Source organism: Taudactylus pleione, unplaced genomic scaffold, assembly GCF_031769625.1.
Source record: "Taudactylus pleione unplaced genomic scaffold, aTauple2 ptg000316l, whole genome shotgun sequence".
Taxonomy (NCBI): Eukaryota; Metazoa; Chordata; class Amphibia; order Anura; family Myobatrachidae; genus Taudactylus; species Taudactylus pleione.
The window spans coordinates 400,341-472,429 of NW_028284717.1; positions in this window are offsets into that span (position 1 = coordinate 400,341).

Genomic DNA, 72,089 nt, shown 5'->3' on the forward strand with positions numbered 1-72,089 from the left:
GGTGCACATAAGGTAATTTAGGAGTAAAGTGGCTCAGTATGTACAGAGGACCTCATTCAGAGCTGCTCGCAAGATGCCATCGCTCGCTTGCAAAAAGGGGCCGGGTATGCAAATCAAGCGATCGCTCTTTGCGCTGTAAGGACGCCCTCTATGTCTTAGTGAGCGACGGCAGTTAGCGTACGCTGGAATATAAAACCTCCCACCTGTCACTCGCAGCACACATCATCTCTGGGAAATGTCTGATTAATCGTGAACATCGAGGGCCATCGGAGCTGCTCGCAGCGCTTGGAGTTGACCTAACCTACCCCAAGCACTGCGAGCAGTTCAAGCTAAAAAACAACCAAGTCACGTGTGCAATGATGCTACTTTGCTAATTATGCACACCCATTAAACGCCGCCAAGAGTCAGATGAGATCCCATATCGGAGAGGGGGTTTCTGGCAGAGATCGCAAGATTAAAACTGGTTCCATCCCCTCGCTAGGCGATTGGGACCCAGAGCCATGTCACATCAAACACAGCGCTGGCCCCAGACGCCGATCAGCCACCTCAGCCAGGGACTCCTGCCTCACTGTCCCGCAGTGTCACACTCCCGCCCTGAAGGTAACCCGGGCACCGGTACTTCCATCTTCACACCCTGCTATTGTGGACTACCTTAGGGGTCAGTAACGGGACGCCGTTAGTGTCCCATTTGACAATTGATCGGAGCACCATCGACATACATGCACTTAATCAATCAGAGTACATACATTATACCTGCTAGCACACAGGTATAATACTCATAGGGTTTGTCACAACCGTAGAGAACCCAGTTTTCGTTTTGTGTTCTATTTATGTTGTATTGTCAATGTCATATTTATTTTTGTCATTTAAAAAAAAAAAAAGTCCATATCCACTGAGATTTATATGGTGGGATTTGATCTACTATGTCTAGATCACCTTGTATGTAAGCTACTTTACCTAAGTAAATTTTAACGATTTGATCATATACCAGTGCATCAATCCTTTCTTCTCCAACCCACACTTACTACCGACAACTGCTAAGGGTGAGCGCTGTAATTCTTATTATTGTATTCCATTGATATGTCGAACCATTTGCAGGGCCCACGAGAGCTGCGCCGGGCCCAGGTGACAGGGGGCGTGGCCTAATTGCGGGATGCGTGACCACGCCCCCTTTGGGAAAAAATTACTTTTTTCAGCTCTGCAAAGCGGCGCTGCATGCTGGGGAGGGGGGCACTGCGTGCCCCTCAGCCCGGTGCACAGCCAGTGGGGGGTGTGATCAGCGTGATCGCTCCCCACACAGGCATAGGAGACTGCTCCGGCTGCTGCTTTAGCAGCTGTGAGCAGTCTCCCGCTGCAGCCCAGCACACAGCAGTGTGTGCTGGGCTGCCGTGACTTAAGAGGGAGGGGGAGCAGTGCCGGAACCGGGTCCCCGCCGGGCCCCTGCAGCAAGCCCGGCCCGGGTAATGTTGTACCCCCTCCACCCCCCTCTCGGCGCCCCTGACCATATGACATCCAGAGCATCATGCTGTCAGGTGCTGAGGCAGATTCCCACCTGCAGACTCTCTCACCCTTACTGAAGGTCATCAGTGCAGACTAGGCTTTGCTATGAAAATTTCACAGACACCTTTCTGTGGTATCTTTGTAGCTTTAGCTTTTATTTTTTTACTTTGCGTGACAGAAAGGCCTATTCATTAACATTAAAATAACGGTTTTAAGGAAATTTTTCCTTAATTACCATTTTTTTAGTATTCATTAACACACTTAACAGAGGAAATAACACTGATATCTCCTGGTTATGTCCGTCTGGGTTAGTTTTTCCACACTCCCCATACATTAGTACATTGTACATTAGTATGGGGATGTAGAAATTAGGCTATTCATCAAATTCCGAAAAGAATGTATTTTCGGAATCTGATGGTGTTACTATACGCCACTCTGAGCTGGCGTATAGCGCATTACACTTACCTGCTGTCAGATGGGCAGGTCCTCCATGTTAGTGCTTCTTCAATTAACTGCACTTACAAGTGCCAGCGGGGAACAGAGGGGAGACGCTGCCCGGCAGCAGCAGCAGCATTGTGGCGGGGAGAGCACAGTAAAGTTAAAAAAAAATAAATATAAAGTCTGCAGCCCACTCTGCCTGGCCGTCCTGTCCCCGTGGTCCGCGGCTGCAGCCTCTAACAGCCGGTCAGGTAGGTGGGGGGCTGCGGGGACATAAGATTTTTTATATTCAATTACTGCAGCTGTAATCAGTGCTGCACACACACCGCTTCTGTGAAGGTAACAGCTCATGCGCAGCACTGATTACAGCTGCGGTAAGGTAGGTATAGGCAGGGAAAAGTATCTATATTCCTAAGAGCTGTCATCGCAAAGATTAGAGCTTTTCAGAAAAGATAGTTATGGAGAGGAGGAATGATGACTTCCTCCTGTAATTAGGTAGAGCTCCATGTGAGTTCTAAACCTAATTACTTCCTAGAAAATTAAGTATTAACCAGGCTTGCCTACCCTCCCGATTTGGTTTGGAGCCTCCCGAATATCGGGTGCCGCTCCCGACCCCCCCGAAAAGGCAGGCAAGCTTCCCGGCTGCCGCCTGCCCCCCCCCTCTACCTCATAGAAATTCCCTCAGGCGGGGGGGCAGTGACGCGATTCGCGCTGACTCGCGTCATCGTGGCCCCGCCCCCTGCTTCTCAATGCCAACATTTTCGTCATTGTAAAGAGGGGGCGGAGCCACGATGACGCGATCGCGCGGCCCCACCCGGCTCCGCCCCCAATGCCTCGTAAACACCTGCCCACGCCCCACGCTGCACGCAGACATTCAGCTCTCTCCCGGAAAGAGGCAGCTGAATGTCGGCAAGTATGTTATTAATTAATAGACCCCATAATCACATAAGATACCATTTTTTTAAAGTGAGGTTGACCCTTAAGCCCTAATGTATTGCATATGACTCCTTCGGATAATCTGACACATTCTATATATACTACATGATAATACATATGCGTATTGTCAGCTTGGAGGATGGTACGATTGCGATCGAGCTACTGTATGTAAATGTTTGCGCACAAAGGCTTCATAGTTGCTATAGAAACGTAGAATTTGACCACAGATAAGAACCACTTGGCCCAGCTAGTCCGGCCTTTTTTAACCTTTTGGTAACCTCAACCTTATATGATCCTTAGTTCTTTGATACTGTATTCTTAGGCCTTGTCCTTAGCAGAACTGCAGCTGGCTTCTCTGTGCCTAGTCCCTCCAGTCTCTATGACTGTTCCTGAGCATTAGAAACAAAAAAACAGAGATGTGTTTTCATCAGTTTGCAGATAGTGTTGTCTGCAGTCAGAACCCTTGAATGTATGAAGGAAGAGATATCACAAGGTGAGACTAACTGCTGTGCACAGCTCTTGAAGAGACACAGTGGGTGTGTATATACTGTACTCAACACTTCCAAATCAATAACAGTAAACCGAGATCTTATTGTAACACTGATCACAGGACAGGACCATCTATTTCAGAACATAGACCACTAAACAAATGCCTGTTTTCATGACGATGTTCAATTAGCAGTGCCTTTATATGTACACATACAAACACATGTCTACATGTTTAGCATTGTATTATCATTATGAGCTCTATTTATCAAGCAGGCTTTAGCCACATTTTCGATGAAACCACCATAAAAGGCTAATTGAACACATTGTTAATAGAATCTCCGACCTTACCCTACCTATCTCACTTTACCGCTGCCCCCATACATTCTATAGGGATGGCAGCTTTACTCTGTTACCAAGCCTAGCTTTTTGCAATAGGTACTGCCATCTTGAGATGGCGTTAACTATACTTTGCCTATGAGCAGCAATGGTGGACAGGCTAGCCTGGATGACTGCCGAGTTAAACAGCTATGTGCATACACGGACGGCTGCAACGCATGCGCTTTTCACAATGACCCTTCGCTAGCTGGAATAGGCCGCAGGGCAACTCAGGAGATGACCCAGCCGAGGAGGGAGACAACGCTGCGTGCTGATTGGCTGGTGAGCATTGATGAATACTGGCAGAACCAGAGCATGTATCGCTGTGAGAATATATGAAACTAAGGGCCTGATTCAGACCCGCTCGCAAGCGCTATGCGCTCGCAAGCAGGTCGACGGCCGGGCAGTGCGCACGCGCAAGCCCCGGAGCGAGCGAGAAATCACTCGCTCCAGGGCTCGCAGCAAAACAGCTCGCCCCATTTTGTAGCCGGGGTGGGGGGGTGGATGGACAAACGGAGGTGTTCCTGAAGGAACGCCTGCCATTTGTGGGTGGCCCTACTGACATCACCAGTGAGGTCAGTAGTGAGCTTCCGGCTCTATTAGAGCCGGAAGCTCACTGGGTCTTGCGGCAGACGAGACCCTACCACAAGGGTCTCGTCGCAAGCCCGATGGTCGCGACCATCACCTGGCCGCTCGCAAAAGCTGTGGGTGGTCACCCACAGCTTAGCAAGCAACCAGGAGGCCGGTTTTAATTTAAAAAGCGTCCGCCTTGATTCAGAGCGAACGCTCGCTTTTTGCGAGCGGCTCTGAATCAGGGCCTAAATGCACCACTGGTTACAGTAACTAACAATAAATAGGGCCCTCACTATTATTAATCACGGCACTGTCGCGATTATTAACAATCTGTGTCGCAGCTATTATTTTCATTTTGAATGAAAGTATCTCCGCTATGTACTAAACTGAACCCGCAGGGGCAGCGGTATGTAGTGAAAAACGCTGTCCGTGCGAGTAACTTCCAAAACATTTTGGAGGAGTGTTTCGGGGGAATCTAGCACAGTGTCAGTTCCCCCTGTCGGCCGGATCGGAAGATCTCTCTCCTGCGAGAATGCCTCCATAGGCTTAAAGCGGTTTAAGCCATCTGTAGAAGGTATAACTAAAAGCTTTCATATTCCATACTTACCTACTTTACTTAACCGCTCACCGGGAGATGCCCGGGGAGCAGACACTGGTGACCGCTTAGGGGGGCAGGCCTGGCTTACTACGTCATTAGGTCCCACCCCCCCCCCCGGCAAATTGGAGCGAATCGCGGGAGCGTAACAAGGAGGCGGGGCTAAATGACGCAGTCAAGGCAATTATGCCATGATTCCTGGCATTTATCTCACCATCCTGTCCACTTCAGAATGTATACTCTTTCTGAGTTGCGGGGGTCCCCCCGACAATTCGGGAGCCTCCCGACACTTTCTGGCGGGTAGGTAAGTATGCGATATTCTGAGTTTGGTACATAGCGGTCACAGGGCCGGCTAGAGGCCAACTGCGGCTGTACAAGGGCACCAGGGCCCGGCTTCGGAAGAACCCCACCCTCCACCCACCCACCAGCATTATTAGTATAAGCTCAGGGGGAGGGACCGGGGTGGGAAAGGGCGGAGTAGGAGCACAGGACGGTGCTGTGTGCCGAGTAACCTAGCACCGGCCCTAAGGGGTCAGACCATAGTCCCCTTCGTTAAAACTTGATAAATAGGCCCCTTACACATAAATGTGTAATATAAATCTATGAGAGGAGGTTACAGATACTGGGATGGACAGAAATCAATAGAATTACTCAGTGCTGTCCCTTTAACCTACCTAAGTTCTCGGCAGTCTAGTGGCACTATTAGCAGCCCCCTTAGGCAGGGAAATAATAAAATAAGTTTGTGTCAGGAGACTTCAGCTGAAATCGGCATATATCCAGCAAATGAAGGACCGTCAAACAGTGCAATGAATTCTCCCTTCCCAGCGGGGATCCCATAGAGGAGCTTCAAAACCCTTTGTATCGGCCTCTATTACCCACCTGCTGAGCCCGAATCAAACAACACCCACCTCTTCTTATATATTTTTTTTTTAGGCTCCTTTTTTGGAATAAAAGGCCAGCTTGAGCTGGATTCCTCTTCAGAGAGCCGGCGCTGACACATCTCGCAGACTCACTTAAACCCAAGTTGAAAGCCGAGTCTATCACACACTCCGGCTCCAACCTCTCCTCTCTCGGCTGCAGACTGCAAGGCCCTGGCTCTGGCAGTGAGAGATCCCTTTGGTGTGGGTGAATGGGGGCCGGGGAGAGAAAACTTAGCAAATCCCAGTAAAGTGATTACTGTTACAGTGATGTAGAAATGAAAAAAAAAAAAACTATTTGTCTGCCGGAGATTCTGGACTGTAGGTCACTGACACACGGACGTCAGCTACTGGGCTCAGACCTTGAGGTATTCCCTGGTACCATCAATTCGGTTGTCATATTGATTGGAATAGGCTGTTGTAACATAGCAATAGGTGATCCCCTCTGTGATGAAAACTCAGATGTATCGCTGTGATTGAGAACATTTGCATAAATATTCTCCTTGATAACATATTCATCAATACTCATCGTTATATATGGAGGTTCATGTCGGTGTGTCGCCTTCTCAGAGACAATTAGCGGTACTGCCGGAATTCATTAAACAGCTCAGTCTGTGACAGTTAGGAGCTAAATGGTTGGTACTTTGGGCCTTATTCAGAGGCGGTCGGAGGATGCAAGCGGTCGCCCAGAAACTGGGCGGCTACTTGCATCCTGACCGCCCGCCTCTGTTGCGGTCGTTAGGCTGTGGGTTAACACCCACAGCTCTAACGACCACTCGGGTGATGGTCGCGATGGTCAGAGACCATCGCGACCATCGGGGCTTACGAGGAGACCCTAGGGTAGGGTCTCCCTTGTCGTAAGCCCCGGAGAGCTTCTGGCTCTGTCTGAGCCGGAAGCTCTCCACTGACATCACTAGTGATGTCAGTGGGGCCTCCCCAAACGGCAGGCGTTCCCATGGGAACGCCTCCGTTTGGGCTGCCACCCCCCCGGCCCGCCTTCCAAACGGGGCGAGCTGTCAATCAACATCGACAGCTCGCCCCCTTTGGAAAGAGACCCGCTACGACCGGCGCTGTCGGTCGTAGCGGGTCTCACGCATGCGCACGAGGGAGCCGGCTCCCTTGTGCGCATGCGCACTGGCAAAACATCGAGATGGCCGTGCGGTCGTAGACCGTACGGCCGCCTCTGAATAAGGTCCTTTATCTTTCCACTAACAGCCCTTCAGGGGCAGGAGGCAGGTATGAGTAATATTTTATTTAACTTTGATTTTTATCAAAACTGTGACACAGGAGTTTTCAGGGATATTTATTAACGGTTATTTATATATCGCACACATATTTATCGCTGTGCTTTACAGAGAATATTTAATTCATTCATATTAGTCCCTCCTGCCCCAGTGGAGCTTGCAATCTATATGGACACATATAAACTAAGGTTTTTCTTTACTTCACCTATTAACCTACTAGTATGTTTTTGGAGTGCGAAAGGAAACCTGAGCACCCCGAGGGAAACCCATGCCAGAACGGGGTGAACATGCAAGCCCTTCATAGATTGGCCATAACCAGCAATTGAACTCAGGACCTCAGTGCTGTGAGGCAGTAGTGCTATCCACTTGCTATGCCAACCGATGTGCAGCCAATATAAGAATCGGTAGCCAATCCCATAGTTCTCTGTGCAGATGGTGAAATGGGGCAATTTGCCGAGATTGCTAATGCCAACTAAAGATGCCAATGGTAACTTCCGGCTGTGGTTAAAGCAGTGCCCGAGGGGGATCTTCCGGACCCTCCCTGGCAAGACACACACTCCTCCCCTCTCTCCTATACCTAATTGTTCCTTGTGCATGTACTGCATGGCCAGGCATGTACAGATAATAGGCTAATAAGTAAAGTGACAGTAATTCATACATGGCACTGTGGGAGGCGTGGAGCTGCTGAAATAGTTGATGCTGGGTGCATGGTGACGCGATCGGTTCATCTTGACATTGCCTCATTGTAAAGCAGGGGGCGGGGCCAAGATGATGAGATTCACCGCAAATTGCCTCATCTGCCATCTATACTGCCCACGTCTACCGGGAAGGGGGCGGCCGAGTTTGGGGGTGGCTATGGGTGACTTGGCTTCTCTTCCGGGCGACTGGGAGTGCTACCCGATTTTCGGGAACCTCCCGGCCAGTATGCAGTAATTGTACGTATCACTTTACTGTGGACTCCGATAAGAGCCAGGACAGGCTCAGGACAGGCTCTTATCGGAGGCGCTGTCCCGGCAGGAGTTTATTGATAAATCACTATCATCTTACCTTAGACTCTCCATCATGACAGGTTGTTATTAGAGGCATTATCCCGGAAGGAATTAATTTAGGAATTGCTCTGTTACTTTAGGGGAGATTTGGAGATTTATCAAACTTTCTGAAGAGGATAAGGTCAGATTCTAGGTATTATTTTATTATAGAATGCACCTGATTATGATAGCTGTAAGCTGATTGGTTGCTATGTGCAACGCCTCTGCTTGTCCTCTTTAGAAGGGCTGACAAATCTCCCCCTTTATCTTGTCGTGTGAATAATGGCTGTAATAGAGGATACTGAGGGGCCCATTCATCATCACTTCATTTTTACAAAAGCAGGTGAAAAAAATGCACATTATCACCTGCAATTGTAAAAATTAAGTTATCGGATAATTCATCAAGAAAGTAATCCAGGAGATATCACAGATATGGAATGGCCGCTGTCTGCATACACTAGTATCACAGATATCTCCTACTTACCTTCCTCTGGCAGAATGGCCCTCTGTCCCCATACACTAGTATCACAGATATCTCCTACTTACCTTCCTCTGGCGGAATGGCCCACTGTCCCCATACACTAGTATCACAGATATCTCCTGCTTACCTTCCTCTGGTGGAATGGCCCCCTGTCCCCATACAATAGTATCACAGATATCTCCTACTTACCTTCATCTGGCGGAATGGCCCGCTGTCCCCATACACTAGTATCACAGATATCTCCTACTTACCTTCCTCTGGCGGAATGGCCACTGTCCCCATACACTAGTATCACAGATATCTCCTACTTGCCTTCCTCTGGCGGAATGGCCCACTGTCCCCATACACTAGTATCACAGATATCTCCTACTTACCTTCCTCTGGTGGAATGGCCGCTGTCCCCATACACTAGTATCACAGATATCTCCTACTTGCCTTCCTTTTGTGGAATGGCCCGCTGTCCCCATACACTAGTATCACAGATATCTCCAACTTACCTTCCTCTGGCGGAATGGCCTGCTGTCCCCATACACTAGTATCACAGATATCTCCTACTTACCTTCCTCTGGCGGAATGGCCCGCTGTCCCCATACACTAGTATCACAGATATCTCCTACTTACCTTCCTCTGGCGGAATGGTCTGCTGTCCCCATACACTAGTATCACAGATATCTCCTACTTACCTTCCTCTGGCGGAATGGCCACTGTCCCCATACACTAGTATCACAGATATCTCCTACTTACCTTCCTCTGGCAAAATGGCCCACTGTCCCCATACACTAGTATCACAGATATCTCCTACTTACCTTCCTCTGGCGGAATGGCCGCTGTCCCCATACACTAGTATCACAGATATCTCCTACTTGCCTTCCTTTTGTGGAATGGCCCGCTGTCCCCATACACTAGTATCACAGATATCTCCAACTTGCCTTCCTCTGGCGGAATGGCCTGCTGTCCCCATACACTAGTATCACAGATATCTCCTACTTACCTTCCTCTGGCGGAATGGCCCGCTGTCCCCATACACTAGTATCACAGATATCTCCTACTTACCTTCCTCTGGCGGAATGGTCTGCTGTCCCCATACACTAGTATCACAGATATCTCCTACTTACCTTCCTCTGGCGGAATGGCTCTCTGTCCCCATACACTAGTATCACAGATATCTCCTACTTACCTTCCTTTTGTGGAATGGCCCGCTGTCCCCATACACTAGTATCACAGATATCTCCTACTCACCTTCCTCTCCTGGAATGGCCCTCTGTCCCCATACACTAGTATCACAGATATCTCCTACTCACCTTCCTCTCCTGGAATGGCCCTCTGCCCCCATACACTAGTATCACAGATATCTCCTGCTTACCTTCCTCTAGCGGAATGGCCCGCTGTCCCCATACACTAGTATCACAGATATCTCCTGCTTACCTTCCTTTTGTAGAATGGCCCGCTGTCCCCACTAGTATGGGGACAGAATTCATCAAGCTCCGAAACTACAATATTTGCGGAGCTTGAGTGCGGTTTCATTCGCCATCTTTAGGATGCTCCAGACACCCGCTCCTTCCCAATGAGAAGGAGTTCAGAGTCGCGAAGATGGATCCTTTCGGATCCCACCACCCCTGTTCGGCTCCTTCCGCCAGACGTCGGGGCTCTTGTGTACATGCGTGACCTGAAAAGATTCACTGCTCCGAGAAGGAGCAGTGAAGCCGCTCGCGGGGACAGATGATTTTGCCTCAGATTTTGCTCCGGATTACGCCGTGAGTTAGAATGTTAATTATCGGGGTCATGAATAGGCCCCTTAGTTGCCAAAAAATTGGGATTCTACATAAATAGGGGCTGTAAAATGCCGGAAATATTGTCGCATTCTACAACCTACGTCATCTCACCTTAATAACCTCACAAAGAAACAGGAACAATAGCGTGAGGCTTTGGACAAGACGAAACAAGAGGTAACAGCTTTGGTGCGGCGCCCCACGTTTCATGTGTTAGTAAATGAGCCACCTATTTGCTAGTTTTAGAAGCTGATAAAAGGCCGTGACTGAAAATGATTTGTAAGAAAAGAAAGAGGAAGTGTAAAGCCTGTAATAGAAAGCTTTCTCTATGAATGGCGCCCAGTGGCTCCTTCCGGGTGCCAAATACATTATTGCGGCCTTTTCCCAGTAGATAGAAATAGCACAGAAGCCAGCGCTGGGACTATTCCCAGCAAGTCAGAATTCTGGAACATTAAACAGCCTGATTTGAAGACCTGCAAAAACTGGGACTGTGCTGGAAAACAGGGATACAGAGCCTAGGCTTCTGAACGAGAGAGTATAGGGGAGATGTATCCAGCCTTGGGGAGGCCACTTATTAATGATTGCATTTGCAATGCGATCTAGTCATGATATTATCGCCCATGATCGCATTGCAAGATGCGATCATAGCGTTGGAAGGTATCATCCGGTACCCGCAGGGACATGGGCTCCTACATGGGCTCCGAAAGGAGCCTGTCCCTGCGATGTGCCCAGAGTGCTGCCAGGGCTACTGCCGGCCCCATAGGCTACAACAGGCCAACGCCATCTTCAGATGGTGTTAACCGTGGGGGACAATCTCCGCATTCCCGGAAGCTGGTAATACCCCTTTTCACACCCCCAGTTTATATGGGGGCTGCGGCCGCATTTGGGAATGGAGGGATCACACAGGTATCAGAGATATCCGCTGTTGTCCCTCCTTCGTACATAGGGGTCATAGGCAAACGCAGGTGGGGTTTCCGTATGCCTGGAAACCCCCCTCCCCAGCACACACATGACCACAGTAGAAATAGTAATATAATAGAATTTTGCTAGTGTTGCACGTTCTTCTCAGTATAATAAATGAAATAATTAGCACCACTTTTAACATGTATCAGACAGTAATAAATAACCTGTGCACCAATTAGGAGATCTGGAAAACATGCACTATTAGGGATGCACTGCTATAGAGCCCAATATGTACATATATGTCCAGGGCAGTGCTAGGTTCTTCTGCTGCTCCTCCAGGCTCCCGGACTTGTTCCAATAGTCTGGAATGGTGCCCACATCTAAAATTAAAACATCCAGCTCAGGCAGGATGGCCCTACTGCCGCATCTAATGGCTTACTGTGATTGCTGGTCCTGTATATGCTGGTATTATTACACACGATACATTTTGTATGACGCATCTTAAAACTGGTTGAGTACTAATTCTGCCCTCTTCACGGACTGGCCACCACTCGCTTTAAAATCCAGCATTTGGAAAACCCCCTGTAGAAATCCTGCATTTGCCACTGGGGGTGATACTGAATGTCCGCAGTTACCCCCTGAAGACGGATCTTTTCAAGAAATAAGCCGCAAATATTTCTTGATAAATGGCCCCTTGGAGAGAGATAAAGAGGAGCAGTTGTCTGAGGCAACCAGCGTCTGTCATTTCCAAGACTGTGCCAGATAAATGACAGGTAGGAGCTGATTGGGTGACCTCCACTTTATCTCTCTTCAGGGCTTGGTACATCTCCCCCTTTATGAGATATATGGTTTAATAATTCAGTGTATACTGTAAGTAGAGTGTACAAATGATGTCTTCATACACAGCCTCCCAGTATATCACTGCCTCCAGCCTCCCAGTATATCACTGCCTCCATCCTCCCAGTATATCACTGCCTCCATCCTCCCAGTATATCACTACCTCCAGACTCCCAGTATATCACTGCCCCCAGCCTCCAAGTATATCACTGCCTCCAGACTCCCAGTATATCACTGCCTTCAGCCTCCCAGTATATCACTGCCTCAGTCCTCCCAGTATATCACTGCCTCCAGCCTCCCAGTATATCACTGCCTCCAGTCCCAGTATATCACTGCCTCCAGCCTCCCAGTATATCACTGCCCCAGCCTCCCAGTATATCACTGCCTCCAGCCTCCCAGTATATCACCGCCCCAGGCTCCCAGTATATCACCGCCCTCAGCCTCCCAGTATATCACTGCCTCCAGCCTCCCAGTATATCACTGCCTCCATCCTCCCAGTATATCACTGCCTCCAGACTCCCAGTATATCACTGCCTCCATCCTCCCAGTATATCACTACCTCCAGACTCCCAGTATACCACTGCCTCCATCCTCCCAGTATATCACTGCCTCCATCCTCCCAGTATATCACTACCTCCAGACTCCCAGTATATCACTGCCTCCATCCTCCCAGTATTTCACTGCCTCCATCCTCCCAGTATATCACTGCCTCCAGACTCCCAGTATATCACTGCCTCCATCCTCCCAGTATATCACTGCCTCCAGACTCCCAGTATATCACTGCCTCCAGACTCCCAGTATATCACTGCCTCCATCCTCCCAGTATATCACTGCCTCCAGCCTCCCAGTATATCACTGCCTCCAGCCTCCCCGTATATCACTGCCTCCATCCTCCCCGTATATATCACTGCCTCCAGACTCCCAGTATATCACTGCCTCCATCCTCCCCGTATATATCACTGCCTCCAGCCTCCCAGTATATCACTGCCTCCATCCTCCCAGTATATCACTGCCTCCAGACTCCCCGTATATCACTGCCTCCAGCCTCCCCGTATATCACTGCCTCCATCCTCCCCGTATATCACTGCCTCCAGACTCCCCGTATATCACTGTCTACATCCTCCCAGTATATCACTGCCTCCATCCTCCCCGTATATATCACTGCCTCCATCCTCCCAGTATATCACTGCCTCCAGACTCCCCGTATATCACTGCCTCCATCCTCCCCGTATATCACTGCCTCCATCCTCCCCGTATATCACTGCCTCCAGACTCCCAGTATATCACTGCCTCCAGACTCCCAGTATATCACTGCCTCCATCCTCCCAGTATATCACTGCCTCCAGCCTCCCAGTATATCACTGCCTCCAGCCTCCCAGTATATCACTGCCTCCATCCTCCCAGTATATCACTGCCTCCAGCCTCCCAGTATATCACTGCCTCCAGCCTCCCAGTATATCACTGCCTCCATCCTCCCAGTATATCACTGCCTCCAGCCTCCCAGTATATCACTGCCTCCAGACTCCCCGTATATCACTGCCTCCATCCTCCCCGTATATCACTGCCTCCATCCTCCCCGTATATATCACTGCCTCCAGACTCCCCGTATATTACTGCCTCCATCCTCCCCGTATATCACTGCCTCCAGACTCCCACTATATCACTGCCTCCAGACTCCCAGTATATCACTGCCTCCATCCTCCCAGTATATCACTGCCTCCAGCCTCCCAGTATATCACTGCCTCCATCCTCCCCGTATATCACTGCCTCCAGCCTCCCCGTATATCACTGCCTCCAGCCTCCCCGTATATCACTGCCTCCAGACTCCCCGTATATCACTGCCTCCAGCCTCCCCGTATATCACTGCCTCCATCCTCCCCGTATATCACTGCCTCCAGACTCCCCGTATATCACTGCCTCCATCCTCCCAGTATATCACTGCCTCCATCCTCCCCGTATATATCACTGCCTCCAGACTCCCAGTATATCACTGCCTCCAGACTCCCCGTATATCACTGCCTCCATCCTCCCCGTATATCACTGCCTCCATCCTCCCCGTATATCACTGCCTCCATCCTCCCAGTATATCACTGCCTCCAGACTCCCAGTATATCACTGCCTCCAGACTCCCAGTATATCACTGCCTCCATCCTCCCAGTATATCACTGCCTCCAGCCTCCCCGTATATCACTGCCTCCAGCCTACCCGTATATCACTGCCTCCATCCTCCCCGTATATCACTGCCTCCAGACTCCCCGTATATCACTGCCTCAAGACTCCCCGTATATATCACTGCCTCCAGACTCCCAGTATATCACTGCCTCCAGACTCCCCTTATATCACTGCCTCCATCCTCCCCGTATATCACTGCCTCCATCCTCCCCGTATATCACTGCCTCCAGACTCCCCATATATCACTGCCTCCATCCTCCCCGTATATCACTGCCTCCATCCTCCCCGTATATCACTGCCTCCAGACTCTCACTATATCACTGCCTCCAGACTCCCAGTATATCAATGCCTCCATCCTCCCAGTATATCACTGCCTCCAGCCTCCCAGTTTATCACTGCCCCCAGCCTCCCAGTATATCACTGCCCTCAGCCTCCCAGTATATCACTGCCTCCATCCTCCCAGTATATCACTGCCTCCATCCTCCCAGTATATCACTGCCTCCAGACTCCCCTTATATCACTGCCTCCATCCTCCCCGTATATCACTGCCTCCATCCTCCCCGTATATCACTGCCTCCAGACTCCCCGTATATCACTGCCTCCATCCTCCCCGTATATCACTGCTTCCATCCTCCCCGTATATCACTGCCTCCAGACTCCCACTATATCACTGCCTCCAGACTCCCAGTATATCAATGCCTCCATCCTCCCAGTATATCACTGCCTCCAGCCTCCCAGTTTATCACTGCCCCCAGCCTCCCAGTATATCACTGCCCTCAGCCTCCCAGTATATCACTGCCTCCATCCTCCCACTATATCACTGCCTCCAGACTCCCAGTATATCACTGCCTCCATCCTCCCAGTATATCACTGCCTCCAGCCTCCCAGTATATCACTGCCTCCATCCTCCCCGTATATCACTGCCTCCAGCCTCCCCGTATATCACTGCCTCCAGCCTCCCCGTATATCACTGCCTCCATCCTCCCCGTATATCACTGCCTCCAGACTCCCCATATATCACTGCCTCCAGACTCCCCGTATATCACTGCCTCCATCCTCCCCTTATATCACTGCCTCCAGACTCCCCGTATATCACTGCCTCCATCCTCCCAGTATATCACTGCCTCCATCCTCCCCGTATATATCACTGCCTCCAGACTCCCAGTATATCACTGCCTCCAGACTCCCCATATATCACTGCCTCCATCCTCCCCGTATATCACTGCCTCCATCCTCCCCGTATATCACTGCCTCCATCCTCCCAGTATATCACTGCCTCCAGACTCCCAGTATATCACTGCCTCCAGACTCCCAGTATATCACTGCCTCCATCCTCCCAGTATATCACTGCCTCCAGCCTCCCCGTATATCACTGCCTCCAGCCTCCCCGTATATCACTGCCTCCATCCTCCCCGTATATCACTGCCTCCAGACTCCCCGTTTATCACTGCCTCCAGACTCCCCGTATATATCACTGCCTCCAGACTCCCAGTATATCACTGCCTCCAGACTCCCCTTATATCACTGCCTCCATCCTCCCCGTATATCACTGCCTCCATCCTCCCCGTATATCACTGCCTCCAGACTCCCCGTATATCACTGCCTCCATCCTCCCCGTATATCACTGCCTCCAGACTCCCACTATATCACTGCCTCCAGACTCCCAGTATATCAATGCCTCCATCCTCCCAGTATATCACTGCCTCCAGCCTCCCAGTTTATCACTGCCCCCAGCCTCCCAGTATATCACTGCCCTCAGCCTCCCAGTATATCACTGCCTCCATCCTCCCAGTATATCACTGCCTCCAGCCTCCCAGTATATCACTGCCTCCAGCCTCCCAGTATATCACTGCCCCAGCCTCCCAGTATATCACCGCCTCCAGCCTCCCAGTATATCACCGCCCCAGCCTCCCAGTATATCACCGCCCCCAGGCTCCCAGTATATCACCGCCCTCAGCCTCCCAGTATATCACTGCCTCCATCCTCCCAGTATATCACTGCCTCCATCCTCCCAGTATATCACTGCCTCCATCCTCCCAGTATATCACTGCCTCCATCCTCCCAGTATATCACTGCCTCCATCCTCCCAGTATATCACTGCCTCCAGCCTCCCAGTATATCACTGCCCCCAGCCTCCCAGTATATCGCTGCCCCCAGCCTCCCAGTATATCGCTGCCTCCAGCCTCCCAGTATATCGCTGCCCCCAGCCTCCCAGTATATCGCTGCCCTCAGCCTCCCAGTATATCGCTGCCCTCAGCCTCCCCGTATATCGCTGCCCCCAGCCTCTCCGTATATCGCTGCCCCCAGCCTCCCCGTATATCGCTGCCCTCTTATCACCGCCCCAGCCTCCCCGTATATCACTGCCTCCAGCCTCCCCGTATATCACTGCCTCCAGACTCCCAGCATATCACTGCCTCCATCCTCCCCGTATATCACTGCCTCCATCCTCCCCGTATATCACTGCCTCCAGACTCCCCGTATATCACTGCCTCCATCCTCCCCATATATCACTGCCTCCATCCTCCCCGTATATCACTGCCTCCAGACTCCCACTATATCACTGCCTCCAGACTCCCAGTATATCAATGCCTCCATCCTCCCAGTATATCACTGCCTCCAGCCTCAAAGTTTATCACTGCCCCCAGCCTCCCAGTATATCACTGCCCTCAGCCTCCCAGTATATCACTGCCTCCATCCTCCCAGTATATCACTGCCTCCATCCTCCCAGTATATCACTGCCTCCAGACTCCCCTTATATCACTGCCTCCATCCTCCCCGTATATCACTGCCTCCATCCTCCCCGTATATCACTGCCTCCATCCTCCCCGTATATCACTGCCTCCATCCTCCCCGTATATCACTGCCTCCAGACTCCCCGTATATCACTGCCTCCATCCTCCCCGTATATCACTGCCTCCATCCTCCCCGTATATCACTGCCTCCAGACTCTCACTATATCACTGCCTCCAGACTCCCAGTATATCAATGCCTCCATCCTCCCAGTATATCACTGCCTCCAGCCTCCCAGTTTATCACTGCCCCCAGCCTCCCAGTATATCACTGCCCTCAGCCTCCCAGTATATCACTGCCTCCATCCTCCCAGTATATCACTGCCTCCATCCTCCCAGTATATCACTGCCTCCAGACTCCCCTTATATCACTGCCTCCATCCTCCCCGTATATCACTGCCTCCATCCTCCCCGTATATCACTGCCTCCAGACTCCCCGTATATCACTGCCTCCATCCTCCCCGTATATCACTGCTTCCATCCTCCCCGTATATCACTGCCTCCAGACTCCCACTATATCACTGCCTCCAGACTCCCAGTATATCAATGCCTCCATCCTCCCAGTATATCACTGCCTCCAGCCTCCCAGTTTATCACTGCCCCCAGCCTCCCAGTATATCACTGCCCTCAGCCTCCCAGTATATCACTGCCTCCATCCTCCCACTATATCACTGCCTCCAGACTCCCAGTATATCACTGCCTCCATCCTCCCAGTATATCACTGCCTCCAGCCTCCCAGTATATCACTGCCTCCATCCTCCCCGTATATCACTGCCTCCAGCCTCCCCGTATATCACTGCCTCCAGCCTCCCCGTATATCACTGCCTCCATCCTCCCCGTATATCACTGCCTCCAGACTCCCCGTATATCACTGCCTCCAGACTCCCCGTATATCACTGCCTCCATCCTCCCCTTATATCACTGCCTCCAGACTCCCCGTATATCACTGCCTCCATCCTCCCAGTATATCACTGCCTCCATCCTCCCCGTATATATCACTGCCTCCAGACTCCCAGTATATCACTGCCTCCAGACTCCCCATATATCACTGCCTCCATCCTCCCCGTATATCACTGCCTCCATCCTCCCCGTATATCACTGCCTCCATCCTCCCAGTATATCACTGCCTCCAGACTCCCAGTATATCACTGCCTCCAGACTCCCAGTATATCACTGCCTCCATCCTCCCAGTATATCACTGCCTCCAGCCTCCCCGTATATCACTGCCTCCAGCCTCCCCGTATATCACTGCCTCCATCCTCCCCGTATATCACTGCCTCCAGACTCCCCGTATATCACTGCCTTCAGACTCCCCGTATATATCACTGCCTCCAGACTCCCAGTATATCACTGCCTCCAGACTCCCCTTATATCACTGCCTCCATCCTCCCCGTATATCACTGCCTCCATCCTCCCCGTATATCACTGCCTCCATCCTCCCCGTATATCACTGCCTCCAGACTCCCACTATATCACTGCCTCCAGACTCCCAGTATATCAATGCCTCCATCCTCCCAGTATATCACTGCCTCCAGCCTCCCAGTTTATCACTGCCCCCAGCCTCCCAGTATATCACTGCCCTCAGCCTCCCAGTATATCACTGCCTCCATCCTCCCAGTATATCACTGCCTCCAGCCTCCCAGTATATCACTGCCTCCAGCCTCCCAGTATATCACTGCCCCAGCCTCCCAGTATATCACCGCCTCCAGCCTCCCAGTATATCACCGCCCCAGCCTCCCAGTATATCACCGCCCCCAGGCTCCCAGTATATCACCGCCCTCAGCCTCCCAGTATATCACTGCCTCCATCCTCCCAGTATATCACTGCCTCCATCCTCCCAGTATATCACTGCCTCCATCCTCCCAGTATATCACTGCCTCCATCCTCCCAGTATATCACTGCCTCCATCCTCCCAGTATATCACTGCCTCCAGCCTCCCAGTATATCACTGCCCCCAGCCTCCCAGTATATCGCTGCCCCCAGCCTCCCAGTATATCGCTGCCTCCAGCCTCCCAGTATATCGCTGCCCCCAGCCTCCCAGTATATCGCTGCCCTCAGCCTCCCAGTATATCGCTGCCCTCAGCCTCCCCGTATATCGCTGCCCCCAGCCTCTCCGTATATCGCTGCCCCCAGCCTCCCCGTATATCGCTGCCCTCTTATCACCGCCCCAGCCTCCCCGTATATCACTGCCTCCAGCCTCCCCGTATATCACTGCCTCCAGACTCCCAGCATATCACTGCCTCCATCCTCCCCGTATATCACTGCCTCCATCCTCCCCGTATATCACTGCCTCCAGACTCCCCGTATATCACTGCCTCCATCCTCCCCATATATCACTGCCTCCATCCTCCCCGTATATCACTGCCTCCAGACTCCCACTATATCACTGCCTCCAGACTCCCAGTATATCAATGCCTCCATCCTCCCAGTATATCACTGCCTCCAGCCTCAAAGTTTATCACTGCCCCCAGCCTCCCAGTATATCACTGCCCTCAGCCTCCCAGTATATCACTGCCTCCATCCTCCCAGTATATCACTGCCTCCATCCTCCCAGTATATCACTGCCTCCAGACTCCCCTTATATCACTGCCTCCATCCTCCCCGTATATCACTGCCTCCATCCTCCCCGTATATCACTGCCTCCAGACTCCCCGTATATCACTGCCTCCATCCTCCCCGTATATCACTGCCTCCATCCTCCCCGTATATCACTGCCTCCAGACTCCCACTATATCACTGCCTCCAGACTCCCAGTATATCAATGCCTCCATCCTCCCAGTATATCACTGCCTCCAGCCTCCCAGTTTATCACTGCCCCCAGCCTCCCAGTATATCACTGCCCTCAGCCTCCCAGTATATCACTGCCTCCATCCTCCCAGTTTATCACTGCCCCCAGCCTCCCAGTATATCACTGCCCTCAGCCTCCCAGTATATCACTGCCTCCATCCTCCCAGTATATCACTGCCTCCAGCCTCCCAGTATATCACTGCCTCCAGACTCCCCGTATATCACTGCCTCCAGACTCCCCGTATATCACTGCCTCCAGACTCCCAGCATATCGCCGCCCCAGCCTCCCAGTATATCGCCGCCCCAGGCTCCCAGTATATCACCGCCCTCAGCCTCCCAGTATATCACTGCCTCCATCCTCCCAGTATATCACTGCCTCCAGCCTCCCAGTATATCACTGCCTCCATCCTCCCAGTATATCACTGCCTCCAGACTCCCAGTATATCACTGCCTCCAGCCTCCCAGTATATCACTGCCTCCATCCTCCCAGTATATCACTGCCTCCATCCTCCCAGTATATCACTGCCTCCAGCCTCCCAGTATATCACTGCCTCCATCCTCCCAGTATATCACTGCCTCCATCCTCCCAGTATATCACTACCTCCAGCCTCCCAGTATATCACTGCCTCCAGCCTCCCAGTATATCACTACCTCCAGACTCCCAGTATATCACTGCCTCCAGCCTCCCAGTATATCACTGCTCCCAGCCTCCCAGTATGTCACCGCCCTCAGCCTCCCAGTATGTCACTGCCTCCAGCCTCCCAGTATATCACTGCCTCCAGACTCCCAGTATATCACTGCCTCCAGACTCCCAGTATATCACTGCCTCCATCTTTATGTACTATAATATTTCAAGCTAGATACAACCAATGTTCTCTCTAAATAAAAGTGTTCTGGAAATATAGGAAGTAATTTAATCTTTAAATCATATCTGTAATAAAGCTAATATATGCCCAAGAAAATGTGTCTCTGTTATTTTTATACTTTGTAATTATATTCAGCGTATTATTATTATAATGTGTTTTTTTTGCGGATTGTCTTCCGTGAGTACCAGTCACAATTTGGTGCCTGTGTGTATCTGCTCGAGATGCAGGCCTGGCGTGAGGAAGGGCTTTCTACATTACCTGCGCTATATGCAGTAACTGCAGCAGGCTACAATAATGCCTTGCATTTGTGATAGCAGCACTGCAGTACCTACTGGCGCTTATTTATGACATCATCAAGAAGCAGGCTTACCTACCCTCCTGATTTGGCGGGGAGCCTCCCGAATATAGTGGGTGCCAATCTCCAGCCCCCCAGTGGGAGGGAGCTGAATGACGGCAAGTATGTCAAGAAGCAGCCAGCAAACATATGGGGGTAGATGTACCAAGCCTTGGACAGCGATAAAGGGCCTGATTCAGCCCGCTCGCTAAGCTGCGAACGCACGCTATGGTCGATTATCGCACGTTTGCACATGCGTCAAAGTGCACATGCGCGAATCAGTCACTGCGGCTGGGAATCGTGCTCTCGTAGTACACAGACTGGAAGCTGCTTTGAGTGACAGATAGCGCCATTTGTGGGTGGTAAGGTGCTTGTGAACAGGGGAGTGGTGCTGCGAACGCAGGCGTGTCTGAGCGTCAAAACTTTTTACGGGTGTGCATAATTAGCAAAGATGCGTCATTGTACACGTCACTTGGATGTTTTTTAGCCTGCAGTGATCGCTGTGCTTGCGGTGGTGTAGGGTCTACCTCAAGCGCTGCGTGCAGCTCCAATGGCTCTCGATGGTTCCGATTGTTTACACACTTTCTGGAGATGACGTGTGCTAAGAGAGAAAAGTGGGCGTCTTCATACCGGCATGCGTTCGCTCTGCCGTCGCTCTCTAAGACACAGAGGGCGTCCTTATACCAGACAGTGCGATCACGGAATTTGCATAACCGGCCCCTTTCAGCTGCGAGACAAAGCGCAACTTAGCGAACGGGTCTGAGTCAGGCCCAAAGTACCAAACAATCAGCTCCTAACTAAATTTACAGGCTGAGGACCCCATTTATTAACGAAGCATATCCCCTTTAGCGCTGGCTAATGGGGTTGTGTCCTCCTTTCTGTATTCAACAAACAGCTGTTCTAAGATTACCGCTGTTTGTCACAGCATCGTTCTCGCCATCTTTAGATGGCGAGAGCGAGGCGGTCCCCATTGATGGCACTACCCTTCCAGCTGCAGTGAAACATGCCTACCGGGTCCCCGTGTCATGCACATGCGCAGACTTGCTGCATTACACAGGATCCCGTCGCTGGCAGCGTTAGCGGAGGACCTCGCAGGTGAGGACTTCGCTGGACCTTGCTGGAGGGGTGAGTATTGACGCAGCTGGTGTTTACGTGCATTAATAAATGGGGCCCCGTGTGCTCCAATCTCCTGTCTTTCCAGCCTCCTGCCCCCTGATTGGCTGGTACTTCATGGACGTGCATAAATTAGCCATTGCCATCTCCTGCGCAGCATGAGAGCTCTCTGCGTGTCATGTGAACTGTAGTGTTTACGGCAGGTCAGACTTGCCGGATATGCTGCATGGCTGCACGGTCTTGCGTCGATGTTTCCGATGTTTATGCTGGTGTATGTCATCGGACGGATACGCAAAGGCAGCAGAAGGGCGTCCCTATGCGCAGGTGTGCTTTGGAAACAGCATATTTTCACAATTGCGAATCGTGTGAAATCGCAGCTGCGTTTGCATTTAGCGACCATCTCTGCATCAGGACCACAGGGTCTCATTCAGACCCGCTCGCGAGCGCTGTACGCTCGCAAGCGGGTCGATGTTTCCCAAATGCGCATGCGCACGACGGAGGCGCCTCCGTCGTGCGCATGCGTGAGACCCGAATAACGACGGGGTAGCCGTCGTTATGGGTCTCGCAGCAAAGGAGGCGTGCTGTCGATGGTGATTGACAGCACGCCCCCTTTGGTGGGCGTGCTGGGGGCGTGGCTGCCCAGACGGAGGCGATCCCATGGGAACGCCTACCGTCTGGGTCCGGCCCCACTGACATCACTAGTGATGTCAGTGGGAGTGATTTTGGCTCTGATAGAGCCAAAATCACTCAAGGGCTTGCGGCAGACGAGGGCCCTACCACGAGAGTCTCGTCGCAAGCCCGATGGTCGCGATGGTCTTGACCATCGCGACCATCATCATGGACGCTCGCATAAGCTGTGGGTGGTAACCCACAGCTATGCGAGCGTCCAAGAGGCCGCCTCGCAAAGAAAAAAAAAACACGTCCTGATTCAGAGCGTCCGGCTCTGAATCAGGACCACAGTTTGGTACCTGGATATGTTGTATGTGAATATATCTGTAGGGTCGGATCAGCGATGTGTTTGCAATGAAATAGCTGCAGGAATCGCTAGCTGCTTTGTCCTGACATAATGGAGCCGCAGTTATTTACTATGTCACTGCAGACATTGAAATATGTAATTAAATGAGCATTATAACATGATGGAGAACATGGAACAATCAATAGCCAGCCTTCTGCTGAGTCCTACACTTTAACATTCTCTCGTAATTGATATTGCCGGATACAGATTTATTTGCTTATTTTAATCTATGGAAATAGTCAGGGAGATGTGACAGCCTCACATGTGTCCTGATTTAATGTTATACATCATTAAGTGGGTTTTTTGTATACTACAGTATAAGTGAAATCATCATTATTGGGTTAGAAGCTGCATTAGATGTCATTGGGTACATCATTGTTATAAGGATACAGTGGGGTCTATGGGCCTGATTCAGAGCCGCGCGCTAGGTGTGATCGCTCGCACCATGTGTAAGCAATTTGCGTACTCAGGGCCTGATTCAGAGCCGGACGCTATTTGCGGACGGTCGTTCCAAAAAAGGGGCCAGCTATTTAAATTGAGCGCTCGCTCTTTGCGTTTTCTTGACGCCTCTATGTCTGAGCGAGCGAACAAAAAATGCGCTCGCTATTTTGTAAAGACGCCCTTTTGCCGTTCGCATCACACATCATCTCCGTTATTTATTTGATTAATCGGGTACATCGAAAGGCATCTGAACTGCTCGCAGTGCTTGTGGTAGGTTTTTCTTACCGTTATCACTGCGAGCAGTTCAGGCTAAAAGACAACCAAGTGACGTGGTCGATGACGCTCCTTTACTAACTATGCACTCCCATTAAACGCCCTTTTGACCGTTTGGCACGCCTGCGTTCGGATCTCCACTCCCCCGTTTTTAAGCACGTTCCCCTGTTACCACCCACAAACGGTAAATTCTGTTAATCACATTAGCAGCCCCTCGCTGTTTTACGAGCGCATGATTTCCGACCGCAATGACTGGTTTGCGCATGCGTATTACGACCCATACGCATGCGCAGTTGTGCAAACATCGCTCAGAGCGAACGAGCGGCCGCTTACGAACGGCTCTGAATCAGGCCCTCAGTGCTACCGCACAGCAATGCATCAGCACGCCCAATATTTCTTAGAGAACAATCACATAGTGTGTGCAGATACCCACCAGCCTGTTTTAAGAAGCCCACTTGTGCACGTCATGTCCAGGAAGTGTATGCAACCATCGGTACATCGGATGCGATCGCAGCACTTGAGGTTGTCTATACCCTGCCGCAAGCACTGCGAGCACTTCAGTGTAAAAACCAGCCAGGTGACGTGTACTATGATGCTATCTTATAATTATACAGACCTCTAACACGCCGCTGAGATGCTCAGGCATGCCTGCGTTTGCACCTCCACTCCCCCGTTTTTAATGACCAGCCACTGTTACCACCTACACATGGCTTCCCGTCACCCACTCTGCTGGGCTGTCTATGTGCAGTGAGCGAAAGATAACCGAGGTTCGGATAGATCAGAGGGCACATAAAACCCCTAGGCAGGGATGCGTGGGGTTAATAAAGTTACAGGAGGTAGGGGAGTGTTAGTGTTTTATGGTCAGATTGACATTAGGTTAGGATTGGTGGAGTGTTGTGTAAGGGGTGTGGTTAATAGGAGTGTGGGTAGGTCAGCACTGTTACTCTGCCTCTTTGGAATCTGATCTCCCACCCTCCCTCCCCCTTTTTTCCTCTTGTGTCTTGTGTCGGCTTTATTTCAAGGGCGGGAAAGAACGGCAGTATCTATAAAGCGTCCACCTTGCTGCAGTATGAGCGGTGCGCCCCCTTCTATGCACTGGTTAGGCTGATTTTACCCTACTGGGGTCAGCGGCACCTCTCGTCGGAGAGGGCAAAAATAGTGCATTGGGATGGGGCTGGATACCGTCTCACTTGCCAGAGAGGGATATCGGCCCTTGCAAGTTTTATATCACTATTACACTTGAATTGGGATTTGGCCCGTTCAGTGAGTGTTTTACATCTTTGCCTAAGTCAAGTGGGGCGTCAGGTTACTGGCCGTTCTTTCTTATGCCACCATACTCTGATTGTAAAATAAATAAAGCTGACCATATATTTTTGATCGCATATATACTTGGTCTGTCTCTTTATTATATTTAGTTGGTTACATAACTTTGAGGTTGCACGCATTATCTGCCGATGGGGATTTTATGCATTGTGGGGATTTTATGCATTGTGAACTTTCGCTGAGGTATGCACATGCGCACAATGCATACACAATGTATACCATCGGCAGCAGCGAGAGTATGCATCTTAGCGAGCGGGTCTGAATGAGCTCCTATGTACTAAGACTTGCAGGGAGATAAAGTACCAACCAATCAGCTACTTACTCTCATTTGTCAAACACAGGGGTCTATTTATATAAGCCTTGGGGCTCTATTTATTAACATTATTTTGACTAAAATAAAGTGAAAAAGGGTGTTTTCACACCCTTTTCACATTATTTTAGTTTCACCTGTATTTATTACAGGGCAATTGGAGTAGAATTAGTAAAATTCTACTCCAACCCCCAGTATCACTTATTTTTAGTAAAGCAGATCGCATTTCCCATAATTGTAATGGGAAATGTGATCTGTGTGCAAGTTACTAAAAATAAATTGTAAAAAAATACCGGGGGAAGCCCTGTGATAATAACGCCACCTGGAGGTGGCGTTATCCAGGGTCTCCCCCGGTTACCGGGCTCCCACTCTGCTCTAACGGGGAGAGCAGAGGCGGGAGCCGGTACCAGTAATCAGCTGTGTGGTCTAAAGAGACCACAAGCTGATTGCTGTAAAAAAAAGAAAAAAAAAAATTAAACATTTTTTTTTTCACTTACCTGAATCCAGGGACCGGTGATCGGGCCTCCGGTGATGGCCACCGGAGGCCAGGAGGTGCAGGTAAGTGTAATGAAGGGAGGGGGGGTCGCGGGGGTCCGCGATCGCGGGGGCGGGGCTTAGCGCCGGGGCGGGGCTTAGCGTCGGTGGGGGGGTAGTAGCGGTGGTCGGTCGGCGCATGCGCGTGCTCTTAGTCGCGGTATTTTTTCCGAAAATACCGCGACTAGAGTGCGGATGGGATCCGCAGGGACAGAGCTTTATCGCAAGCTCTGTCCCTGCAAGGGATTTATAGTAAATCCCTGTGATATTACCTGAATTCGCAATGCGAATTCACTCGGTAATATCACACTACAATCCGCATTCAATATGCGGATTGTAGTAAATAGAGCCCTTGGAGAGAGATAAAGTGGATGGAAATAAAGGGGGGGGATTATACTAGTTGCGGAAAAAGCGAACGCAACGTGGGAGAAGTTTTCGCACAATTTGCTTGTTTTGGTGCGATATTTTTGTGTCTTTTGTCTATGCGCGCTCCCGTTTTTCGCAGTATCCAATTACAAAGGACACAAAAATGCATTCGCACGAAAATTGTTCTTGGAGTAACTTGAAAAAAGTACAGGTGAATTAGGGGAAATCTGTATGTACCCCTAGGTAACTGACATAAGTAATCAATTTAGAAGTGTATTAGTGGCCCTAATAAAAGTATTTGGGGTTCTTAAATTGTGTCAGATGGCTGTTATATGCATGTTTGAATAAGTGTGAACAAATTATAAAGAGCTATTTTTTTTTTTTAGAAAATAATTGCTGAAGTTAAATTGGGGGTACATTAAAATGGGAATATTTTTGAGTCAAAAGGTGCACTTTCAAAATGTATTTTAAAATACACCAGGTGCAGCCACCTGCAATCTTTAAAACACCTGCGCTGTCCATACAGCTCCGCAAAATACCTGACCCACTACTTTAAACCCATTTTCCACTACTTTTAATTTTTTCATCCCAAAATTGACATGTCATTACTGGGCAAATTAGGCTAACTAAAAAACTTAAAAATAGGGGGGGGGGTCATGGGCAAACGCAAGTGATCAAGCATACTTACACACCATACTTACCGACATTCAGCTCCATCTGCAAAATGCGTGGGTGTGGCCGAGCGCTGATAAAGTAATGGGCGCGATCGGGTTTTTGTGACCCCGTCCCCTCTTCACAATGCCAAAATTAATGGCATTGTGAAATGGAGTGGGGCCACGATGACACGATTCATCGCGAATCGCGTCACCTAGAGTCGGGGAGGTCTCCACGCCATTTGGGAGTCCCCTGGACATCTGGGAGTGTAGGCTCAGTACAAATGGCGATGGCTGTCATGGTAACAGCGGCCATTTTGTTCCCGTGGTTACAGTGTTAAACTCAGCAATACATTTTGGGACATCAGGTGTATGGGGAGTCGGGACCTAGCACTTGGTGTCTCCAATCATCATTTAATACCAACACTTTGTTGGGAGCCTAGGAGCATATCCACTACACGATTAATGAACGATGGAACGATAACGACATCGTTCAGTATACTGCACAGTGGATATTGTGCTCACACTGAACGATATGTCGCTCAGTGCCGGCACCCTCCCTCATCCCAGAACCTGTACAACCTGACGATATCGTCAGGTTGTACAGTAGGTTCAGGCGATGACAGATGTCGACAACGACCAGCGGGAGCGCACATCGCTGGTCGTTGCCGGCATATCCACTGCACGATATTACGGACGATGAACGTTAACGTTATCGTTAATTTTTATATTGTGGAGTGATATGCGCCCAAGTGTGATTGCGGCTGTGACGGTCTCTCTCCCTATCTCTCTCTTGCGCACTTTCCTGGCAGCTAAGAGGGATTTAGTTGAAACCGAAATCCTCTCTGTTCCATTTTTTTATCCATAATGAAAACAGCAAGTTTCCAGACCTCTCTGCTTGTCTGATCCTGACAAATCCTCTAATCATTTGCTTCTCTACATTGTACATTTAAACTGCACAACGCCTGTCTCAAATTAAACTTTACAAGCTTGGCTAAAGATACAACATGCCCTAAATTGGGGAGGATGATAAGCAGATTTCTCAGGCTGTAAGTGTTTGAGAGGAGAGAAGAATGTTAGTAGTTATAGCAGATGTGATAAGGTAGAACCGTGGCTAATGTGTAGGTGATACAATCTGAATGGCATTAAAAAGACCCTTCATGGGGGTGTAACAAACCCAGCTGAGTTGACATGGACGCTAATACCTCTTTTACACCAGAGCTAAAACCCGGGTTATAGCAGGGTTATCCCGGGTAGCTCCTTGGTGTAAAAGGGGACAGGGTTGGATTCCAGGGTCGAGTGACCCGGCAATCCAACCCAGGTAACTTGCAGGGTTCAACACAGGAACAACCCGTGAAACCCTGCAGTGTAAACGGGTAACCCGGCTCCCGTTCACAGCATGGGGACTTCCAGGTTTCTCGGAGCTTGGAGATGATGTCATCTTCAAGCGCCGGGAGAAGTGTTCCACTGCACCCGTGTGCGGTGTGAACGGCGCTGATCTGGGAATAATCCTGATCGGCGCCGCAGTAGAAAAGGTCTGTCCTGGGTCTGAGCCGTTTTGGAACTGTCTTCCAAATCTCGGGTCAGACCCAGGATTTACTGTAGGTGTAGAAGCAGAATAAGTGGGAAATGTAATTGTCTGCGGCTTGCAGGCATCAGCGAGGTTTCCATCGAGTCTGGCTGATGGTTTAAAATGACAATCATTGAAGAGTCAAAACAATGTTAGTGGCGGCATCTCTCCAGTAGGTTTGGTATGATATGCCAGCGGTGACCATCCTGATGGTCACAATACCGACAGCGGAATCCTGACGGTCAATATCCCGATGAATTTTAGTGAGTATTCTAACGCTAACCCTAACACACCCCTCTCGCAGCCTAACCCTAACCATCCCCTATGGCAGCCTAACCCTAACCATCCCCTTTGACAGCCTAACCCTAACTGTCCCCTATGGCAACCTAACCCTAACTGTCCCCTATGGCAACCTAACCCTAACTGTCCCCTATGGCAGCCTAACCCTAACCATCCCCTTTGGCAGCCTATCCCTAACTGTCCCATTTGGCAATCTAACCCTAACCCACCCCTCCCACAGCCTAACCCTAACCATCCCCTTTCACAGCCTAACCCTAACTGTCCTCTGTGGCAACCTAACCCTAACCGTCCCCTATGGCACCCTAACCTTAACCATCCCCTTTGGCAGCCTAACCCTAACTGTCCCATTTGGCAGCCTAACCCTAACCCACCCCTCCCACAGCCTAACCCTAACCGACCCCTCCCACAGTCTAACCCTAGCCATCCCCTTTGGCAGCCTAACCCTAACCGTCCCATTTGGCAGCCTAACCCACCCCTCCCACAGCCTAACCCTAACATCCCATTTGGCAGCCTAACCCTAACCGTCCCTTATGGCAGCCTAACCCTAACTGTCCCCTATGGCAGCCTAACCCTAACCGTCCCCTTTGACAGCCCAACCCTAACCGTCCCCTATGGCAACCTAGCCCTAACCATCCCCTTTGGCAGCCTAACCCTAACCGTCCCATTTGGCAGCCTAACCCACCCCTCCCACAGCCTAACCCCAGCCATGCCCTTTGGCAGCCTAACCCTAACCGTCCCCTTTGGCAGCCTAACCCTAAACATCTCCTTTGGGAGTCTCATCCCCTAACTGTCCCCTACTGCTGCTTAACCCTAACCCACCCCTCCCGCAGCCTAACCCTAACCTTTCCCTTTGGCAGTCTAACCCTAACCCACCCCTCCCGCAGCCTAACCCTAACCTTTCCCTTTGGCAGTCTAACCCTAACCGTCCCCTACCGCAGCCCTTCCCTAACCCACCCCTCCCGCAGCCTAACCCTAACCTTTCCCTTTGGCAGTCTAACCCTAACCCACCCCTCCCGCAGCCTAACCCTAACCTTTCCCTTTGGCAGTCTAACCCTAACCGTCCCCTACCACAGCCCTTCCCTAACCCACCCCTCCCGCAGCCTAACCGCCCCCTACCACAGCCTAACGGTCTTCCCCCTACTGCCGCACCCTAACCCTAATACTCACCGTCGGGATTCGTCTGTATTTTGACCGTTAGGATTCTGCAGCCGGTATTGTAGCCGTGGAGATGGTCACCGCCTGGATCCTGACTGCATTCCTCTCCGATACCTGCATGAGGCAGGCTGTGTTACATTTCCCCCTTAGTGTAGCTGTAGATTATGTGGCAGGATCCGCTGCTACTAACACAAGCACTAGGGGTAAACGTCTCAGAAGAACTATGGGCCCCTCACACAAAAGCAGTGGATGGGATAGGGCCCTATTTGTATAGGAACTTAGGAATAAGGAAGGTTCAACAGCAGGAGTACTAAGGTATGTAACCACTGTGGAACAATTCCACAAACGGACTTTGTAAAACGCAGCATTACCACAGATACATACAATGCAGGCAGAATTGTCTTTGCTGTTCACTGAAATGGTCAAAATTACACATGATACAATGATGGGTTGGATAATTCACTCTGAGGTACCGTAGTTGGTGGCAGCTAGCTCTTGGACACATACAGTTAATACTCTAGATATGGTATTTCTAGAGTCTGTATACTCTTTTGTCCAGCCATTATATTTTTTTCTCAGATTCCCTTATTCTAGGGGGGATGCAATCGGGAAGCCGGCTGACATAATACCGACAGCTGGCTTCCCGACGGTCATATCCCGGCGAGGGTGAAATGACCGGCGTCTAGATGTAGACGCCGCTCATTTCACCGACGCCGGGAGACCGGTTCCCGGCATCCCGATTGAAGGGATGCCGGGCGCTGTAAGCGGACAGCCGCTTGGGGGAGGATTAGGTTTAGGGCAACCGTGGGGGACTTAGGGTTAGGCACCCCCGGTTTAGGCAGCGGGGAAGGGTGGGGTTAGGTTTAGACACTTAGAGGGGGGATTAGGGTTAGGCCCTTGGGGGGGAGGACAGGGTTAGGCACCCCTAAGGGAGGGTTAGGGGGCTAGGTTAGGTTAGTTCATACTTACCTGGGGACGATCGGGATTTCCAGCACTGTCGGGCTGCCGCTGCCGGGATCTGTTTCTTTGTCAGCCTGACGCTGCCGGGAATCGAACTGCCGGCCATGGCCGGCGGTATTATAAACCGATTCCTTCTAGGGGGCCTATTTATCATCGAGGGCCAGGAACAATTCAGTACAGAAGTATATAGCAGTGCTACTTACCACTCTGCAGCCAGCTGACTGTTCTTGCGGGAACTGAATTTATGCCTGTGCATGGCCACAGGGCACGAATGGGGAGGCAGTCTGGGCCCCTAATAATGAATGGGCCTGTTACCAAGACCATGTAGAAAGTAGCATTTCTATATGTGTAAAGTGTCCATTAAGGATGATAAATAGGCTTCTAGGTCTCAAGTACCCTCAAGAATCTCATACATGGAATTATACAAAGATCACAGCAAAAGCGGTTTCCTTACAGAATTATTGCTCCATTATTTAATATCCAATTTAATTTTTTTTAAATGAAATCCATTCTGGACGTACACTGCCTTGTGAGTAAATGTATGGAAACCATTTATATGTCCCAGTGTCAGAAAGGGATCATGCTTTATTTGGCAGCGATGGACCTTTTTTTCTGTAAACAATACAGACATTAAGCAGTTTTTTTAAGATTGTGAAAAATCCTAAAGCCAGTCCTCCCCCATCGACTACAAGCAAGCATCCGATGTCTCGCTCCGGCCCACAGGTAACATTAGGAGGCCAGCACATATGGCGATTCATGGCTGTAGCTATAGTGGGTGCAGGCAGTGCCGTTGCCATAGAGCCCAAATGCTTAGGGAGCCCTAGGAGCTCATTCAGAGCCGCTCGCTAGATGCGTTCACTCACTCCCTGTGTATGCAATTCCAGCGCACGCCCAGCAAGGCAGGCAATCGCACGGCAAGGCATTAGCACGCCCACTATGTTTTGGTGTGCGATCACTTAGTGTATGCAGACGCCCACCAGCCATTCTTAAGACTCCCACTTGCGCACGTCATCTCCTGGAAGTGCTGGAAAACATCGGTACATTGAGCACCGTCGGATGCGATCGCAGCGCTTGAGGTTGACTATACCCTGCCACAAGCACTGTGATCACTTTAGTGTGATATACAACCAGGTGACGTGTACAGTGACGCTGCCTGTTAATTATGCACGCCTCTGAAACGGCTTTGAGACGCTCAGGCACGCCTGCGTTCGCACCTCCACTCCCTCGTTGTTAATGGTCAGTCCCTGTCACCACCCACAAACGGCTTCTCCCGTCACTCACTCTGCTGGGCTGTCTATGCGCAGCGAGTGAACGCTTCCCAATCTCGCACTGGCTGGCGCACGCGCACTGCGATCCATACGCATGCGCAGATTGCGAAAATTGGCCAGCTGCGAGCGAACACATCCTAGCGAGCGGGTCTGAATCACCTCCATAGTGCCAGGTCATATATTTTTCTATCAAGTTCCCAGAATTGCCTGTTATGGATCCCGCCCATTGACCAACCTGAAAAGGGGACTCGTCAGTGCTCATATATATGTGGCGGTTTATCCATCTCCAGTCTCAATAAAGCTCCACACTGATATTATCCATCTCCCGCACTCCTGTTTCACCCTCACAGGCTCAGCTGAGATAATCAGTGATTCCAGCCTTTTTGAAATAAGATGGGGCGCGAGGATTGAGCTCTGAGAATAGGACTCTCCCACAAAGGAACAGTGTATGGAAATTAAGAAGCTCTCCACTCTTAGTGCAATCTCCTGCATTAGGAAGTATCCCCCTCAGTTAGAAGCTGGTTGGTCTACACCATGCCTACCCTGCCTTTACACTAACAGCAATTTCAAATGCGGCATAATCTGTATCGAGGAACTGAGGCACTGTAATGTGGCATATGAACTGGGGCACTGTAATGTGGCATAATATGAACTGGAGGGCACTGTAATGTGGCATAATATGAACTGAGGGCACTGTAATGAGGCATACTATGTATTGTGGGGCACTGTAATGTGGCATAATATGAACTGTGGGCACTAATGGGGCATCATAGGATCTGGGGGCACTGTAATGTGGCATCACATGAACAGGGGCACTGTAATGAGGCATAATAAGAGCTGGGGCTCCACAATGTGGCATAATATGAACTGGGAGGCACTGTAATGTGGCGTAATATGAATTGGGGAACTGAACTGGGGCACTGTAATGAGACATACTATGAACTGGGGCACTGTAATGAGGCATAATATAAACTGGGCACTGTAAAGAGGCATAATATGAACTGAGGGCTCCACAATGTGGCATAATATGAACTGAGAGGCACAGTAATGTGGCATAATATGAATTGGGGCACTGTAGTGAGGCATACTATGAACTGGGGCACTGCAATGAGGCATAATATGAACTGGATATTGTAAAGAGGCATAATATGAATGGGGGCTCTACAATGTAGCATAATATGAACAGGGGGCACTATAATGTGGTATAATATGAACTGGCGACATAACAATGTGGCATAATAGGAGATGGGGCACTATAATGTGGCATAATATGAACTGGAGGCACTAAAATGTATATTATTTGAATGGGCGACAGCAATGTGGCATAATGTGAGATGAGTACTATTACGTGGCATAATATGTACTGGGGACAGAGGGCCTGATTCAGACCCGGTCGCAAGCGCTAAGCACTCGCAACCGGGTCGATGGTGGCCCACAGCGCATGCGCACAACGGAGCCGGCATCGCTCCGGGTCTCGTACCAAAGGGGGCGAGCTGTCGATGTTGAGTGACAGCTCGCCCCCTTTGGTGGGCGGGCCAGGGGGGGTGGCTGCCCAAATGGAGGCGTTCCCATGAGAACGCCTGCTGTTTGGGGGCGGCCCCACTGACATCACAAGTGATGTCAGTGGAGAGCTTCCGGCTTTGTTAGAGTCTAAAGCTCTCTGGGGCTTGTGGCCACGAGACCCTACCACAAGGATCTCGTCGCAAGCCCGATGGTCGCGATGGTCTTGACCATCGCGACCATCATCATGGCCGCTCGCTATAGCTGTGGTGGTCACCCACAGCTATGCGAGCGGCCAGGAGGCTGCTCCAAAAATAAAAATAAAACGCCCTGATTCAGAGCGAGTGCTCTTTCAGAGCGTCCGGCTCTGAATCAGGGCCACTGTATGGTATAATGTGAACTGTTGGTACTGTGTAACATAATGTGTACTGGCAGCACTGCAATGAGGCATGTTGTGAAATGGGTTGAATACAATGTAGCACCATATGAACTGGGATCGGTATGAAATACCGCCGGCCATTTAATCCAGGCAGCGGGAGGCCGACAGAAGCAGAGTTCCCGGCAGCGGAAGCCCGACAGCGCTGGAAATCCTGATCGTCCCTAAGGTAAGTAAAAACTAACCTAACCTAACCCCCTAATCCTCCTTAGGGGTGCCCAACCCTAACCTCCCCCCCAAGTGCCTAAACCTAATCCCCCTTCTAAGTGTCTAACCCTAACCCCCCCTTCCCCGCTGCCTAAACCTAAGTCTCCCCCGGGGTGCCTAACCCTAACCCTCCCTCCCCCTAGCCTAACCCTCCCGGGGGGGTGCCTAACCCTAAGTCCCCCCCCCCGGGTGCCCTAAATCTAACCCTCCCCCCCCGCGGCTGTCCGCTCGCGGTGCCCGGCATCCCTTCGATTGGGATGCCAGGCGCCTGTCTCCCGGCGTCGGTGAAATGAGCGGCGTCTACATCTAGACGCCTGGCATTTCACCCTCGCCGGGATAAAGCAATCGGGAAGCCGGCAGCCGGTTTCCCGATTGCATCCCTATGAACTGGGGACACTGTGGCATAATGTGAACAAGGGCACTTCTATGCAGCATACAATGATCTGGGGCATTATTATGGGGCATAAAATCAGTATACGCTGTGGAGAGAGGTATTTCTCTAGAAGCATTGGGGGAAGGGGGTCTTCAAAATGTTGCTATGGGGCCCACAAAGTTCTGTTTACACCCCTGTGGTGGATCCAGCATAATAACAGGGCTCCAATGCGCCCTTGGTCGGCCCATCCCTAAATGCCCAATGTCATGACGTCGTATACCATTGCCATTCCAGGGACCCTGCTAGCCAGAAGCATGGGCCGTGAGTGGCGATGGTGCTGCCCACAGAGCCTTGCGCCTTACGGCCCTAGGTGGATCATACAAACTCCAACACCTCCCAACTCTGAATGCTATGAGAGTTTTGTATAATGATTCAGTGGCTAAGATAATATTGTTTTCATATCCTTTATAAAATATAACCATTTAAAAGCACTCATGACAAGGTCGCCTCGCATTTGTATCAGCAATATTACAAATGTTATGTATGTTGAACAATGGGGTATTGTATTCAGTTTATTTACCATATATCTGGTCTAGTGGTGCCATTAGAGAAGTACCATCTGGGAGTTTACAGTACACCCTATAGATCCTATTGTCCCAGCTTAAAGCCCTATTTGTTCTTCATTGGAAGATTTAATTTGTGTCACATTTAGGGATTAAAGTCTCTAATTTCTGTGTATGAGTGTCTGTATATGTGAGTGTCTGAGTGTCTGTATGTATGTATGCATGAGAGTATGAGTGTCTGAGTGTGTGAATGTATGAGTGTATGAGTGAGTGTCTGAGTGTGTGAATGTATGAGTGCCTGAGTGTGTGAATGTATGAGTGAGTGCCTGAGTGTGGGAATGTATGAGTGCCTGAGTGTGGGAATGTATGAGTGAGTGTGTGAATGTATGAGTGCCTGAATATGTGAGTGTATGAATGTATGAGTGAGTGTTTGAATGTATGAGTGAGTGTCTGAGTGTGTGAATGTATGAGTGAGTGAATGTATGAGTGAGTGTCTGAGTGTGTAAATGTATGAGTGAGTGTCTGAGTGTGTGAATGCACGAGTGAGTGTCTGAGGGTGTGAATGTATGAGTGTGTGAATTTATGAGTGTATGAGTGAGTATCTGAGTGTGTGAATGTATGAGTGTCTGAATGTATGAGTGTCTGAGTGTGTAAATGTATGAGTGTCTGAGTGTGTGAATGTCTGAGTGTGTGAATGTATGAGTGTATGAGTGAATGTATGAGTGTCTGAGTGTGTGAATGTATGAATGTCTGAGTGTGTGAACGTATGAGTGTGTGAATGTAAGAGTGTATGAGTGCCTGAGTGTGTGAATGTATGAGTGAGTATCTGAGTGTGTGAATGTATGAGAGTGTGTGAATGTATGAGTGTATGAGTGTGTGAATGCATGAGAGTGTGTGAATGTATGACTGTCTGAGTGTGTGAATGTATGAGTGTGTGAATGTAAGAGTGTCTGAGTGTATGAGTGCCTGAGTGTGTGAATGTATGAGTGTGTGAATGTATGAGTGTGTGAATGTATGAGTGAGTGTCTGAGTGTGTGAATGTATGAGTGAGTGTCTGAGTGTGTGAATGTATGAGTGAGTGTCTGAGTGTATGAATGTCTGAGTGTGTGAATGTATGAGTGTATGAGTGTGTGAATGTATGACTGTCTTAGTGTGTGAATGTATGAGAGTGTGTGAATGTATGACTGTCTTAGTGTGTGAATGTATGAGAGTGTGCGAATGTATGAGTGTGTGAATGTATGAGTGTGTGAGTGAATGTATGAGTGTGTGAATGTATGAGTGTATGAGTGTGTGAATGTATGAGAGTGTGTGAATGTATGAGTGTGTGAATGTATGAGAGTGTGTCAATGTATGAGTGTGTGAATGTATGAGTGTGTGAATGTGTGAGTGAATGTATGAGTGTGTGAGTGAATGTGCTGACCTTTTATCCTGGCTGGGTAATAAGCATAACCATAAGTGTTCTAATAAGGAACCATACGGTGTGTTGACATTTATGTTGACGACAGTCAAAATGCCAACTGGGTAATGTCGACTCGGGAATGCAGACACAGTAGTAATGTGCTTTAAAGCATGTAAACCGTATCGGCATTATAACTTTAAACATGATAGTATATTGACTGTTAATAGAATACTATATGTGTCAGCAATTTAACTACGTCCTGTTTATGCTGTAACTCCCCTATGGAATCACTGTACCCCATATATATCCCCTGTGTGGCCCAGCCCTTGTACATTGTCTAGCAGGCTCCCCATTGCCCTTGTACTGCTCTGGTTTGTGTCAGTAGCAATACTGCAATAATAGACTGGTTGCGAGAGGGTCCTACAACTGCGTGACATAAGGCGTAGAGCGCACAGCGGTCCCAGTGTGGGAGAAACATCTAAAATTCCTAATTCCGTCCTCTCTTTCCATGTGAAATCGGTGACTTTGGAGCTCAGTTTGTCCTATGTGGGATAGTATGTTGCTCTGTTTTTTAGCCTTTGAAACAGATGGGCGTCCTACAAAGCAAATATTGTAACGAGTAAATACTAATATGTTGTTTATCAGTATTTAATGACAAATATGGTTCTCATATGTCTCCAATGGACACAATTAAAGTGCAAATAGCAGTGACGATGCTTCCGCAATGCACAGTCTTTAGATATTTCAATCACTGCTCCCAGCATTCTTATGTAGAATTATTCTGGATTATACACAAAGCTCTGAAAATAGAATCCTGGCACAGTCAGTGTCTATGCAATATACTGTGGACACGACTTCACCGAGCTGAAGCTCAGGCTCATTAGGAATAAATGATTAAGATACTTCAGCACAGGAAAGACAGCTTCATCCAAATCCAGATAGCAATTACCGGGTACCAGCACTACATAACACCTCTGTTTGTTATGTTGGGGCAGATGATTTATATACGCAGTAAGCAATGGATTTACATTCTTGTGCATTGGAACCAGTTCTTTGTGCTGGATGTGTCCTGAGTGTGTTAGTGGCCTGGTGTTTGTTATAGTCTTATCCCCAGCACAGTGCCACTCCTAGGTCTGCATGCAATTCTCACATCTATAACAAATACTGGACCCAGAGGCCTATTCATCAACACTAAAATAACGTTTTTAAGGACATTTTCCTTAACATGTAGCCACTTAGCACAGGAGACATCACTGATATCTCCTTGCTAAGCTCCCCTGCGTTAATTTCCACACTCCCCATACATTAGTACATTAGTATGGGGATGTGGAAATTCTGGTATTCATCAAATTCCGAAAATTATCAATTTTCGGAATTTGATGCAGTCACTATTCGCCACTGTGAGGTGGCGAATAGCAGAATCCACTTACCTGTATCCGCGTGTGCAGGTCGCCCGACGAGTCCCTCCGGCGCTCTGCTCCGTCCTCAGGCTCCGGAGGCTGGTCGGACATGTGTGCTCCCCAGCAGAGCACAAGAAAGTTTAGACAAAAAAAAAAAAGTTTTTTTTTCTCTAATCTGTCATGTGGTCTGCTGGGAAACCACATGACAGACCAGCAGGACGGTGCCGGCGGCTGCTGCGCGGACAGGTAAGTCGGGGGGGGGGGGAGGTGAGCGGAGGGGGGATGGGGTGGGGGGGGGTACGAAACTTAACGCATCTGTAGGCAGTGCTGCGCATGCGCTGGTTTTACAGATGTAACAGCGCATGCGCAGCACTGTTTCCAGACGCGATAAGGTAGTGTAGAGAGGGAAAAGTATCTATTTCCCGAAAAGCTGTCATCGCAAAAATGACAGCTTTTCGGAATAGATACTTATGGAGAGGTGGAATGATGAATTCCACCTATAATTAGGTAGAACTCTATGCGAGTTCTAAAGCTAATTATCTCCAGAGAATTTTTAGGTTTAATGAATAGGTCCCCCCAGCGCGGTGTTTCTTTTTCTGTGTTATGGATGCAGCGTTCATTCCGTATTATTTATAGGCCAAGTCATAGTAACACGTTATTATTCTGAATGGTAATAGCACTTTTCCGTGTGTGTTCTTATTGTGTATGCATTGCCTTGGCAAATGCACACTAGCACCCATTTGTTGTTTAATCGATGATGTTTTGCAGGAAACCGCAAAAGGTTAGTATCCCCTAGATGCACTGTGATATGTAGGGACCATAACAGATACAGTATTTCCAATATCTGCCATGGTTCCTCCATTTCCAACGGCAAAATCAGCACCCAGCTAACACTATCGTTAGCCATTGTAGCGTAATAAAAAAATACAGGGTCAAATATCCACAGGATTCATATCAGAGATAATTTTGCTTTACATATTGGAGCCCCTGACCTTGGATGTGATTTTTTTTTTAGGTGATCCTGGCGATCTATAATTTCTTATTGAAAAAATAAGCCCCCACCTCTGATCCTTCCAAACTCCACCCGAACCGCACCCTGAAGCTACCAACATAGCAGTGAAAATACCCAATTTGGGGCATAACTCCACCCACTTTCACGCAACCTTACCCCTTTAATCTCTGGGAATTGGGACTGCTCCCTTCTTGAGTAGGAGTAGAATTGACTCTATACTATATTTACTAAAGGTAGATTTTGATTGATTTTTGGTTGATTTTGTTAAATCACACATTTACTAACATGATTTTTGACATGTTTTTTTACAATGTCAAAAATTATCTGTTAGTAAATGTGTGATTTAGGGGTATATTTACTGAAAGTCAATTTGGGTCGATTTTAGGTCGATTTTGTGTTTCAGGGTCTAAATCACACATTCACTTTTGATTTTTTACATTGTTTAAAAAAAAAAAAAAGATGTAAAAAATCATCTGTTAGTATATGTGTGATATAGGGGAGATAAGGGGTTAGGGGGTCTATTTACTAAGGGGAGATAAGGGGTTAGAAATGCTAAAGGCAGAGAAAAATAGCGCTTCTCAGTATGGGCTCTATTTACTACAATCCGCATTTGTAATGCAGATTGTAGTGTGATATTACAGGCAATATCACAGGGATTTACTACAAATCCCTTGCAGGGACAGAGCTTGCGATAAAGTTCTGTCCCTGTGAATCCCCTCCGCACACTTATCACGGTATTTTCGCTAAAAATACTGTGACAAGTGCCGACGCATGCGCTGACCGACCGTCGCCAAGCCCTGCACTAAGCCCCGCCCCCATGATCACGGACCCCCCCGTGACCCCCCCTCCTCCCCCTGTGACCCCCTCCCTTAATTACACTTACCTGCAGTCATCGGTGCTCCGGTGATGTCCTCCGTGGCTCCGGTCAGCTGAAAAAATACCTGGGGAGGCCCTGTGATAATAACGCCACCTGGAGGTGGCGTTATCCAGGGTCTCCCCCGGTTACCGGACTCCTGCTCCGCTCTAACGTGCAGAGCCCGGAGCCGGCCACAGTGATCAGCTGTGTGGTTTAAACGGACCACACGCTGATACACTGCATACATTTTTTTTTTTTAAATTGTCAAAAAAAAATTAACTTACCTGAGTCCAGGGACCAGAGTTTGGGACTCTGGTGATGTCCTCCCTCCGGTCAGCTGGTCTCCCATACTGCACTGGGGCCCGGTCATCAGGTGTCCGGGTCCCAGTGCAGTATGGGATGTCAGAACAAAGAATGTGAACACCAGCGCCATACCAATGGACTAAATGGCTAATGGATATGTGGGTAGTAGATACAAATTTAATAATATCTTAAAAACACAATAAATATACACAATATTAAAATAGCACAATAGATAAATAAATGAAAAAGCCACATAGAATAGCACAAAACTCATATCAAATGGATCATTGGAAGAACTTCCTTCAAAATGGGTGCACAGTCATAAGAATGGTAATAGTCAATAGGACTAATGTATCCCTTAGGCGAGGAAAGAGATTACCGGGAAATGATGACTTAACGTTCACCCTCCTCGGCGGGTCTCTTATTAGTAACACACTCAGTAGCCAACTCCTGCTTCGCAGCGGTAGCGGACAAAGCAGAAGTGGCATTAACTCCACGGTATGTGCAGACCCTTTAGACCCTGAACACACAAAATCAACCAAAAATCGACTTTTAGTAAATATACAACTTGAAACGATATTCAATGTTTGTTATCCAATATAAGACATCACCAGTACTTAACTTACATCTACACCTCCTTATTGTTACTGCATTTACACTACAAGTGATTGGGGAGGCAATCGTCAAGCCGACTGCCTAAATACCGGCAGCCGGCTTCCCGACTGTCGTATCCCGGCATGGGTGAAATACCGGGCGTCTAGATATAGATGCCCGCATTTCCCCGACGCCGGGAGACCGGCGCCCGGCATCACGATCGTAGTGATGCCGGGCGCCGCGAGCGGACAGCCGCGGGGGGGAGGGTTAGGTTTAGGGCTCCCGGGGGGGACTTAGGGTTAGGCACCCCCCCGGGAGGGGTAGGGTTAGGCTAGGAGAAGGGAGGGTTAGGGTTAGGCACCCCCGGGGGAGGACTTAGGGTTAGGCACCCCCCCGGTGGACTTAGGTTTAGGCAGCGGGGAAGGGGGTGGTTAGGGTTAGGCACTTAGAGGGAGGATTAGGGTTAGACACTTGGGGGGGAAGTTAGGGTTAGGCACCCCTAAGGAGGGTTAGGGTTAGGGGGGTTAGGTTAGTGGATATTTACCTATCCACGATGGGGATTTCCAGCGCTGTCGGGCTTCCGCTGCGTCGCACTCTGCTTCTGTCGGGCTGCCGCTGACGGGAATCGAACCGCCGGCCATGCGCCCGACAGTATTTCATACCAATTCCAGTGATTGAACTCAATCTGGCTCTCAACATGAGAGACACCGCATATAGGGCTTTATCGGGAATCTGCGATTGCGCAGAATAGGTCCTGCTCAGTCGCACGCAAGCCCTTGAATTATTATTATCATTTATTTATATGGCGCCACAAGTGTTCCGCAGCGCCTTACAAAGTACATAAACAAATAGGTTGACCAGTGGCTTAAGGAGCGTACACACTAGACGATATCCTCCCTGAGCGATATCGTCTAGTGTGTCCCTGGCAGGGTGTGCTCAATGTCGTTCATGACATTGAGCACACCCGCTGAACGATATCATTATTAATGATATCGTTCAGAGCCCGGCTCTCTACCCCATTCCCCAGCATGCAGCAACCTGACAATATCGTCAGGATGGCCTGCATGTCTGCCAGATGAACGATAAAGATGGATGACCTGCGGGAACGCGGATTGTTGGTCGTTATCATTCATCGTTTAGGTTAAAAAATGGATGATAAAGTGAATGTTAACGATATCATTATCGTTCAGTCGTCCACTTTAATTGCCCAGTGTGTACGCACCTCTACAGTACAATACAATACACTACAGGACCAGGACATGGATAATATACATTGCTACATAGCGACCATAACACCCAGATAAGCAACAGAACACAAGAACCCAAGTGTTAGGTGCCCTAATGGGGAGTAAGAAGTAGATGAAAGTAGAGTAAGGAGAAGCACAAGAGGGTAGAGGGCCCTGCTCGTAAGAGCTTACATTCTAAAGGGGAGGGGTAGACAAACAGGCGTGACACAGATGGGGTAGACAGGGAGGAAGGAACATGATTGACTGGCAGAGGCATTTAAGGGGCAGTGTAGGGGCGTGGTTGGCCAGCATTCCCGGGAACGTGGCGTGTCTGCCCCGTTTTCCGGGAGTGGCCAGCCCAGAGACTGTGTGGAAGTACTACCATCGTAACCATCAACCACTGATGGTCGCAATGGTGATCCCAGCCTGCGACCTCCGTTGCAGTGCTGTGATCGCAAATGCAGCATAGGGTTCATACAGGGGGTGTCATACAGGGGGTGTCATACACCTCCTGCTGCATTTGCATTATTGGCAAGGATCGCAATTGCAAAGCTGCCTGCGTGCATACATCATATATCTATAGCCTGCGTGCATACATCATATACCTATAGCCTGTGTGCATACATCATATATCTATAGCCTGTGTGCATACATCATATACCTATAGCCTGCGTGCATACATCATATACCTATAGCCTGCGTGCATACATCATATACCTATAGCCTGCGTGCATACATCATATATCTATAGCCTGCGTGCAGCTTTTCAATTGCGATCCATGCTGAATCAGGCCCATAGAGTTCAAGTTCCAAGATAGATCATATTATGCGTTTATTTTATTCTATAGTACTTTCTGTTCTAAATGGGCATCTGTTTTGTTTTTGTCATTTTGTTCTATAACAGATTCTTATTCCAGGTAATCTTTTCAGTCAGAATGCAAAATATACTGTAGCCACAAAAAAAAAAACCCCAGCATTGCCAGACGTGAAATATCACAGGAATAATAAGCTGTGCTTACAGCTGGGAGAAGAGACGGCATTGCAGGAAGGGCAAAGGAAGAGGCTCGTCTGACATCTGCTGTTACCATGGCGGCAGAGTGCAACTTCCAGACCTGCCCCTCGTATCCGCAACATTTCTGCCTCCAAACAAACTGAAACGTAACAGCCAGATTGTTTGTTTGATATTTAGTTACGCAATCGATTCCAGCGCGTGACAGGAGGCTGTTTCCATTAGCTCGCATAGTTAATCTGCTGCAAGGATGAAACTAAAATAAATATGTATATTTTTTTCTTTTTAAATCACAACGTATACGAGTCTGATCATTTATTCTGTGTTTGAAAGTGCCACACCACCTTGTTTATTATCCTCTAACTTGGCAGGGACCCTCTTAGTAGCGTTGCCCGTACTAAACTATCTGCAATAATAGTCGCTACAGCCGGCTGCCTCAAGGAAACAACTTTTAAACATCTTGCTCAAATATGTGCAAAAAAAACCCCCTGGAATAATAAATGTGCATTGTTTCTGTAAGGAGCCGCGGGAGGATGTGCAGGAGCGCTGAAATGAAAGAGCTGAAAAGAGACTGCAGCCCTCAGATTAGTGGCACAGGCCGAGAGATTATCAGGTTTGGCAAAGAGGCCTGATTTGTACGTATGAAAATAAAAGGCATATCACTGCGCCTCGTTCCAGGACCAGATCACAGACTAGAGATAGCCCTGTGGTGGTTTTTTGTTTTGTAAAGGAAAAATAAAGTTAAATTATACAATTTGAGGGATTAGAAATCCTTTTGTGTAAACTCCGTCACACTGCGGAGGTGGAGTACGAGGTTTGTAAGTTATATCTTCATTAACAGCAGGAGAATGGGAAATGAGTGCATAAAATCCGTATTGTAAAGATTTTGGCATGTTTGTGAAACGGAGATGCAGACCGGTCAGCGATTGCGCAGTAAAACATGATAGCATTGGTTGTCTTGGTATCATCAAGGGCTTAGTGACTCAATTCTCAGTGAATCGCGTTGTTTAGCACCGCCCCCTATTTAAATTTAACCCAATAGCGGCAATTTGCCATGAAGGGGCCCGGGGATGAATGACGCAATTTGTCAGGTCCCGCCCCCATTACAGCCCACCTGCTTCTCCCAGGGAGGAGAAGCCAAAAGTAGGTAACTATGCCGTTGACTGGAGTTCTGGAGGTACATATGCATCCCGCTATATCTTTGCCGATCACGCTACAAATATGCGCAGGCATCGCGCCACACGATTACCCGCAGCAGCATACTCTACGCTATGGCGTGCACTGCGATTGCACCATGCATTCCTATGGCGGCGCAGTGCACGTATCTGCTTGTGGGCACACGCCTGGCGCCATGCATGGCGAGATTTGCTGCGTACACAGCAAAGATGTAGCAGGACACATCTGTAATTATCATGGAACTACCTCAGAGCCAGAATAAGGGGTCTATATACTAAGTAGTGTTCACTCTACCTCCGGCGGCAGGCAGGGCGCCGGAGCTAGAGAAGGCACTTACGCGTGCACCCGAAAAGGGGGCGTGTCTATCAGACACGTCACCTTTTCGTCACTCTTGGGGGCGTGCCTGGGCACTTACGGGCACGCCGGAGAACTCTCTGAGCGCTGCAGACAGGGAGTATAGATGCATGCGCCCAGCGTCTATTCACCGGCGGTGACCGGGTCACTGTACATTTCCCCACCCACGGGACACTGCGACCCGCGGGTGAAGACGGCACCCGTAGGCTGTGAGGGTAGGGCGCTTTTGCCCTCCTTCAATTTCGCGCTGCACCTGGGGCACTTAGCGCTGCCATAGACACCTACGGCAGTGCGAAGTGTCCAGGTGCTACTAAGGGGGAGAGGTCACTTACCGTCGGGTGTCTTCTCCAGCGCCGGCTTCACCTCCTCTTGCTGACGTTATCTGCCTCCTGTGCAGTGAAGAAGCAGGAGGTGAGCTCTGTCACTTTTGTACATTTTCAATAAAGTTTGGACAAAAACAAAAAGAGGGTGAGCCCAGTCTCATACCTCCCAACTGTTCCGCATTCCCACCTTCCCACTACCTCCCTGGGTAGAGGCTTGTACCATGTGACCACAAGCCTTAAATACTCTAACTTTTAACCCCACCCACTAACACCTAACTGGCTAAGATTCACCCATGTGACCTCACACAAACCACCCATAGCCTTGTGGTTTAACCCACGACAGGCATAGTCTGCCTTCTGTTCTTCATCTATTCACAGAGTAGGGGAAGCCAGGGGGCAGCCCATCATCTCGGAGAGTGCTGGGTACGCCCCCAAAGTGATGTTAATGGGGGTGACGCCTGGCTCCGCCCCATGGCCCCGAGGTGTCTTCCCCTTTCCGAGAGGCTCCGGCGCCCTTTATTGGACATGCAAGCCTTCGGCGCGCGCAATGTCCCGCATCCAGTAACATGATAGTTGGGAGCTATGCAATCTCTGCCCTGCTGCCGATCATCGCAGAGGAGGGTGACTTTTCATTCACCCTCTTCGACATCTCATTTCTAAGTATACTTTGGGGTAGCTGCCTCCTGCTTCGCAGCGATAACAGGCAAAGCAAGAGCGGCTTTAACACTGCGGTATGTGTACTCTTAGTACATAGATCCCACAGACCCCTAAAGATGGTATGGGAGTAGCAGTATTTGGCCCCTGTTCCCAGAAGATTCTCCAGTCATCCTCAATGGAGGCTCTACTCATGCTAACTCAGGTAACCACAATAAAAGCTGACATGATAGGGGCCCAGGCCCGTGGGCCGATGGAGCAATAATGGCTCTTTCCAACTCTGGATATACTTACTTTGCTGTAAAAACAGAAACACTTTTAAAAAGATTAACAACTCTATTTAATAAGCTAAGACAAAAAAAACATTTTTTACCGTTGATAGGGCTTATTCTATTTATAAATGGCTTCCGCCATGCTATCACCGACAGTATTCCCTGCGGCTGAAGAGATTCAGCAGCTTTGTCCGGGAAGGCTTCCTCACGCTGATCATGGTGGGATTGCTATAGCATGACATTTTCAAAGCGCAGCACATGCGTTCACAGATCCACCAACGCTGTCCCGGTGAAGCGCTGTCGGTAAGAAAGGATAGGCTAAATGTCATAAGTTCCAATTTGGCAAAAGTGCAGATTGCCCAGTGATTTTGCAGAAATAAAGAAAAAAAAACAGCTGCTTTAAATCCTGTACCAAAATCTCAGTACTTTTGCCAAATCGGGACCTATTACATTTTGGCCAGATAGTTGTATAGTATTAGCTACATTACATATATTAAAACATTAAACACATAAAAAAAAGACATTTTATGTTAACATAAATCACTGTGTATGGCTACAAGAAACAGCTCATAATTAGATTTTGTTTTTCTGGGTCTCTTTATTCAGACTGCTATTAATAATTAGTACTACAAGACTGCAGATTTTCCATACTGTCATGTGGCTACTATGGCAACCACAGGCACATGTTGTACTGAGCAAAGACACTTTGGAACATCCCTTTGAGCTCTGCTCTTCCTGTGACCTCCTCCCTCTTCTTCTCAACTCTCTTCCATCTCATGACATGCAGAGAGTCTGAGAGCCTGTATCTGGACCAACCATACATGACTGCCCAGCAGAGAGATTTTGAAAAGGAGATCAATATTTATTATTATTATTATTATTATTATTAACAGTTTCTTATATAGCGCAGCATATTCCGTTGCGCTTTACAATTGGAAACATTGCTAGAACAAAACAGGGTAATAACAGACAGACATAGAGGTAAGAGGGCCCTGCTTGCAAGCTTACAATCTATATTTGTAGTAGGACAACTATCAAAAATATTTCAAAAGCACTTTATTATTATTATTCTTTATTTATAATATATGGCGCCAAAAGGTGCCTACAGCGCCTTATAAAGCACATAAACAGAAACAATATGAACAAAACAATAAAAAAGTGACTTACAGTACAAATCATAGCAGAACATGGACAAGGCTTATAAACATTGTAGCATAGGCAGTCATAAGACCCAAATAAGCAGCGGGCCAGCCGATCCCAAAGGTTTGGTGCTGTAGTAGGCAGTGGGGAAGAGATGATGGTATAAATGAGGGAAGGAGTAGCACATGAGGGATGAGGGCCCTGCTCGTGGGAGCTTACTTACTTTGCTATTTAAAGAAAAGGGAAAAAAAAACATCTTCCATGTGGGATTGCTGCTCTAATTCTGCAGGTTTTTTTCCGAAACCTCATTCTAGCTAGGGTCTCATGAACAGTTATATAAGATACATTATTTTACCAGGAATGAAGAAGAAAATATTACAGTACAAATGACAACATTAATGGGAGCGAGCACATTCTCCTATGTTGTTTTAATCTGATGTCACCATTGAGATCGCTTCCGGCTATAGAAAATTAGTTCCTCCACAAAGTCAGCAAGCTGTGAAGATGTTGCCCATCGCTGAAGGGCCGTTTCACAGTTTATTTCGCCGTGAACGTGACCCCCATCTTGTTTCACACCGGGGAGCCTCATTTAGCACCCTAAAACTGCTAGACATTAATCTGCATTAACTAAGTACACAGCATTTTATTCCAAGTACAGAGAGTAGACATGGAGACCTAGCTTATCACTCATTTACCTCATTAATACACGTCGCCTGCGGTGAGAGAAGGTAACGTTACCTTGAAAGATAACAGTCACAGTCCATAGATGTTCGTTTGCCATGAGCGTTATTCTGAAAGGATCGCTAGTAAGGGACAGTGGGTCTCATTCAGAGTTGGGAATAGATATATCTCTCTCAACTGATCATCTTGGTGAAACCATGCTGCACTGCAGGGGGGGCAGATTTAAAATGTGCAGAGAGATTTAGATTTGGGAGGGAGGTGTCCAAACTGACATCTAAATTGTAGAGTAGTAATAAAGCTGTGCAGTATTTGTGGGCTACATGCAAAAGCAGTATTTTTTACCCCACATGTAAAAAAAAATGTATGTATTTACACCCCTTGCATTGCAACATGGTTTGCCCAGGTACACAGTTAAGTGCTATCTCTCTCTATTCCCAACTCTGAATCAGGCCCAGTGTTCAGTAATGGCAGCCTGTACCTCGCCCATTACCTCAATATCACACCTTTCCCTCCCGTTCAGCAATGGTTGCAGTCTGCAGCGCTCTGTGACCTGAGTTAATTTGTGTGAGCCCCCTTAATACTCTGCTACATCTGTAAAGAAGCAAAATTGTTATTATACCCTGCTGTGGTATATTTTGTCGATATTCATCATGTTGAAATTCATAATGCTGACATAGCCTGGCCGTAATGTCAACATACTTTGCATGTCGACATTTACTACGTATGCATTCATTATGTGGAAACTGATGACATTTCAACATGATTAGAATGTCAACAAAATGTCCCTGGTGGTCTAGTGGTGATTTACCTGGTATAGTGGGTCCAGCGGCTCCAGAGGTGTCTTCCAGGCCCGGCAGTGACCTTTTGATGAATTCCGGCGGATCCTGCACTGCTTACGGCAGTGAGTATCAATAACCCTCCCTCTAATGCCTAACCCTAATCCTCCCTTCCTGTCCCGTAGCCTACTCCTAACCCTTCCCTCCTGTAGTCTAACCCTAACCATCCCCTCCTGTAGTCTAATCCTAACCCTCCCCTCCTGTCCCGTAGCCTAATCCTAACCCTCCCCTCCTGTAGTCTAACCCTAACCCTCCCCTCCCATAGCCTAATCCTAACCCTCCCCTCCCGTAGCCTAACCCTAACCCTCCCCTCCTGTAGTCTAATCCTAACCATCCCCTCCTGTAGTCTAATCCTAACCCTCCCTTCCTGTCCCGTAGCCTAATCCTAATACTCCCCTTCCGTAGCCTAATCCTAACCCTCCCCTCCTGTAGTCTAACCCTAACCCTCCCCTCCTGTAGTCTAATCCTAACCATCCCCTCCTTTAGTCTAATCCTAACCATCCCCTCCTGTAGTCTAATCCTAACCCTCCCTTCCTGTAGTCTAATCCTAACCATCCCTTCCTGTAGTCTAAACCTATCCCTCCCCTCCCATAGCCTAACCCTCCCCTCCTGTAGTCTAACCCTCCCCTCCCGTAGTCTAAACCTAACCCTCCCCTCCCGTAGTCTAAACATAACCCTCCCCTCCTGTAGCCTAATCCTTACCCTCCCCTCCTGTAGTCTAATCCTAACCCTCCCCTCCCTTAGCCTAACCCTCCCCTCCTGTAGTCTAACCCTCCCCTCCTGTAGTCTAATCCTAACCATCCCCTCCTGTAGTCTAATCCTAACCCTCCCTTCCTGTCCCGTAGCCTAATCCTAATACTCCCCTTCCGTAGCCTAATCCTAACCCTCCCCTCCTGTATTCTAACCCTAACCATCCCCTCCTGTAGTCTAATCCTAACCCTCCCTTCCTGTCCCGTAGCCTAATCCTAATACTCCCCTTCCGTAGCCTAATCCTAACCCTCCCCTCCTGTAGTCTAACCCTAACCATCCCCTCCTGTAGTCTAATCCTAACCATCCCCTCCTGTAGTCTAATCATAACCATCCCCTCCTGTAGTCTAATCCTAACCCTCCCATCCTGTAGTCTAATCCTAACCTCCCCTCCTGTAGTCTAATCCTAACCATCCCTTCCTGTAGTCTAATCCTATCCCTCCCCTCCCATAGCCTAACCCTCCCCTCCTGTAGTCTAACCCTAACCCTCCCCTCCCGTAGTCTAAACCTAACCCTCCCCTCCCGTAGTTTAAATCTAACCCTCCCCTCCTGTAGCCTAATCCTAACCCTCCCCTCCCTTAGCCTAACCCTCCCCTCCTGTAGTCTAACCCTCCCCTCCTGTAGTCTAATCCTAACCCTCCCCTCCTGTAGTCTAATCCTAACCATCCCTTCCTGTAGTCTAATCCTATCCCTCCCCTCCCATAGCCTAACCCTCCCCTCCTGTAGTCTAACCCTCCCCTCCTGTAGTCTAATCCTAACCATCCCCTCCTGTAGTCTAATCCTAACCATCCCCTCCTGTAGTCTAATCCTATCCCTCCCCTCCCATAGCCTAACCCTCCCCTCCCGTAGTCTAAACCTAACCCTCCCCTCCCGTAGTCTAAACATAACCCTCCCCTCCCGTAGTCTAAACATAACCCTCCCCTCCTGTAGCCTAATCCTTACCCTCCCCTCCTGTAGTCTAATCCTAACCCTCCCCTCCCTTAGCCTAACCCTCCCCTCCTGTAGTCTAACCCTCCCCTCCTGTAGTCTAATCCTAACCCTCCCTTCCTGTCCCGTAGCCTAATCCTAATACTCCCCTTCCGTAGCCTAATCCTAACCCTCCCCTCCTGTAGTCTAACCCTAACCATCCCCTCCTGTAGTCTAATCATAACCATCCCCTCCTGTAGTCTAATCCTAACCCTCCCATCCTGTAGTCTAATCCTAACCCTCCCCTCCTGTAGTCTAATCCTATCCCTCCCCTCCCATAGCCTAACCCTCCCCTCCTGTAGTCTAACCCTAACCCTCCCCTCCCGTAGTCTAAACCTAACCCTCCCCTCCCGTAGTTTAAATCTAACCCTCCCCTCCTGTAGCCTAATCCTTCCCCTCCCCTCCTGTAGTCTAATCCTAACCTTCCCCTCCCATAGCCTAACCCTCCCCTCCTGTAGTCTAACCCTCCCCTCCCGTAGCCTAATCCTAACCATCCCCTCCTGTAGTCTAATCCTAACCCTCCCCTCCCATAGCCTAACCCTCCCCTCCTGCAGTCTAACCCTAACCCTCCTCTCCCGTAGCCTAATCCTAACCCACCCCTCCTGTAGCCTAACCCTCCCTACGGCATACTTGCCTACCTCCCGACAATTGGGTGCCGCTGCCGGCCCCACGGAAAGGTAGGCAAGCCTCCCGCCTCCGATCCCCCCGCCCCCCTCTCCCACTTTTGCAATAGAAACTCCCGCAGTGCGGGGGGGGGGGTGTCTTGAATCGTGTCATTTGACCCTGCCCCCTGCTTCTCAATGCCGGTAATATCAGCATTGTGTAGTGGGGGCATGGCCAAAATGATGCGCCTGTGGTCCACGCCCCCATCCCACCCATAAATACATGTAATATGACCAGCTGTGCCTCTTGTGCTTGCCACGCCCCCGAAGGGGCAGCCAGAATATCGACAACCCTGCGCCTAATCCTCACCCTCCCCTCTTGTAAACTAACCCTAACACTCCCCTCCTATAGCCTAAACCTCCCCTCCCATAGCCTAATCCTTCCCGTAGCCTATTCTTACCCCTCCCATAGCCTATTCTAACCCTCCTGTAGCCTAGCCCTCCCCTCCCGTAGCCTAACCCTCCCTCCCTTAGCCTAGGCCTCCCCTCCCATAACCTAACCCTCCCTCCCTTAGCCTAGGCCTCCCCTCCCGTAGCCTAGCCCTCCCCTCCCATAACCTAACCCTCCCTCCCGTAGCCTAAACCTAACTCTCCGGTCCCTGCAGAATGTCAACATTATTAACATGTCGACATTCTGCAGATGCCGACATGTTATGTTTCAACAATGTCGACATCACTGTCAATATTGTGCTGTCGACATTATGAATACATCCCTCTAATGTTTTTTAAAAATGTATTACTTCATTCTGAAATTGCTTTCATACTGCAACTACCCACCTGGATATAAAACAAAGGCTGACCTGCCTCTAGACTCTAATGTACCAAACACTTTCTGCATTACATCAAAGTACCATAGGGAGCGATGTCATTTTCTTCAACAGACGTAATGTGCCGTTCCAGTATGACACATCGCGTCACTAGCAACATGTTCTACTCCCTATAGAGGTCAATTGGCTTTTTAGTTTCCAGAAGTGGTTTATAAACCCGATATGATTGGAGCAAGTGTTGTTGTCATGGAGACAGCAATGTTACCACTGTGGGGTATTGGTATGAACGTGGAGGTTTTTTATTGGATCTCTTAACGGCAGTATTTATCAAAAACAATATCGCCAAGGCAGCTCATTACAGAAAGGTTAAACTACACATAGACACGTAAGGTTAGTGGATTGTATTTGCTTTAATATTGAAGGAAGCGAGTTTCACTTTCAACTCGATAATACGTATCTTAGCCCCTATATGGGCCGGCAATCTTTAAAGCTTGTTCCTTGCAAAATGAATAATAAATCGAAGAGCAATGATTGAAACTGTTTCGAGTCCAGTATAATGGATGTTAGAGCAATAAACTGCATTTAGCACATACATTTGTTATGCAATCTATGTATAAATCTACGTGCTGCTCAGGATTAATAGCACCGGCGCGGTAACATATGACGGCGTCGGCATGGCGGAGATCGATGGATCAGCCGAGATTCTATTTAAATTCTCTTTGTTCACGTCGATGAAATATCGTTCTAAAAAAAAACAACACACACATAAGAAAAACGCCTGTAAAATACATGGGAGAGAGTAATTGAAAAAAAAATAAAAATTATTATTTCGCCAAATGACACTCAGACAGAATTGTCTGTTTGCAAATTTCCAGCCTACTGAGATTAGAAAAGAGTAATGACATATACAGGATATGAATTGAAGTCAGGGACTGAATCTTAAATGGGAAGCTGATCCGATAGATAACAGCGGAGGGATGAGAGACATGTCTCAGTTAGGGCAGTCTGGGTGGGAGATGTGCAGTTTGGGAAGTGTACAGTATGTAAGGTTTTGTACAATTATTTGGCAATATAAATATTAAGGTGTATATTTACTAAAGTGAGTTTTTAAAAGATGTTGCCTGTAGCAACCAATCAAATTCTAGCTACTATCTTCTAGAAGGTGCTAGTTAAATGTAAAGAAGAATCTGACTGGTTGCTAAGGGCAACATCTCCACTACTAAGAACTCTCACTTTAGTAAATATTCCCCTAGGTGTGATATTAATTGAATGTTAGATTTTTTTTTTATAATAATAATAATAATGAGTAACTGCCCAATGACATCCTATTTTTCTGCTTACTGAAAGCAAATATCATTATCTATAATTTGCATTCTCTAAGCTTTATAAATTGTCAATTGGAAAATAAAATGCATTACAACTATGGGCCTGATTTAGTGATGGACGCAGGAGTGATCGGCGCTGCTTCTCCGGTCGCAGAGGATCTGAGAACTTAAGCTAAAGCAGCAGAAGGCGTCTCTTTGCTGCCTGCCTCTGAAGACGCGGCGCTGGATCTCCATCGCAGGTACCTGTCGCTGGCTTTGAGGCGCCCCAGAAATTGAGGCGATGCGCCTCCGTTTTCTGAAACCCGCCCCATACTGCGACCAGAGCTGCAGCAGCATTGCGGCACATGCGCACCAGGGCTCCGGCGCATACGCAGTCCCAGAAACATCAGTTAGCAGCTACCGAAAACGGGACTTCATCCGGGGACCCTATGTACTACATCCAGCTCTGAATCAAGCCCATAGTTTTTTTTATATATACACTATGGCGATCTGGTAAAGAATCAAGGAATTCTCGTCACTGTGGCCAGAGAAGAAAGATCAACTGCAGGTGGACAATCTCAGACCCAAAACTAGACATTTTAGTGCCCTCAGCAAGAGACAACACTGGTGCCCACTTACTGCAACCCCCTCCCCATCCTGGTGGGAGTAGAGGCGCCAGAGGAGGAGACATAACCATCCCACTGATGAGTCCTTTACTAGCGCTAGACCATTCTCCAAGCTGCGTTATCCTGCACTACCTGTTCTTCTGGCCTTGACTACCTGGTGCTGCTGTTTGTGCCTTAAGGTAGTGCAGCTTGGCCGGATACGGGAATGTTGGGGCCCTGTTTGGATTACAGATATGGACTATTCGCCCACTGGGGAGCTGAGCCATGAGTACACATTCTAGGTCACCCTACTTCCAGTCTTTAAAAAAAATAATAATAATTAACCAGCCCTAAATTAACAGCATTCAAATTTAGTGTCCACCCCAAACCAAACCATCATTAAAGCAGTACTACCCATGTTTAATAAATACGCCTCCTACATCCCAAGTAATCCGAACATTAACTTCATTGCATCTGCCTCTTCCTGCCTTCCGCTAAACCTTGATGTCTTCTCTCAGCTACTCTCCCCTGGCATCATTGTGGTACCTCAGCCTCCATTAATCCTCATTGCTCCCATCATTCCCACATATTATGCCCATATCATTGTGTCAACCATCTACGGTCTACCCCCAAATCATCATTGCTCCCATAAGCTTCTGTATCACTCCATATACCCATCAATCAACCATACCACCATGCCAGCGCATCAATCACCGATATGACTATGTAAGACCCCCGATCAACGCTCCATATCGTCATTTCCCCCATAAATTCCACATATCATGATGTCACCCATCAATGCCTTCCCGATACGCTCCCCCTTAGCCACCTGCCGCCTCTTGCTGTCTTTTGATCCGCTCTTCCTGCTCAGGAGGTGGGGAACATCACAGTCCAGGCCTATGGCTGCCGGCCGACCTCACTGCCACGAAACTATTGTCCCAAATGAGTACATGCAATTTTCAGCCTAAATTTTACCCTGTTCATGGAGAGAAGATAAGAAGATGCTTTTAACAAACATTTTATAGTGAAAATATTTAATATTCTATATATATGATTCTGAATATATCACCGCTATGTAATATGCCTCGAAAATATTTGACATACGTCTGGGAAATAGGGCATTGCGGAAATTATAGTAAGTAAGGTGGTGGGAATGGGGGTTATATAACTTATTTTAGAAGGAACATCGTACACAAACTATTTAAAAATATTATTCTGCAGAACATGTCACAACAACAAAAAAGAAGCAGTTTTTTAAAAAATATATATATATTTCACGCTGTGTTTTAATGGCTGATCAATAATACATCTCTATGTGTTGCGTTCCTTACATAAGGAAGGCTTCATTTTTTGCCATCCAGCGAGTGAATTAATTGGTCACAATATTGCTCACAGTGGCGCATTCATTTCTTTTTTGGACAATAAAGTCTTTTCTTACATCCCTGCTGTTCAGTGATTTGGGGATTTCTATGATGTTCTGGTTTTGATTACGGTACTAAAACACGAGTCTCAGCTCCAGTATCTAGGCAGTAATAACAATTATTGTGGTGAATGATTGCTATGTGGGTTAGAATGGCCATTTAGATGTTGCGATCAAAATAGAATCTCGGACGTCTCCTGCTTGGCTCGTACATACAGCCCACGTCTCGTAAAAAGTTTTCTGGATGATGTGAAAAGTAACAGCTTCCCGATTTATTTATAAATAACTCTATCTATCTATCTCATATCTATCTATATATCTCATATCTATCTAACTATCTATCTATCTATCTATCTATCTATCTATCTATCTATCTATCTATCTATCTATCTATCTCTATATATCTATCTATCTATCTCATATCTATCTATCTATCTATCTATCTCATATCTATCTATATATCTCATATCTATCTATCTATCTATCTATCTATCTATCTATCTATCTATCTATCTATCTATCTCTATCTATCTATCTATCTATCTATCTATCTCATATCTATCTATTTATCTCTCTCTCTCTATCTAGATAGATCAATAGATGCTCTAACGTTGAGCATCTATATATATTGCCTACTTTAATTATCTCTCTCCGGGAGAAGCTGACAGCTTCGGGGGCGGAGCGGGGCTGGGATATCCACGTCATTGGGCCCCGCAATTTGCGTCATCTTTGCCCCACCTTTCCATACGTACCTGAGATTCTCTGCATCTCCCCATTCTGCCTACTCTTCTGGGGGTGTGGGGGACTACCCAAAAAATCGTGAGACTCCCACAACTTCCAGGCAGGGGCGTATTTATAATGGGTGCAGGGAGTGCTGTGCACACGGGCCCCTGGGTCCAGGGGGGCTCACACCGCATACCCTGCACAATTAATTATACTTCTTTCTGCACACTCTGGTGTGCAGCAAAAAACTCACGGGGAAAATGGCGGCAGCCATTTTCCCCGTGACTTCCACATGTACCGCCAATTTCCCCGTGACTTCCACATGTACCAAAAAGATGTCCCCGGGAAAAAGGCGAGGGCACCATTTTCCCGGAGACTCGTGCATGTGCAGTAGATTCTGAATAGGGGCCCAAACGGAGGCTGCACACGGGCGCCCTTCTCTCTTAAAACGCCCCTGCTTCCAGGAGAGTACGCAAGTGCACTACAGTATATGTTGAGGTCAGTTTTTAAGCACTCAGTAGCAGAGCAGAGTACGTTATGGTTGCTATGCTTCTTGGTTTGCGCAAGCAAGCATTCCTAATTTTCATTTGGAACCCTTTAGCTTAAACAATAGAGATTAATGTGAACATACGTGAACATACCATATTTCAAGGACCCTGGCTCAATAAGTCATCAGGGAGTCGAGGCTGATTAAGAGGTGGATGCTGCGTCAATCGGTGCTGCGTCTTCGGTCGCAGTGGATCTGAGTGCGTATGCTAATGCCACAGGTGGCTTTTTATGTTCAATGTCGCCCACTGTCGTCTTCTCAGATCCGCTGCTTTGGGCTACTCACAATGTCCAGCTGCAGAGGTCAGTGAATATGCATCAGAAACTGGCTTGACACCCCCCCTCCCCGGTTGTGAAACGGTATGCCTCCTCCCAAATGGCCGCAGACTGTCACTCATCTGAAGTCTGCTGCCGTGCTGCATCTGAAGATGCAGGATCAGATCTGCACATGCGCAGTGCAGCTCTTGCAAGTGTGTAGATGAAACAACATTGGCCACTTGCGTCTGATGTCGCCCGAGCGTCCACATCTGAATTAGGCCCTACATTATGGAATAGGTGCACGGCACCGGTGTGATTACTTTTGCTGAGCAGTGTAAGAATGAGATGCAGTAAGAAGCGGAAAGTGCGCCTTTAGGGACAAGCTTCGCTTTGCCGGTTGCAGCAGCTGCGAGTTTGAGGATCCCTTTCCGAAAGAATACGCATTATAGTGGTCCATAGACTACAATAGACTAACGCCTATATAGATCGGTGAATCCAGCAGCATAGCAGCCCCCATAGAAACCTATGAGGGCTGCTTTATAGACGGAAATGCTGAGACAGCGGAAGATATGGAGATAACAATATCATTATTGGGTGCTCGCGGGGGATACAGATGTGTCCTCTTCCATCTTTGCCTGATTACGCAGCAAATCGCGCCACTGCACCCGCGACTCCATAGGATTGCATGGTGCGTGCTATAGCTTAACGTAGCGTATGCTGCTGCCGGTAATCGCATGGCGCAATGCGTATGTGCGTTTGTAGAGCCATCGGCAAGGATGTAAGAGGACATATCTGTATTATGAAAATACCATATACTTTAATAAATATGCCCCTGAGGCAGAGTGGCAGAGAATAGTGGATTGGGAGGGGTAACAGTGGAGAGAACAGCGAGGTCTATAGCTAGATTACGTATGAGAGATGAGTTAAGATGAAAAGATGATAAGAGAAAATGATAGTCCTGCTGTCAGACAGAGCAAACATGCCCAGAGGGATGTAGTTTATAGACAGGCGTACTAAATGCCGCCGGTCTATATCCCGACACCAGAAGACTGGTAAGGGACAGAAGATAGGCGTCAACATACTGACGCCCATCTTCATCCCAACGTCGGAGTGCGGAAGGACGGCGGACCGATCAAGGTCAGTCCGGCTACCCCTAGCACTTAGCCGCGGGAGGGGGGTTAGGATTATGGAAGGGAGAAGGGAGGGTTAGATGACTTACTTGCCGCTGTCGGGATTTCCTCCTGTCGGGATGACGCTGTCCGGATTTGAACAGCCGCCGGCATTTCAATCCCATTCCATGTCCAGATGAGCTCTCTACTGTCACCAACGCCCAAGAGTCTGGGTTCTGTAATATCCTGGAGCAGCCCAGGCACTATTGTGCCCTAGTCTGCATCTAACTTCCACCAGCCATCTTTGTGTGACACCCGGCTAATGACTGCTCCAACCTGCACATCAACTCCAGTTTGCCCCTAATCCAGGTTGTGGCTTTGGCCTAGTCTTCACCACTGATCTATCCTCCAGTTACTTGGCCTCCTGGACCCAGCTACGCTCCTAGTCACTATGCCTCCAGGATCTAATAGTTCTAAGGTGCTATGGGGCATATCCACTACACGATTAATGAACGATTGAACAATAACGACATCGTTCGATCGTTCATTATACTGTGCAGTGGATAATGTGCCCACACTGAACGATAGGTCGTTCAGTGCAGGCAACCTCCCTCATCCCCGAACCTGCACAACCTGACGATATCGTTATTGTTGAATCGTTCATTTATATCGTGTAGTGGATATGCTCCTTAACCCAATTGTATAATAGCTGTGATAATTACTTTGACCTCTCCCAATCGGTATCTCTATATAGGTGAGTAAGGGGAGGTCCAATCGCAGTACAGAGCCATAGACACTATTAATTTAAAGTTAATTATTTATATCTTTCCCCTCTCTAGCGCCGGAGAATCCTTATTTTTATATCTATCTACCCTCAAGGGTCTGGGAAACCCTGTTTCCTTTATAGGCTGCAGTTATAGGGTAACCTTTGGTGCCACCCATATAGTTGTGTCCTCTTTAATCTTTGCCACTTTGACGGCAAACGCGCTAACGCATCCCGCCATGTGACTTGCCATGCACGTGTGCTCCGCAGTACGCCAGGCCATGGCATCTTTCACACCACGCAATCCTATGGATCGCGGGTGCGAATGCAGCACATGTACCCGGTCGAGTGCGCACAACTTGCGCCATACGTGGCGCAATTTGTTGAATCAGTGGCAAAGATACAAGGGGACACATCTGTAGCTATTTTATATTAAAAATTGATTAACACCCCCACTCCCACCTATTTGTGACTCCCATACTGTTTTTCATTATCATTATTATTATTGCAATTATTTTTTTTTAATATCTACGTACCCAGCATGAGATTGCAGTACTAAGTGAGCAACGTACAGGCTCCTTGTTCCAAGTCTGCATGGAGATAATTTGCACACAGACATTTCTATATAGACACTGTGCTTCTGGTATCAGTAACTCATTATAAGCACAGACCCCCTGTAAGTTACATAAGAGTCAGCCTACGTTGATAATGCTTCGGAAAAATATAGATAACTGCAGGAGGCGATGACAGGTTAAACTTATTATAATAATATAATGTTCTGTCCAAGAAAAGTTGTGAAGACCCCCCCTCAATTAAAATAATAAAAAACAAGCAAAACAAAAAAAAAAACTGCTCAAAGGTTCAGGGTGTTTAGAAAGAGGGTGACCTGAGGGAGTGGGGTAAGGTGGGAGATGGAAATCTGGGGTACGTGTGATGCAGGTGGGAATCAGATGACTCTGGAAAACAGGTTAATTCCTGACACTGGGGTCTGAGTGATTCATACGATAGTCACAATCCACAGTGATTCATCTTCCTTTTCTTTATTTCTGAAGCTCATATAAAACTGCTGCAGTATCATTGCTATCTACACATCCTCAGCAATCCACGCACATTTCCTGCTGTAAGATGCATATTCATATATCAGAACCCATGACATTCCGACGTATTCATACTGTGTTCCCAGCATTTCCTATGCCTACAGAGGTATAATTACTTCTGTACTAAGCATCCAACACATTTCGTGAGTACATAGATACATGAAGCTCAGCAAACAGCTAGACGCATGCTAGCATAAGGCATGACCTCACAATGTTCCACAATACTTCCCATGCCGGCGCTTGGTAAATCGGTCAGCTTCCCAGCTCCCATAGAAAGCTTTTGGGGGCTGTGGCTGCTGTTCGGAAATGGAGGTACCGCCGCAGATATCTGCAAAATCCGCAACGGTCCCTCCATGTTACAGTAGGAGGATACTTAATATTTGCAGGTATCCCCAAAAAACAGGTCTTTTGGGGGGATATGCAGCAAATATTGAATGATAAATAGGCCTCTAAGACTTTCACGGTTCAGCGAGATGGCTTGTGAGGCTCGCATAGACTGTATGGAGGGCTTGGATATTGTAACACTATAATTATGGCCAGATCCTTATAAAGATGCCCTGGTGCCTTAGTCAACATACTGATATGATGACCCCTACCATTTATCAATAAAACAACACATAAGAATGATTTAAAGTATTCCAGGCCCCCCCAGTTCCACCTGGGCCCAAGGCGAGAGCCTACGTTGCCTAATGGAGGATCTGGCTCTAGTTACACCACTTGAGGGAGGAGGATAATAATAAAATCATTATTACATTAGAGTTTAGTTCGTTGTCAAGTAGAAAGTAAAAGACACGTTCTCCCAACCCTAAAAACCCTCCCTCCGTCCCACTACAACAGAAGTAACTAGATTTGGTTGATGAGCCTGGTTTGGGTGCGCTCCCGAGTCCCAGTTACCCTACTGGGATGAACAGTACCTCAACTGAGCAACTGCTTGTCCCCAGACTATGTTCTTCTCCATATTAAAAACTAGCGGTCCCGGAGGTTTTTTTAGAGGGGTGGGTGGTGGAGCTTATATTAGTCTCTTCTTAATTTAAATCGTGAGGTCCACTGGTGACATGGGGCTAGATGTGTCAAGGTTTGGAGAGAGAAAAAGTGGAGAGGGATAAAGAACCAACCAATCAGCTCCTGACTGTCACTTTACAGGCTGTGATTGAAAAATGACAGTTAGGAGCTGACTGGTTGGTGCATTATCTCCGTCCACATTTTCTTTCTCAAAGGCTTGATTCCGATATGCCCAGATGCATCCTTGCCGGTGGCGCGGAAAATCACCCGGACTTGCCCGGAAGTTACATATGGCGCTGATGTTGTTTTTGGTGTGTGCCCGGCTTAAATACTGTATGTCTGTCCGGCTGTTAGAGAGAAGTCACAGACATTTCGGACTTTGGTCCTGATTCAGAGCCGGACGCAATTAGCGCTCGCTCGTCAAAAAAATAGGGGTGGCTATTCAAAGGAACCGTTCGCTCTTTGCGGTCTGTTCACGCCTCTAGGTCTGAACGAGCAAACAAAACTTGCGGTCGTTTTTTGGATAAATACGCCCCCTGGCCGCCCGCATCCTACGTCATGTCCGCTATTTGTTAGATTAATCGAGTACATCGACCAGCGTATGAACTGCTCGCTATTCTTGTGGTTGGTTTTTCCTACCACAATCTTGCGAGCAGTTCTGGCTATAAAATAACCCAGTGACGTGGTCAATGACGCTGCTGTTTTAATTATGTACACCCAGAAAACGCCCGTTTTGACCTTTAAGCACGCCTGCGTTCGGATCCCCACTCCCCGTTTTCAAGCACCTTCCCCTGTTACCACCCACATACGCCTCTTTCTGTCACTCAAAATAGCAGGCATTCGCTATTTAGCGAACAAACGATTTTTGGCCGCACTGACTGGTTCGCGCATGCGTATTACGATCCGTACGCATGCGCAGTTGGGCAAACATCGCTCGGAACGAGCGTACTGCCGCTTACGAGCGGCTCTGAATCAGGCCCTTTGTCCTTAATAAACGGCAGCGCAAGTGTTAAAACATGTAACACAACTCTTCATTTTACCGGATAATATGCCGCGCGTCTTTCTGTACCCTTTATTTGAACTGTTGATGATGAGAATGTGTTAATGGAACAGTAATTTAGCACTAAATGGATAGGGGCCTCCATTTACCAGACCGCCAGACAAAGCAGAGAGTCACATACAATAGGAAGGTATTAAGAGGCGCCTTAATGAAATGTATCTATCAATAGTGAAATAACTTGCACAGTGAAATAGAAGTGCTTCTGCTGTCTTTCAATACTGAAGCCTAAAAACACATTTCTACAGTTATTACAAACCAAATAATGAATCTTTTCTTGTAAAATAATTACTTTATGTTTACAAATGGGTTAATTTCCAGTTACTTAACCAATACATTATGAAGCCAGTTAACTTTGGTTACATGAAAATGAAATATAGTACTGTGCGTTGCATTTTTATGCTTTGTATATCAGTTATACACACAGACAAATAATACACCACTTATCCATAAAGGAATTTGCTCTCTAAAGCTGACATGTACAGACCACAAAAAGCGCAGTTTGTGTGACCATCCCGGCCTCGTCACTTTTACCTTCCAAATACATCAGGCTGCGAGGTTGAAATAATACTGTGGGTAACAGAGGTGAATTATGGAGGACAGAAGAGGCATCCGGCATAGGGCCACTGAGATATTGGGCGGGCCTGGGATCTGGGGGAAGGCTTGTTGGTACCGCTACTGCCCATCCTGCACCCCCTCTCGGAGCCCCTGATTCTAATGCTGACCATACACTAGCGTGATTTCCGGCCGATTACACAATTTTAGGTGCGTCGTACAATGAATTGTGTGGAAATCGTGTAGTATTTAGGTAGGAATACGATCCGATGCGCTCTCCCGCCGATGTTCTATCGTATCTTATGATCAGACGTGCAGCCCATATCATCCGCCGTGATTGTATGCAGATCGTGCCATGTTTTTGCGCATGCGATGCATCGTGTGTTCCGACATTTAAATCTTTTATAATCGCATGTTTTTGGTGAGGCACACGATCGATCGTATCACAGCCAGTCGTATAGGGGCGAGTGATCGTACGTCAGATCGTATGTTCATCGTCTGTGAAAAAAGCACCAAATCGTGTGGCTCGGGACTGCCGGGGAGTTCGAGGGTAAATGTAAGATGAATCGCATGTTATGCTGGTCGGACTAGTGTATGGCCAGCATATAGTTCTTTGATGTTAGAGTTTATATTAATAAACAACAAAACGAGCGAGGACATAGCTAGAACTTTGAAGACCCCCTCAGCAGATTTTTTGTACCCTCTCCTCATCTACCTTATCGCTGGATATCACTTCTTCCTCCACTACGCATGTCGCTTCGTCAAAGAGGAAAGAGAGTTACCTTCAACTATGAGCTCAATTCAATGCTGGGGCCCCTGAGTGCCGATCACATAGAGGGCACTTTAGGCCCTCAGATACATTACAGTGTCAGTGCTCATTAAGGGGTCTATTTATCAATAATCACATCGTCAATGCGATATAGGGGTCTATTTACTAAGCAGTGTTATTAGACAGAGTGAAAAGTGATAAGGTGCCAGCCAATCAGCTACCAACTGTCATCTCACAGGCTGTGTTTGAAAAATGACAGTTGGGAGCTGATTGGCTGGCAGCTTATCACTTTCTTATCACTTTTCACTCTGTCTTCTAACACTGCTTAGTAAATAGACCCCACAGTGCCCAAAATCGCATCGCAGCATGGGATATCACCTCCAGAATGTAGCACATTCCGGGGAAGGGACTCCGAAAGTAGCCCGTCCATGTGATGTGCATCAGCGTTCTCTTCACTCCACTATCGGGACTCCTGCGCATGTGCGGTCTACTGACCAGGCATGTACGGTGGCCATTGCCAGTAAATTTTGAGAAGTATAAACAGCCATGACTATTAACCTCTGTAGGGACTTATTATTATTAATAATAATAATAATAATAATAATAATAACATTTATTTTATGAGCTCATTATCACTCAAGTCCCAGCAATTTTCTATACCTACCCCCCCCCCCCCCCAATATTAGGGATCAGCTATCAGTGAAAGGGATTTACTTAAAATACAAACAAATACGCCAAGATAACATCAGCCTAGCAGAGCTTTCACGACACGCCTCAGCGCCAGCCGCTGCCAGAATACATCTGTGGAAAAAGGTTGAATTTGGAATGACAAAAGCAATCCATGGACGGGGAACGCCCCAGCGACACTCGTCCTCCGCACATTAATTGCACCGTAAACCTGTAAGCTATTCCCGCCTCACGTAATGTGCAGCACTGCAGGGGCAATTGACATTTTAGTGAAGATTGGCCGTCAGCTGGCAGCAATAAAACGCCTCACCTTTACCCCTCCAGCACAGGGTGTCTTCAGTAGGATCCGTCAACACCGTGATGAGATCATAACTTGTGCCGGGTCCTCTTTACGCCCAAATAATATATTACCAGAACGGTCCTCTGAACTTTTGGCTGAAGACCTTTTTTTCTATAAAGCGCCTGTTTACTGTCTGATGTCCGTAACCTACCTTGTAATAGGCTCTGGTAATTTAGCTGCTGAAAATGGCTTAGTAACAGAAGCCTATAAAAGTTTATTGACTTGTGCGTGCCAGCTTTAGGGTACAGGTTACGGCTTCCAAGGAAATTAGCCCTATCCAATTTATAGCTTCATTACAAAGCAGTTTGTGTGCTGTCAAGTAGCACTCAACGTATATATATTTTACTCTGCTTTGCAGCTGTATCCGGCTATTTGTAAGTAATAGCAGCTCATCGCACAGTTAATTCCAGCGCAATTAATTGGAAATATGGATCTTGGGCTTGGAAATGAAAGTGTACCAGTGACTTACAAACAACGGAGGAGCCATTTTGTTTCCTGAGTGATGTCACCGATTCTTAGCGGCGCGATAGACTATATTCTGGTGACTATTGGTTCAGCTACAAAATAGCTGCCTCCTGTATGACTGGACCAGGTGTACTGCACCAGATAATATTAGGAAAGAATACAACTGATTAAATCAGGGCCTATTGTATTCAATTAATGTTGTGCATTTTATAGTTCATTATTCAATTAAGCAAAATGCCCTACAAATTACTTACAAAATACGGGCTTTGGTTATGTTGCGTAAAATGAGATATTAATTAACATTTTCATTTGCTTCAATTGAAAAATTAACTATGGTGTGATCATGTGTACATGTGGTAGGGAACATAGGGCCTGATTCGGAGACGGACGCTATGAAAGAGCGCTCACTCTGAATCAGGGCGTTTTTTTTTTTTGGAGCGGCCTCCTGGCCGCTCGCACAGCTGTGGGGGACCACCCACGGCTATTGCGAGGGGCCAGGATGATGGTCGCGATGGTCAAGACCATCGCGACCATCGGGCTTGCGACGAGACCCTTGTGGTAGGGTCTCGTGGCCGCAAGCCCCAGAGAGCTTCTGGCTCTAATAGAGCCGGAAGCTCTCCCACTGACATCACTGGTGATGTCAGCGGGGCCGCCCACAAACGGCAGGCATTCGCATGGGAACACCTCCGTTTGTGAAGCCACGCCTACAAAATGGGGGAGCTGTCGATCAACATCGACAGCCGCCCCTTTTGTAGTGAGCCACGGAGCGAGTGCTTTTTGCACTCGCTCCGGGGCTTGCGCACGCCGCGTGTGTGCACTGGGCCACCATCAACCCGCTTGCGAGCGCTATGTGCTTGCGAGCAGATCTGAATCAGGCCCATAGATTGTAAGTGCCACTGGGGCAGGGACTGATGTGAATGGCCAAATATACTCTGTAAAGCTCTGCAGAATATGTGTGCGCTATATAGTATACATAACTGGTAATATATAATAAATAAATAGAATATATGGATTACAAAAAAAAAGTAAATATAACTCCATTGAAATTACATAAGGCATATAACAGTGTTTATAAATGATATACCTTTTCTGTCAAACTGAATAATATCTATTATTGTTGACATTATAGCAGGGGGTACATTTTTTACTTTTTTTTTCAATCTTCTCCCAAAAATATGACATCAGATCCTCTGTTTATGCTATAAAGTTGCTGAATGGTTAAAACAAGATGGATGGATGTTGTATACATTTGTTATTATTATTTTATTTGAGCTCAACTTGGTTGACGTCTATTGTTAATAATTTAGTGTTCGGGTTGGTCTAGCTCTGTTAATGTGCCAGTGCTCTGATTGGCTGCAGGGTGGGCTAGCTCTGCTAGTGTTCTAATGCTCTGATTGGCTACATGTTGGTCTAGCCATGTGAGTGTTCTAATGCTCTGATTGGCTACATGTTGGTCTAGCCATGTGAGTGTTCTAATGCTCTGATTGGCTACATGTTGGTCTAGCCATGTGAGTGTTCTAATGCTCTGATTGGCTACAGGTTGGTCTAGTCCTGTAAATATTCTAATGCTGTGATTGGCTGCATGTAGTGCCAGAAGCATTCTGTAGCCAATCAAAACATTAGAACATTCACATTTGGATATAAATACAGGTAAAAGTAACTATTTCATGTTTTCATTGCATCCTGTGAACTATGGGCTCAATGGAGCATCCTCCTGTCACCATAAAAATGTACCAGTCGATATATACCCAGTGAAAGCAGTAATTGTGTGGACTGAAGCATAAGACTAAAAAAAAATCACAAGGAACTAGCGAGATTTCCGAGGCATGAGGCAACTTGTGCCTCAAGTCTCAGCAGTGTCACCAAATCCTGATTCATAAGCATGGCTCTATGTTTTTTTGCCTGTGGTTGTAGTTGTACATGAATTGCGCGGGGAAATATCAGTAGGGTTTGTATTAATCTAAAATAGGCCGCCAGCACCCTAGTTTAGATGACAGAGGCAGAGGAGGGATTACCTTCACAATGCTAATGAGCATACTGTACCCTTTCATCCAATACAAGTTTCTAATTGGAGCCATGTGTCAGAAGCCTAAAGGGGCCTATCCATTAGCAGATAAAAATGAACGACTGAACGATATATCGTTCAAGTGTTCATTATATCTGCTAATGGATAGGCCGATAAATCGCATCTAACATCTCTCCAACATGTTGGTCAATTATCGCATATACCTGTACGATATTAGCACTATCGTGCAGTTTATATGCGGTAAAAGACGAAAGATATTAGCAGCAGCTACAGAGCGCTGCAGAGAAAAAAATCCACTCCCTGAATGATGTCATGCGATATTGTTCATCGTTTGCCAAAATCTATCATGTACTTGGCAGATATCGTTCAGCACATCCACCGGAATTTTCAAGGGATAACTTTTGTCTTTCATCGCTCAGAAATACATCTGCTAATGGATAGGCCCCTTTAGTCCCACGGCGCCATTGTTGCCGGTGATACACGCCGACGAGGAATCCACACTTAATAATGAAGACGGAAAGCGTTTAAGGGGTCCGGGATGAGTATTTTATCAGTAAGACAGACGGCCGTCGGATCTCCTCCTTCTTAATGTAGGGGAAACAGGGATTTTAGGAAGAGGAAACAGCCTCCTTGAAACCTGCTATTACCAGCCTGGGATAATTACACTTCTGCTGATATTCAGTAGACTATATGCAGTTGTTAGTCTGTGAATGATTTATGTGACAAAACCGCAGATGTTTGAGTTTTGTGATTGTTTTGTGTTTTGTCACAATATGTCCTTGATACGTTTGGAATAATTAATGTAGATTTGCAAGCTTCAGTCGGGATGTGCCTCCCACACAATAACACGCCAGAGCTAATCATAGTTTTACCAGCGCGCTAATAAAGATGTTTTGATCACTGGGAACTTTAGCTGCTCACCTTCGCCGAGAGGAGTCTCACGTTTAGTGTTATTTTCCATGCTCCATCTGAGATTACAATACACGTCGTAAAAGAAAACAAGTTGATGTTTGTTTTATTTTATTATTATTTATTTTATTTATTTTTTGGGTGACAGTCAAGTAGGATTTTATTGTACAGGGATCACATTATTTCACTTTTATTATGCGCTGTATTTGTAAAACGGGAACAATTTATAGTGCATTGAAGCCGGTAAATGCAAACAAAATAGGAGCACTGTATACACTACCTGCAGCCATAGCAACTCTCCCCGGGATTCTGACTAGACTCCGCCCCCCTCCAGATACCTGTGTTGTTTGCCTTTTGCAGCCAACAACCTCCTGGTCCAGGCTCCTGTATTGCAGACTCTCCCTAATATGAACCTAATCTTCCAGGCTCTTGGACTTCACATGTGCCTGCTCCTGAGACTCCCCTTAGGCATCATGGGGAATGCAGTCTTGGTTCTGTGTCCAAATAGCAGTGGCTGAATTGGGTCACGGGACAGCTCTGAGGCAGCGGGACTGCTGTGCAGCCCCCAGCTAGTGGTGCCCCCTAGGCATGTGCCTCCTTTACCTAGAGGGAAATACAGCACTGAGTCCAACTAGGAGCTCCTAGTGTTGGGCAAAATGTCGTCCACCTTCGTGGAAGGTCTGCCCCCATTTGGAGATCGGGGCAGTTACAAGGTTTGCTGGAGCGATGTCAGCTGATGACCCTGTTCAGGAGAGTCAGGACTGTGGTTTACCTCAAGAGTGGTTCGATCCATTCCAGCAAAAATCCTGATTGTTGTATGTCTTGGTTGGATATTAGGGAAGGGCGGCTGTGCGGTATTGTTCAATGTACTGATGTAAGCTCCTTCTTTAGATCTCCAGTATTTCTCATAGAACAGGACTATTATAGGCTGTGCCCCCCCCCAGCTGGGACTGAATTCAAGGGCATTGAGAGGGGTGTGGGATGTGTGTAGACTCCCCAGACCTGTATGGAACTGGGGGGCCAGGGAGAGTTGGGAAGGTCGAGCAACCCCCAGAGTCAGCGCACATCTGTAGCAGTAGAAAATTTGCCACCTCCTCACAATTGGCCACGCCCCTGCTCTAGCACCCGCCTAAAGTCTCGGAGGGCTGACTGAATTGCTCTGCTGGCGCTGACGCTCTTAGGGACATATGTATCAAAGTTTGATGTGAGATTAAATTGTGAGATCTATATATCACCAACCAATCAGCTTCTAACTTACATTTTGCAGGCTGTGTTTAAGAAATGATAGTTTGGAGCTGATTGGTTGGTGATACATATTTCACAATTTTATCTCACATCAAGCTTTGATACATATGCCCCTTAAACCGATGCAAATGGTGATAGTAAAGGAAGAAAAAAAAATAATTAAAATTTAGGTCCTCATTTATCAACGAGTGTTGTCACTCAAAACGAGTGATAAAACTTGCTGTGTATGATAAATGGGGCTCCAGCCAATCAGCTCCAAATTGTCAATTTTCAAACGGATGAGAGTTGGGAGCTGATTGGCTGGAGCACCATTTATCATACTCAATGAGTTTTATCACTCGTTTTGAGTGAAAAAACTCGTTGATAAATGTGGCCCTTAATCTTTAATTGCAGATGTGCAGTGAACCCGGATGCCTATCAGTAATTGTGTCTACAGCTCCAGCCTCTTACATCATACTTTGACGTTCAGCATCAGTATGCGTTTAACCAGCTTTAGGACCGCGTGTTATGTGCTTACTGTTAACATCGGATTGTACCAGGCTTTTCATTGTAAAACAAAGAAGAGTTCTCTATATATTTAGCAATCTGTGTGATTTTTGCTGTGGGCCAATTAATGTCAAAAAGCAGCATCCGGCTTTTAGCAGAGAAAGTGCTCTAAAGACATTTAATTTACTTTGTGACATGGACTCGGCATACAAATTTACTGCAGCTGGGTGCGTTCCGCTTCAGTGTCAGTCCAGATAAGAAGTTCACAAATACAAACCATTCCATTGAATAATTAATTGCAAACTACAGCACAGATACTAATTGCAATTAAACTGAAGAACATTTTGCAGAATTCGCGGATAGACATGTCAAGACTTCATGCAGGGATGGATACTTGAGGTTGACTGTACTGTCCTTCAGCCATGTGTGGGATTGGGCCTCAGGAGAAGAGTCTGAGGCATTTTGTAGGACATTCTCATGGTTCGTTGTAATTCCCACCAGGGCAGTCAGGAGATCCCACGCACTAGAACATATGCAATAGGTGCATCCGTTGAATCTACTTTATATACACCTTGTGGGTGTCGCTGCAGAAAGCTATTTGAAAATGGCGCTGGTGCTATTACGAGGAGACATGTGTATAGGCAATAAAGAAATCACCGGGAAAATGGCGCATGTGCAGTAGGGTCTTGGACAGTGGCATATTCTACCCTGCCAGTGCACCAGCGCTAGGGGGGAGCTTGCAGACTGCACATGGGCCCCCATGCTCTCATGAGAAGCCCCTGATTGGCCAGACCTCCAGAAAAGGGGGCCGGCTGTGGGGGGATGCAATCGGGAAGCCGATTGCCTATATACAGGCAGCCGGCTTCCCGACTGTCTTATCCCGGCAAGGGTGAAATGTCGGTCGTCTAGATGTAGACGCCCGCATTTCCCCGACGCCGGGAGACCGGCGCCCGGCATCACGATCGTAGTGATGCCGGGTGCCGCGAGCGGACAGCCGGCGGGGGTGGGTGGGTTAGGTTTAGGGCTCCTGGGGGGGACTTAGGGTTAGGCACCCCCCCAGGAGGGTTAGGCTAGGGGGAGGGAGGGTTAGGCACCCCCGGGGGGACTTAGGGTTAGGCACCCCCCCCGGGGGACTTAGGTAGCGGGGAAGGGGGTGGTTAGGGTTAGGCATTTAGAGGGGGGATTAGGGTTAGGCACTTGGGGGGGAAGTTAGGGTTAGGCACCCCTAAGGAGGGTTAGGGTTAGGGGGGTTAGGTTAGTGGATACTTACCTATCCACGATCGGGATTTCCAGTGCTGTCGGGCTTCCGCTGCGTCGCACTATGCTCCTGTCGGGCTGCCGCTGACGGGAATCGAACCGCCGGCCACGCGGCCCGCGGTATTTCATACCCATTCCGGCTGTGGGGAGCCCTCTACAGAAGCTATGCATGCAAGCAGGGTTTGGGGTCTATGCCATATTGGGAAGTGATAGTAAATGCTGTGCAGCTTCTCACATCTACTGTACATAACTGGTGGTGTCACATCATCACCGTTCTAAGCCGAGACCTTTGCTATGGGCTCTGGGTTGTCCAGCCTACAGAGGCCACCCCAAATGCTATTGCGATCTAATTTGCGGGGTCCAGTGCATGCGGCGGGTGGAGAATAAAAGATCGACAGTATCTAGATTGACAGTCAATAGGTCGACACCAGATTGGCGACAGACAATACTGTAGGTCAAAATGTCGTCAGGGTGAAATGGTCAACAGTGAACAGGTCGACATGGACTTAGGTAGACAGAGTCAAATTGTCGACCAGGTCAAAAGGTAGACGCAAATATGTTTGTGTGAGTATATATTATATAGGTACAATCCAAATATCTTTGCAGTGCAATAGAGATGCGGCACTACTCGTGTATATATATATATATATACAAACACACTATATATATATACAGTATACAGATGTAGCTGTGCTAATCTTTGCCGTGATCATGGCATAGCGCAGCATTCGACAGGCTGCGAGCACTCGCAGCCAGCGTTTAACACATTGAAGTCTTTGGTGTGTGCGTGCATGCGCACGCCATAGACGGGCGCACACTAGTCACGCTATCCATGTCGCGATGCGCTTGCATATATGTATATATATATATATATTTTATATATATATATATATATATATACTGTATATATATATAGAATATATTCGTGGTGTGGCACTCCGAGCTTTTGAAAAAAGGTCACTCATAAATAATGTTATTTATGTCCTGATGAAAATGCCGTGTTATTAAAAGGCATTGAAACGTTGACCATCACCAGCGCTACTTGAGTGGCTTTTTTTCAAAAGCTTGGAGTGCCACACCGCGAATATATTCTGTCTACCTCACCCTGTGTGGGCAACCAGCTAAGTATTTCATTATTCACAAGGAGTGCCAGACACTGTATCTATATATATATAATATATATATATATATATATATATATATATTATATATACACACAAATACAGTATACAGTGCATCTGGAAAGTATTAACAGCGCTTCACTTTTTCCACATTTTGTTATGTTACAGCCATATTCCGAAATGGAATAAATTCATTTTTGGCCTCAAAACTCTCATAATGACAACGTGTAAAAAGTTTTTTGAGATTTTTTCAGGGCATTTTGGCAAACGCTAGACGGGCTGCCATGTGCTTTTTACTAAGGAATGGCTCCGTCTGGCTGCTCTACCATACAGGCCTGATTGGTGGATTGCTGCAGAGATGGTTGTCCTTCTGGAAGGTTCTCCTCTCTCCACAGAGGAATGCTGTAGCTCTGACAGAGTGACCATCGGGTTCTTGGTAGGGATGTGCGCCGGACCATTTTTGCCGGATTTGGATTTGGTTCTAATTCGTCGTCTGGATTTGGATTTGGATTTTTTTACAAAAATTGACAAAAAAAGCTAAAATCACATAAATTGGTCTTTTTTGTATTCCTAGA